The sequence below is a fragment of the Coregonus clupeaformis genome, chromosome 37 (genome assembly GCF_020615455.1).
Source record: "Coregonus clupeaformis isolate EN_2021a chromosome 37, ASM2061545v1, whole genome shotgun sequence".
Classification (NCBI taxonomy): Eukaryota; Metazoa; Chordata; class Actinopteri; order Salmoniformes; family Salmonidae; genus Coregonus; species Coregonus clupeaformis.
The window spans coordinates 12,247,865-12,308,812 of record NC_059228.1 but is presented as its reverse complement, the minus strand read 5'-3'; the positions used below and the strand labels follow the sequence as shown (position 1 = coordinate 12,308,812).

Here is a 60,948-nt window from a genome sequence, read left to right as displayed (position 1 = left end):
GATACTGTATTGGAGTGCAGTGGTACTTTAATGTACAGTGCCTTCAGAAAGTATTCATACCCCTTGACTTATTCCACATTTTGTTGTGTTACAGCCTGAATTCAAAATTAATTCAATAGATTTACACACACACACACACACAATACCCATAATGACAAAGTGAAAACATGTTTTAGACATTTTTGCAAATGTATTGAAAATTAAATACAGGAATATCTCATTTACATAAGTATTCACACACCTGAGTCGATACTTTGTAGAACACCTTTGACAGCGATTACAGCTGAGAGTTTTTCTAGGTAAGTCTCCAAGAGCTTTCCACACCTGGATTGTGCAACATTTGCACATTACTAATTTCAAAATTCTTCAAGCTCTGTCAAACTGGTTGTTGATCATTGCTAGACAACCATTTTCAGGTCTTGCCGTAGATTTTCAAGTGGATTTAAGTCAAAACTGTAACTTGGCCACTCAGGAACATTCACTGTCTTCTTGGTAAGCAACTCCAGTGTAGATTTGGCCTTGTGTTTTAGGTTATTGTCCTGCTGAAAGGTGAATTCATCTCCCAGTGGCTGATGGAAAGCAGACTGAACAAGGTTTTTCCTCTAGGATTTTGCCATTCCGTTTCTTTTTTATCCTGAAAAACTCCCCAGTCGTTAACGATTACAAGCATACACATAACATGATGCAACCACCACTATGCTTCAAAATATGGAGAGTGGTACTCAGTAATGTGTTGTATTGGATTTACCCCAAACTCAAGTGAATTGATTTGCCACATTTTCTGCAGTATTACTTTGGTGCCTTGTTGCAAACAGGATGCATGTTTTGGAATATTTTTTTCTGTACAGGCTTCCTTCTTTTCTGTCATTTAGGTTATTATTGTGGAGTAACTACATTGTTGTTGATCCATCCTCAGTTTTCTCCTATCACAGCCATTAAACTCTAACTGTTTTAAAGTCACCATTGGCCTCATGGTGAAATCCCTGAGAGGTTTTCTTCCTCTCCGGCAACTGAGTTAGGAAGGACACCTGTATCTTTGTAGTGACTGGGTGTATTGATACACCATCCAAAGTGTAATTAATAACTTCACCATGCTTAAAGGGATATTCAATGTCGGCTTTTCTTTTTTACCCATCTACCAATAGGTGCCCTTCTTTGTGAGGCCTTGGAAAACCTTCCTGGTCTTTTGTGGTTGAATATGTGTTTGAAATTCACTGCTCGACTGAGGGACCTGAAAGATAATTTTATGTGTGGTGTACAGAGATGATGTAGTCATTCAAAAATCATGTTAAACACTATTATTTCAGACATGCAACTTCTGTGACTTGTTAAGCACAATTTTACTCCTGAACTTATTTAGGCTTGCCATAACAAAGGGGTAGAACGCTTATTGACTGAAGACATTTAAGCTTTGAATTTTCATGAATTTGTTAAAATTTCAAAAAACATAATTCCACTTTGACATTATGGGTTATTGTGTGTAGGCCAGTGATTATAAAAATCTCAATTTAAATCATTTTAAATTCAGGCTGTAGTCAAGGGGTGTGAATACTTTCTGTAGGCACTGTATATAAAAGCCATCACCTTACTTTATAGACTTGTAGTATTCAACCGAGAAATGATCCAGTTGAGCTGCAGTCAGTGAGCTGCAGTGTCCACTATGTGACATCCACAGATCAATTCAATGTGATGTAGAATACATGTATACAGGTTGAATGTATGAATGAGTGACATCTTTAGCAGCCCTTTCATCCACCCTCTTTATACTCGACAGGAGCTGCCAAATGTGACTGATAGTGTGGTAAATGTAGCTGGACATCCACAACTCACCGTTAACCGAGCAGAGAACATGCCCCGTAAACGTACAATATGCTCTTGGTACAGGTAATATTTAGTGCATGTTGGCCTGCCCTCTCAAAGGTTGTGTTTTGCCTTGGTAAAACTCATACCAATTTTAAACATCTGAAAAATAAAATCAGTCGTGTATGGAACGACTAACAGAGTTTCCAGTTTTTCCTTGTCAAAATGAGAAAATAACTTGACCGTTACAATACCATTTTCCATATCATGAACCTCTTGTGTTAGATCCCACGAATTGTGCCAACCATATGGCCAGGTTCTGTCCATCCTGATAGTCCAATAGTTTGCAGGCCCATATTCCATTGTTCAATTGTCCCCAAGTGAACCACACCCCCAGCGCAGTCAGTCCAGTGCACTGGGTTGGGGGCAGGGCAAGGCTACAAGTGGTGGTTCTTGGAGAGGTATGCGATGAGAGCTACAGCGACGCCCACATATATGCCTGTCCCGATGGTGATTGACAGCACAGCCAGGAAGAGGGCACGTCTGGAGCTGGAGCTGGCCAAGTGTAAGTCCCCCTTAGACACCGCCTTGTTCGTCTGAGAGAGAGAGAGACCGAGGGCAAAGGAGAGAGAGAGAGACAGAAATACCCAATTAATAGGAGGAAATTAAACAGTAAATTGGCCCATTTCCAGTGAAATGTCTGGGGGTCTTGTGGAGGCGCTCAGCAAAACATGGCAACCCACAGCAGATAAATAATGAACTCAGCTGTGACTCAACCATCCAACTGGGCCTGTATCCTTTTGAAGTCCACGAGACATTATCAAGATTAAAGAGGGTTATTCTGATAAATATAGCTCAATACCCTAGAGCCTAGTGGTATTCCTTATTATGTCATCCATATACCTCCCCTATTACCTTGCTGAGGACCATTCTTGGTTTGTTAGCAAGCAGACCTTGTTATTTTATCTTCAGCATTACGGGTAGCGATCAAAAGGCCGCCTCCAGACAAGCCCCCTCTAACATTGTTAATTGTGCAAGTTTGAACATTTATTAATGAACCCAATCCTCATTTAAAGATTCCAGACAAAGTTAATCACGAGGTGGGTAGCGGCTGAAAGCTGATAACCCCACTGGTGCTTGGGCCAAGTCTTTTTTTAAAAACTGTTCTTTGGGTCAATGGAGGGTGAAGATTAAGGGATTGTGATGTTTTTATCTTGTTATTTTCTAATGTTCATACAGGAGCATAACATGGACTCGTGAGGGCTCCCGGCTCCCTGGGGCAAAAAAACGTTATTTCACATTTTAATGTAGAGTGAACACAATGTAACAGCGTAATAACTGAGGCAGAGAGAGCGAGAGGGAGGGGGGGCGTTGGATGAGAGGGAGTCCTGCGGGCTATTGAAAGCTCCACTATGATTTGGAATTTGATGCCATGTTTTCTCTGTGTGAATGTGGCCAGTGACTGGGTAGCTGAAATATTAATGCATGTAGCCGACCCCCGAGTCCCACGGGAGCCCCGCTGAGATGTCAGCTTTACAGCATCACACCATCACTCAGACAGGACAAAGAAAGAGATGGAGAGTGAGGAAAGAGTAGTCGTAACAAGGAATGACTTGAGCGGTGCTGTAGTAGTCAATTAAACCAGAGTACTTATAGCATCCAAGAGGTACTCATGGTCTGTTAGTCTTATTTCACACTCTTCTCAAGGTAGCTACGATTGGAATGTATTTTCATTTAGAGGAACCAATCGTGTATGAAGGTGAAATGTCTTGAGTAAACTGTATTTCCTATGATTACTTAATATGCTAATTGCAATTGTGAAGGTTATGCCTCACGGCCATGCAGTAATCCTGCAGGCCACACAGAGTTGTAACCGTACGACCGAGAATGGCGCCGGAAGGGATGGCTGCAGTTTTACGGGCTCCTAACCAACTGCGCTATTTTGTATGTTTTTTCGCATTGTTTGTAACTTATTTTGTACATAATGTTGCTGCTACTATCTCTTATTACCGAAAAGAGCTTCTGTATATCATAACAACGATTACTCACCTCGAACTGGACGAAGATTTTTTTTTAATGAGTCCGACGCGAAGGATATACTGTTTCTCCGAGACCAGGCCCAAATCCCCATCATTCGCGTGAAGAAAAGACGGAGGTACAGGGGACGGAGATCGGGGTGCCTTGTGAGAATTTGTCACGAGTGGGTAACCCGCCTCTACCATCCGTTCTATTGGCCAACTTGCAATCACTGGAGAATAAACTAGATGAGCTCCGTTCGAGACTATCCTACCAACGGGACATTAAAAACTGTAATATCTTATGTTTCACCGAGTCGTGGCTGAACGACGACACGGATAATATACAGTTGGCTGGGTTTTCCGTGCATCAGCAGGACAGAACAGCTACGTCTGGTAAGACGAGGGCTGCTGGTGTGTGTCTATTTGTCAATAACAGTCTTGAGGTATTGCTCACCTGAGGTAGAGTACCTCATGATAAGCTGTAGACCACACTATCTACCAAGAGAGTTCATCTATATTTTTCTTAGCAGTCTATTTACCACCACAAACTGATGCTGGCACTAAGACCGCACTCAACAAACTGTATAAGGCCATAGGCAAACAAGAAAATGCTCATCCAGAAGTGGCGCTCCTTGTGACCAGAGACTTTAACTCTAGACCACCTTTACTCCACACACAGAGACGCATACAAAGTTCTCCCTCGCCCTCCATTTGGCAAATCTGACCATAATTCTATCCTCCTTATTCCTGCTTACCAGCAAAAACTACAGCAGGTAGTACCAGTGACTCACTCAATACGGAAGTGGTCAGATGACACGGATGCTACAGGACTGTTTTGCTAGCACAGACTGGAATATGTTCCGGGATTCATCCAACGGCATTGAGGAGTATACCACCTCAGTCACCGGCTTCATCAATAAGTGCATCGACGACGTCGTCCCCACAATGACCGTACATACATATCCCAACCAGAAGCCATGGATTACAGGCAACATCCGCACCGAGCTAAAGGCTAGAGCTGCTGCTTTCAAGGAGCGGGACACTAATCCAGACGCTTATAAGAAATCCCACTATGCCCTCAGATGAACCATCAAACAGACAAAGCATCAATACAGGACTAAGACTGAATCCTACTACACCGGCACTGATGCTCATCGGATGGGCAGGACTTGCAAACTATTACGGACTACAAAGGGAAACCCAGCCAAGAGCTGCCCAGTGATGTGAGCCTACCAGACGGGCTAAATGCCTTTCATGCTCGCTTCGAGGCAAGAAACACTGAAGCATGCATGACAGCACCAGCTGTTCAGGACGACTGTGTGACCACGCTCTCCGTAGCCAATGTGAGCAAAACCTTTAAACATGTCAACATTCACAAGGCCGCGGGGCCAGACCGATTACCAGGACGTGTACTCAGAGCATGCGCAAACCAACTGGCAAGTGTCTTCACTGACATTTTCAACCTCTCACTGACCGAGTCTGTAATACCTACATGTTTCAAGCAGACCACCATAGTCCCTGTGCCCAAGAAAGCGAAGGTAACCTGCCTAAATGACTACCGCCCCGTAGCACAAGTCGGTAGCCATGAAGTGCTTTGAAAGGCTGGTCATGGCTCACAATACCATCATCCCGGAAACCCTAGACCCACTCCAATTTGCATACTGCCCCAACAGATCCACAAATGATGCAATCTCAATTGCACTCCACACTGCCCTTTCCCACCTGGACAAAAGGAACACCTATGTGAGAATGCTGTTCATTGACTACAGCTGTGCATTCAACAACATAGTGCCCACAAAGCTCATCACTAAGCTAAGGACCCTGGGACTAAACACCTCCCTCTGCAACTGGATCCTGGACTTCCTGACGGGCCGCCCCCAGGTGGTAAGGGTAGGTAACAACACATCTGCCACGCTGATCCTCAACACGGGGGCCCCTCAGGGTTGCGTGCTTAGTCCCCTCCTGTACTCCCTGTTCACCCACGACTGTGTGGCCAAGCACGACTCCAACACCATCATTAACAACACAACAGTGGTAGGCCTGATCACCGACAATGATGAGACAGCCTATAGGGAGGTCAGAAACCTGGCAGTATGGTGCCAGGATAACAACCTCTCCCTCAACGCGAGCAAGACAAAGGAGCTGATCATGGACTACAGGAAAAAAGGAGGGCCGAACACCCCCCATTCACATCGACAGGGCTGTAGTGGAGCAGGTCGAGAGTTTCAAGTTCCTTGGTGTCCACATCACCAACAAACTAACATGGTCCAAACACACCAAGACAGTCGTGAAGAGGTCACGACAACGCCTTTTCCCCCTCAGGAGGCTGAAAAGATTTTGCATGGGTCCCCAGATCCTCAAAAAGTTATACAGCTGCACCATCGAGAGCATCCTGACCGGTTGCATCACCGCCTGGTATGGCAACTGCTTGGCCTCCGACCGTAAGGCGCTACAGAGGGTAGTGCGTACGGCCCAGTACATCACTGGGGCCAAGCTTCCTGCCATCCAGGACGTTGATACTAGGCGGTGTCAGAGGAAAGGCCAAAAAATTGTCAAAGACTCCAGTCACCCAAGTCATAGACTGTTCTCTCTGCTACTGCACGGCAAGCGGTACCGGAGCGCAGAGTCTAGGTCCAAAAGGCTCCTTAACAGCTTCTACCCCCAAGCCATAAGACTGCTGAACAATTAATCAAATGGCCACCCGGAGTATTTACATAGATCAGCTCTTTTGTCAATAATTGGGAAAAATATCAGAATTGGGCTGCCTGTGTAACAGCCTATGCTGTTCAAGGTTACAGATAATTGATAATTGCGAACACCAGGCTGGCAGCGGAGATGTCATTCGTCGCAACAGGTCCGTCCTCATCATGACACTTTAATTTTCACACCAAACAGTGCCAAAGAACAGAGGTGTTGGAATAATTGGCACATAGTTCAATTCAAGTGTGTTACCAGTGTGAGAAGAGACCATAACCAATCATGTTCAATCACAGGGAGGGATATAACACACTTGAATTGTGTTAGGATCTGTGTAACTTGTGGCCCAAGTTGTGGGATCGTTCATAAAATCCAGGCTTTTTATGTTTAACAGAACCAGGATTCTTCTCTTGCTCCATCATGTAAACTAGCTATCCCCAATAGGCTAAATGAACATGCATTTTCTCTCATACAGTTCTCATGATGCCTAGAATGATTAAATATGCACATGCCAAAACATAAATATTGTCAAGAGGATAAATGTTTGCCATTACAATCATCAATACAATAACAGTTTTAATGTAGTCTGGAAGATAGAAACAGCTGTCATTCAGTCCACTGCTTTCTGTAATACAGAATTAAAAAAATTGAATTCTGTTAATGTGATTGTGGAGCACCATTTAAGTGTCTTGCTCAAGGGCACAGACAGATTTTTCACCTAGTCAGCTCGGGGATTAGAACCAGCGACCTTTCGGTTACTGGCACTACGCTCTTAACCACTAAGCTACCTGCCACCTACAATGCCAACTCAAATAGATTTATGTAATGCTTTCTGTCATGACATACATTTCGGTCCTTGAGCCCAGGCAGCAGTTATCTCCTGTTCTGTGATCTATTTATATTACTGGCATATAGCTACTTCAGCCATGTCTAGGCCTGAGGAACAGAGAATTCGGTTTAGCCGCACGTATTGTATGGATTCAGCACTGTCTGCAGCCTCAGTTAGAAGCTTTCATGGAAGGCTATATCTTATTTTTCATTTGACTCACCACGGATAGAATGTGCTTGAATCAATGAGGACATTACCTAATGACTTACTATATCAACAAGACCAACCCTAGCTCTTAAGAACTTAATGGTACTCCAAACTGTAAAAGGTTTTTATTGAAGATGTGGATTCACTCTCATGCCTACATCCCTTAATGACAAATCTACTAAAAGAGGCAAGAGAGATGGACTAATAATATATTACCTAATAATCCCTTCATTTTTGGATCGACACATTTTTTGGGGGAGATATACAAAACAAAGTAATTGTCTTTAAAAAAGGAAGCATGATGATTTCTCCAATTTGTCAAAAAGCTTAATTCTTGGAAGCAAAGGTAATCAAGGTAATTCAAACAATTATTTAAAGTTTTTGCTGCTTCGCATTGAGAGGTCAAATATACTCTCTTACGTATATAATAGATGACCTTTACTGTGTTTGGGTAGACAACCCACCCCTAACACACACACACACACACACACACACACACACAAATCCGCACACAGTCTCTGTCCAACTCCAAACAATACTACCATGAGGACCAAAGGCTGATTATCATCCCCTGTGTGGGGATCCCTGATCCATTGTTCATCTGAGCCTGATGGTATTATTTCATTTAAAGAGATCAAACTCCCACCCACTGCCTCCACCATACAGAGCCATGATCGCATGGAACTCCCTTCAATCTCCAATTACTCAAGCAAACAGCAAAATCAACTCCAAAAAAAGATTAAACAACATTTCTTGGAACGGCAGGTGAGGGGGCAACACATGCACACACATTTTAGTTGTATTGTTTGTACCATTATATTTTTGTTGCATTGTTTGTATATCGTTGTATTTTACATTTGTGTGACTTTCCTTGACTATCAGTGTATCAGTGTTTTGTTACTTGTCATGTTTTGTGTTTTTTGTGGACCCCAGGAAGAATAGCTGCTGCTTCGGCAAAAGCTAATGGGGCTCCGAATAAACCACCATCCTGGAAAATATAAGCCTCAACAGTGACCTTGTAGATCAATAGCAGACCTGAGCAGAGGGACTGCAGGCCACGTTACAGATTTACTGAAAGGCACAACTAATCATTTAGCATACGTCGAGCTGACGTGGGCCTTGGCCCAAGTATCAGGGAGCATTCTGCCCCGCTGCCCCAGTGACATCTAAAATCTGAAGCTTTTATGATTACTCTCTGTGTTTGATATAACACACATTTACCCAGGGGGGAGGGGGAGTCAGGCATAGATACAAACAATGACCTTCACGATCTCCAAGTTGTGAGTACACATGCACAGTATAATCATTCACAGAGCTATGAGAAGGTAATATAGGCCTTTGTTAACATGACAATGAACCATAATTGATCTGCGTTATGTCTATCACGTTACATACAGTGTACGAAACAAAATATGAATAATTTCTGCATACTTGGAAAGGTCAGCAGGACATGGTTGTTTAGGCTGCCAGCAGAATTGTAATGAGGACAATGAAACATGCAGGTGGACATGAAAATGACTGTTGATGAATATACATTGAGTGTACAAAACATTAGGAACACCTTCCTAATATTGAGTTGCACCCTTTTGCCCTCAGAACATCCTCAATTCGTCGGGGCATGGACTCTACAAGGTGTCGAAACGCTCCACAGGGATGCTGGCCCCTGTTGACTCCAATGCTTCCCACAGTTGTGTTAAGTTAGCTGGTTGTCCTTTGGGTGGTGGACCATTCTTGATACACACAGGAAACTGTTGAGCGTGAAAACCCAGCAGCGTTGCAGTTCTTGACACACTCAAACCGGTGCGCCTGGCATCGACTACCATACCCCATTCAAAGGTACTTAAATATTTTGTCTTGCCCATTCACCCTCAATGGTACACATACACAATCCACGTCTCAATTGTCTTAAGGCTTAAAAATCCTTCTTTAACCTGTCTCCTCCCCTTCATCTACACTGATTGAAGTGGATTTAACAAGTGACATCAATAAGGGATCATAGCTTTCACCTAGATTCACCTGGTCAGTCTGTCATGGAAAGACCAGGTGTTTCTAATGTTTTGTGCACTCAGTGTATGAGAGACATCTCTATAGAATTGCTTCGATGTTATTGTTTAAAGGATAAGAGGCGGATAACATACTGGGATCAACATTCCTTAGTAACACAGACTGTTTGTTTCAGATGACTGACAAATGTAGCAAGATGAGCCACACTGCTCCCAGTCTGTGTCTCATTATTCTAACTATCATCTGTTTTAACTAGAGGATGCCACATAGGGTGTTATTGAGTCTTGGGGAAATCTTACAGAACCTACCATTTTCCACCCAGCCCTCCCAGCAGTTAATGAGCATACTAAGTATGTAAATATGTTTAACAATCCTATTGTTCTGCACAGGCGAGAAACAGTTCTTTGTAATTACTGGTTCAATTTAAGTCAGCTTAATTAATTACAATCAAATCAAAAACGAATTAACCACGGAGCAACCGCAGTTCCTCAGATGCAGTAAGGAGAAAGAGAAAAAGAGAACAACAATTTTCAGAATGAGGATGAAAAACGTGTTTTACAAACACAATTATCTTCTACCCTTGAGATCTGAGTGTGTTGCCTGAAAAAAATCTTTCTCATTTCAACAAAAAACGTAAAAGTGCTCCTACACCATCATCCACAGGGACATAAATGTACTGTATACACTAAATGAAAGGATAGGTCATTGTGGATATATCTATGAGTGAAATATTTTATACATGGTAAAAACCTTTGCTTTGTGGAATATGTCCGTCATCGCCCAAGGAGGATTTTTGTCCCTAGCTTATTCCATACAAGGCCAACTCTCACACTATCGAGCCAAAATATTATGTAAAAAGCTTACCCAATTTGTGTGGAGCATGCTCTAAAAGCAGTGAATCAGATTATACACACTGGCGTAGCAAAAACAGATTGTTGCAGTTTGGTATCGTAACATTGAGAGACCTCTTTAGGGAGTCGGGACTTATTCAACTTTGCCCATGTGATATGACGGAGCTTGATTAAAATGAAAAAAAAAGGTAATTATTAAGCTGCACATATAATCCTATGTGTTTTTCCATCTCAACATTTGTATACACCACCACCTTATTTAAAGAATAACAACTACCTGGTAAAAAGTATGCTCAGGAGAGTAGTTGAATAACTATTCCAATACAATCCTCCTTGACGACACCAATGAATCCACAAAATCAGCCAATGCCAGAAGAAATGGTTGAGTGTTACAGGTGATAATAAACACACAAACACATGCCAGGTGTGGTGCCAGGTAAACAACCTCTCCCTCAACGTTAGCAAAACAAAGGAGCTGATTGTGGACACGCCCCCATCCTCATCAACAGGGCCGCCGTGGAGACGGTCAATAACTTCAAATAACCTCAGCGTACACTACTCAGAGAAGTTGAAATGGTCTAACCACACGGACAATGTAGTGAAGAAGGCACGACAGCGACTCTTCAACCTCAGGATGCTGAAGAAATCTGGCTTGTCCCCGAGGGCACTCACAGTGTTCTACAGGAGCCTCACCTGCTCCACCCTCTCCCCTATGGACATTCCCCCCCTCCCCCTATGGACATTCCACCCCCATAGACTTTTACTCTGCCCCCACCCCAACGACATTAGTCACTGTTGCTAATATGTACTGTATATTATAACTTTTTTTTATTACCATTTTTATTGTTTTTATTTCATTTGATCCCCACACCCACTCAATGGTCATGCTACTCCCCCCATGGTCATTCCCCCACACCCCCTAAACAGTCTTTACTCTGCCTCCACCCCAATGGACATTTATTCATTCATCACTGCTACAGTTATGATGTATATAGTGCTATTTCTCTTGTTAGTTTTTTTATTACCATTTTCATTATTTCATTTCACTTAGTCCTGCATGTTGGAGCTCGAAGCCTAAGATTTTCACTGTACCCTGCAATCACACCTGCAACCCTGTACATGTGACTATTAAAACACTGAATCTGAATAGTAGAAGACTGTTTATTTATGTGTCTGTGGCTTTGATAATGGTAACCCTGTGGAGAAGCACTATACTGGTCTCAACCTCAACTAAATTAGATGTTACTTTCAGTATTCTTACACAGCAGCTAAATGACCAGTCAGGGCGTTTAATCTCCAGCAGATCTTGTGTTTAGGCCGTTCAATCTGTATTTGGCCAGTGCCTTATGCATCTGTGAGCCGGTAAATACGCCCATGCACTTTTACATTAATGTGGATGCTACCATGATCACGGATAATCCTGAATGAATCGTGAATGCTAACCTACCCTGTTATTGTAATGGTGAGAAGTTAGCATGTCTTGGGGGTATGGTATTTGTGCGTCTGTAACTTTCTAACTCATCATTATTCACGATTCATTCAGGATTATCCGTAATCATGGTAGCATCCACATGAATTTAGAAGTGATTAGAAACATATTATATTCTTATTTGTCCCAATACTTTTGGTTCCCTAAAATAGGGAGACTATGTACAAAGTGCTGTAATTTCTAAACGGTTCACCCGATATAGGTGAAACTACACTCAAATTAAAGCTGACAGTCTGCACCTCATAGTCGTTGTTTGATTTCGAATCCAAACTTGTGGACCATAGAGCCAAAATAATACAAAATGCTTCACTGTCCCAATAATTACGGAGGGCACTGTCTATCAATTTATTTTATTATTTTTATCTAAATAGTTTAAACTGCTTTTTTTGTTGTTGCAATAATCACTGTCAGTCTATGAAAATGCCCTTTTTGTTACAGATTTAACCAGAACGATGCATAATGCACATTCACTAATAATGACAAACTTCATTATAGCAGGTATTATAGGTCTCATAAACAATCTCTCAAGCACAAGCCCAGCCGCTAGTGAGTAGACAGATCTTTTCCCACAATTGCCCTACTTTGAAAACGATGTCACAGGTGGTGGGTTTTTGGGCTATTTCTAAGTTGCACCTCGGCCGCCATGGCATTTCTCTTTAAAATAAAATATATATACAGTGGGGAGAACAAGTATTTGATACACTGCCAATTTTGCAGGTTTTCCTACTTACAAAGCATGTAGAGGTCTGTAATTTTTATCATAGGTACACTTCAACTGTGAGAGACGGAATCTAAAACAGAAATCCAGAAAATGACATTGTATGATTTTTAAGTAATTAATTTGCATTTTATTGCATGACATAAGTATTTGATCACCTACCAACCAGTAAGAATTCCGGCTCTCACAGACCTGTTAGTTTTTCTTTAAGAAGCCCTCCTGTTCTCCACTCATTACCTGTATTAACTGCACCTGTTTGAACTCGTTACCTATATAAAAGACACCTGTCCACACACTCAATCAAACAGACTCCAACCTCTCCACAATGGCCAAGACCAGAGAGCTGTGTAAGGACATCAGGGATAAAATTGTAGACCTGCACAAGGCTGGGATGGGCTACAGGACAATAGGCAAGCAGCTTGGTGAGAAGGCAACAACTGTTGGCGCAATTATTAGAAAATGGAAGAAGTTCAAGATGACGGTCAATCACCCTCGGTCTTGGGCTCCATGTAAGATCTCACCTCGTGGGGCATCAATGATCATGAGGAAGGTGAGGGATCAGCCCAGAACTACACGGCAGGACCTGGTCAACGACCTGAAGAGAGCTGGTACCACAGTCTCAAAGAAAACCATTAGTAACACACTACGCCGTCATGGATTAAAATCCTGCAGCGCACGCAAGGTCCCCCTGCTCAAGCCAGCGCATGTCCAGGCCCGTCTGAAGTTTGCCAATGACCATCTGGATGATCCAGACGAGGAATGGGAGAAGGTAATGTGGTCTGATGAGACAAAAATAGAGCTTTTTGGTCTAAACTCCACTCGCCGTGTTTGGAGGAAGAAGAAGGATGAGTACAACCCCAAGAACACCATCCCAACCGTGAAGCATGGAGGTGGAAACATCATTCTTTGGGGATGCTTTTCTGCAAAGGGGACAGGACGACTGCACCGTATTGAGGGGAGGTTGGATGGGGCCATGTATCGCGAGATCTTGGCCAACAACCTCCTTCCCTCAGTAAGAGGATTGAAGATGGGTCATGGCTGGGTCTTCCAGCATGACAACGACCCGAAACACACAGCCAGTGCAAGTAAGGAGTGGCTCCGTAAGAAGCATCTCAAGGTCCTGGAGTGGCCTAGCCAGTCTCCAGACCTGAACCCAATAGAACATCTTTGGAGGGAGCTGAAAGTCTGTATTGCCCAGCGACAGCCCCGAAACCTGAAGGATCTGGAGAAGGTCTGTATGGAGGAGTGGGCCAAAATCCCTGCTGCAGTGTGTGCAAACCTGGTCAAGACCTACAGGAAACGTATGATCTCTGTCATTGCAAACAAAGATTTCTGTACCAAATATTAAGTTCTGCTTTTCTGATGTATCAAATACTTATTTCATGCAATAAAATGCAAATGAATTACTTAAAAATCATACAATGTGATTTTCTGGATTTTTGTTTTAGATTCCGTCTCTCACAGTTGAAGTGTACCTATGATAAAAATTACAGACCTATACATGCTTTGTAAGTAGGAAAACCTGCAAAATCGGCAGTGTATCAAATACTTGTTATCCCCACTGTATATTTTTTTCTTCACTGTGACCTGCTGCTAACTGTCAGGCAGTGAGGCAGGCTGTTGCTGAGTGAGTGAGTGGTGGGGAGGGCCGGAGGGACGGAGGGGTGTGTGTGTGTGTGTGTGTGTGTGTGTTGAGAGAGCACTACAGCTATTGAGTCACGTGAGCGAGAGGAGGGAGCAGCACGCGCGCACAACTTTTTACCAGTGGTAGGCTATTTAGATTGTTATTACGGAGACACCTATTTCCAACCCTTTTTCCGTAAAACCTATGAATAAACTAGAACTGATGCGCATCAAGAAATTATGGAAATAACAACTTTGGGCGCACTAGAGCGCATTACATACATTCGCTCGGAGGTGGTTAAACTGCATTCCAATGTTGACTTTGCTTAAAGAAAACTGTATCAAGCTAAGTGTTTTATGCATGTTCAGTTCTTGGGTCTCTGGGCTGCCCGAGTGGACATTTGAAATGGAAGTTATGGAACTCCCTCGCATGGTTTTTTTTAATGGGGGAAAGTCCTCAATGAAACTGACATTAAATGTGGAAAATGATACATTTGCCTCTGTTGGCCATCAAGTAGCCTATTCATTTATATGCCATTGTAGGCTACCATTTGATCCAATAAATGTTGAAATGATCATATCACTGGAGTCATTGCAAATCAATTTCTGCCACTTGTGCAGCCTACCTGGAGCTGGCAAACCAATTCAATAAATTGCCTATAACTTCAGATTATTGTTGTTGTAGCCTTATGTTATTATGCAATTATTAATGGACATGTTTAGTTAATTAAATTGTAAGTTATCAAAGCTCTATGGCAATTGCAGATCAGTTGTTAGAACGCATTAGATTGACGGTAACAGTAGTCAGATTAGGCTACAGGAAAGAAATTACGACCCCATCCTCAGTAGCCTATTCCAGCAGGCTATTGGGAAACACAAGCACTTCTTACCTCGAAATCGCCTCGCTATTCATGTTGAATACATTTGTCTGTTAATTTGAACTAAGCAAGCTGCTAAATCGTTCAGTTCACATCTTGTCTACATCTTGTCTAGGCTACTGTAGACTATCTGAAATTAGATGTAGGTCTACCAGAGGCTATAAACTACCTGCCTTTATCTAAGCAAACCCATGGCAAAATTAAATTACAATCATAAACCCTGATTGTAGTCTGTAGCTTATGCCTATTGAAATAACAAGTCAATCTCGCAAATAGGCCATTTATAACGGTTTGTAGTCTTAACATCTGGCACATAATAACATCACAATTGCCAGAAAATAGCCTAACAGTTTATTTTATGTTCGTCCAAGTGTTTCTTGCTCAGAGATTACGAGATCCTCTGTCCAACTTCCATCACTCAAACTCTCCTGTCGGATTTATCTATAGTTATGCACATCCGCAAAGGGGATTTATTTACAATTATAAACCTGGATCGAGCCCTGAATGCTAATTGTCTGAAAGCCGTGGTATATCAGACCTTATACCACGGGTATGACAAAAAAATACTTTTTACTGTTCTAATTACGTTGGTAACCAGTTTATAATAGCAATAAGTCACCCCTGGGGTTTGTGGTATATGGCCAATATACCACGGCTAACGGCTGTATCCAGGCACTCCGTGTAGCGTCATGCTTAAGTACAGCCCTTAGCCGTGGTATAACGAGTTAAATCGACATATATTGTTGGAAAAGATCTGGCTAGTTTAATAAGGGCTAATTATATTTTCTCTTGCGACATTCAAATTCCTTTATTACATCATAGCTTGCAATAATTATTATTTTGAGGAAAACAGAATTTAGCTTCTAACATCGTTAGAAGTTACTACGATATTCCTTCTTAATTGGCTCAATAATGTTATGGAAAAAGGGGTTATTATATAAATATGGCAACTCCTCTAGCTGTGAAAAAAAATGGGGCTAGTTTTCAGGCCTTTTCGGCGGGTTTTAAGTGGTCATTGGGCTCAATGTAGCTACACCTGGAAACCCTGAACACACCCTTCTGTCTGTCTCCAACTGTGTGAACAGCATGCTAGCCTGTCTACTTTGTTCAGATGTTGAAATCAAATGGCCTACCTTATTTTTCAGAATGAGAACGAGTTCCCAAATCCTTCTATAATAGTTTTTTATGCTTATGTACATTTATAAAACACAGACTAGACAGTATAACAGTCTGTGGCAAAAATGCTGCTAGCGGTACACGCGCGCAATAGAAACTGAGCATTCATTTCCAGAATCAGTGTTCATTGATACTCCTGTTTTAGTAGGAGTTGAAACATAAAAAGGGTATCGTTAGAAAGGTTAAGTTGACCTCTATTACAGTAAAATATTGTCTCAATGTGTTTCGGTGTCCATATAACCAATTCTGTTGGACCACCCCAAACGCAAATAGCGAGTGGAAACCGCTGGTTTTCAGAGAGGAAGAAGTGGTCTTTCATCTTTGTTGTTGTGAGTGGCAGGGGGAGGGGCTTGGTGTGTGTGTGTGAAATGTGAAGGTGCACAGTCACAGCAGAAGGAGTGAAGGAGACAAGATCAAAAAGACAACATGAGAACAAGCAGACATAAGCGTTCATAAAAACTAAAGAAAAAATAAATAAACTTGATTCTTACACAATACAGGCATTTGGAATATCGCACTAAAACATACATTGAAATTAATTAGATATATAGCTCAGCCCTAAAATTAAATACTAAATAGCATATTCAAACCAGGGAAATACCCCCATAGAAATGCACTTTAAAATGTTGAAAGAGTTATGCATGTCCATTTACACAGCAGTATTTCTCTGTGGAACAATGGAGCATGCATATCAGGTTTATGTTCTGTCAATGGCCTTTAGTTAGCCTGGGTGTCAGTTGGGTATGGGTACCCAACATTTTAAAGTAGGCTACAAAAAAGTACACTAAAATCACTCCAATCCCAATTAAAATGTAACATCTGTTTAGCATAATGACTGGCTGGCTTTAGGACCATGCGAAGCATTGCTCGGAGAAAAGCTGCCAGCCTGCACCCATTCTCTCAGAGAGCAGAGACAGTGCCAGACAGTTTGCTTTGCCGGTCAGCCGTTTAGGCAGTGCGCCGATTGCTTTGAATTTGATGTTGACATTTGAACTCGGCCTTGTAAGCCTCACGGCCAGCTGTTTAATGCACCAGTTACTCTCACATTGATGTCGGCATAAGCGATGCGTCCAATAGGCTATGGGAAGATAAGCTTCCCCTAAAGTAAATTGAATTAGCCAAAATTTGCGATACAATTACTTGTGCCTATACATAAATAAATAAATACATACAAAACAGGAGCTGCCTCCACTATTCCAGCACCATTTCAACTTCAACATTTCAACATCTAATAACCTATGCTTCGTCTAATACAGTGACAACTAAAAGATACCAAAAACCATTTAGTCCAATCAATGTAAGCTAAATATGATGTGGCTGTCCATGGTACCGATTTCTCTCTCTCTATGTGTGTGTGTGTGTAGAAAAACATGTTGACTCACCCCTACTTGTAGAGAAACGCCAATGCCATCCTCCTCTTTCATGTTGCCTAAACGGTCTATGTCTCTGTCATACAGTACATGCTTTTAGTATTTGATGTCCTAGGCTACCTGGCTAAAATGCTTGCCCGCTAGCCTAACTACCTTTCATGGGCAACGATGTGCCAGGCCAGCTAGTTAACATTAGCATACTACATGTTGAACTTCCATCCTCTCAGGCCAGGGGCACAATGTATGAATTTATGGTTGGCTCAGTATCGCCGTTATAACCATTGGCCAGTATGGAGAATTAAGTAAAACCACAAGTCCAAATCCCTTTCGCCATCCATGGCTAATTTAGGAAAGGGATGATTTTAGCTAGCTAGCCACCGGAGGACAACACAACGAGATGCAACAATTCAAGTTTTTTCCTGTCAATAATGACGTTTGGCTTGTGATGTGATTGGTCTGAAGCCAAATCCAAACAGGCTTCCCTTGACATGTTTTTTTGTTGCGCCAGGACCATTCACAGCTGAGCTCACTCAGTTTAGCTCAACGCTGATTGGCTATTATTTTGTTTATTTTTATCAAGGGAGGCCAAATGCTCGCTGGCTTCCAGTCAGAGGGACAGTGTCATCCTCAAATGTTTCACTGCTGGTATCATAGTAATGAAAAGAAAGCGTACCCAAACACGTTTCAGCCCAGCTTCAACAAAAATAGGGAATCAGGCAACTGAGGGACTTGAAAATCCAAAAAACATTCCTTACCCTAGGACACTTCCAGGAAAAGAATAACAGGCACTGTGTCTGCATTGATCTGAGTATTTATTGACAGGACATATGCAGAGAAACTCATCCACGCCTTCATCTTCTCTCGGATCGACTACGACAATGCGCTGCTGTTTGGGGGCCTCCCAGCCAAATCACTATAGAGGCTCCAACCAATCCAGAATAGTGCTGCCAGGGTCCTGACCAGGACCATGAAGTCAGACCGCATCACCCCGATCCTGGCCCAACTCCATAGACTACCGGTCAACTACCAGATAAAAATTCTCATGCTTGTATTTAAAGCCTTAAATGGATTGAGTCCCACCTACATCAGCGACCTCATCTCAATCAGCGAGCTACCTCGCACTCTCCGCTCCAGCCACTCCCTACTGCTTAATGTCCCCAAGTCATGTCTCTGAACTATGGGGGACTGAGCCTTCTGCTCCCTTGCCCTTCGCCTATGGAATGCTCTCCCTGACCATCTGAGAGCCACTCCATCACTCTGAACTTTAAAACCCACTTCTACAGACTATTATTCAGAGTCCTAGTCCCAATCTAAAATGTATTTAGCACCTAGCACACTATTGCCATTTTACTTGCCTTGATTCTAAATGTATGATGTTTATATTGTATATATATTTTAAAAAATTACTAATAAAAGCGCTATACAAATTAAATGTATTATTATTCAAACAGGCTTACTTTTCAGCCTAATTGCCATCAATTCAGTCCGAGTCAGTCTGGGAGTTTCACTTCAATAAAAGCCAATTCATGCTTCTCCGTTGAGTTTGAGACAGTAACATTAGAGTAAGGATCCCACTGGGCACAGACATCAGTTCGTCTATTTTTGAATTACATTTGGTTGAGTTGTCAACTAACGTGACATTTTTTACAAAATGTTACCGTGGCATTGGATTTATGTTAAAAGTTGGGTGAACAAAATACCAATACCAAATTCTCTTACGTTGATGACTTATTGGAAAGCCAATACGTTTTTCACATTGATTCAACGTCGTTACGTGGAAACAATGTTGATTCAACCAGTGGAATGGTAGGAGCTGTTGATCGATATAATACCGTATAGTAGTATTACTTAACTGCTCTCAGAAAATTGCATCATTATCACATAAGATGTAAAGACCATCAATGCAATAATGATGAAGAACAGGAGGAAGAAATAAAGACAAATTAGCAAAAACTACTGTGCAGAAATGAGTTACTAAAATCCAAGTCATTCTGACAGATTGGTTTACCTTCTAACAGGCAACTGTAAAGCTACTGGGTTGTTTATCTAACAGAGCGGGTGGGGGGTCCCCTGCAATCTCACCCATGAAATCTAGATTGGTTGTGGTTAAAGCTTTTTTCCCCCCTACACCCTGTCGCCCCAAAGAGCTGTGTATTGATTGCTTTGTTCCTCCTCAAAAGGAGGAAATTAATTGCAGTGTTGAGCAGTACAAAAGGTAACTGGAACCAATTAAATATGGCAACGGCCTTTACAGTTGCTCTCGATATGCAGAAACCAAGTGCACCACTCAAAACACAGCTCTTATTAATGTTCTACCATCGACACAGAAGCTGCTTTCTGCTCTGCTTTGCTTTGCGCGTGAGACACATATTCACAGAGAGAGCCCATAAGCAATAACCTGATCTTGATTAAAGTGCACTCAAGGTGATTGATATCTGAAACACAAACTCCTGAGAGAGGTGTTGAAAGGGAACCTATGCTATGGCACACACTCTGTATGTGTGGGCTGTAGACAACATGGTTTATCTTTAGAGTACACAGAAATACAGACTGGAGCAGAAACTGGTTGAGCCTTACTGCAGCAGTTCCTTTATCAATCTATGCATGGTTTTCCATCCAATTATCACATTACCCAATTTCCATACAGTACCAGTCAAAAGTTTGTACACCTACTCATTCAAGGGTTTTTCTTTATTTTTACTATTTTCTACATTGTAGAATAATAGTGAAGACATCAAATCTATTAAATAACACATATGGAATAATGTAGTAACCAAAAAAGTGTTAAACAAATCAAAATATACTTTAGATTCTTCATAAGTAGCCACCCTTTGCCTTGATGACAGCTTTGCACACGCTTGGCATTCTCTCAACCAGCTTCATGAGGTAGTCACCTGGAATGCATTTCAATTAACAGGTGTGCCTTGTTAAAAGTTAATTTGTGGAATTTCTTTCCTTCTTAATGCGTTTGAGCCAATCAGTTGTGTTGTGACAAGGTAGGGGTGGTATACAGAAAACAGCCCTATTTGGTAAAAGACCAAGTCCATATTATGGCAAGAACAGCTCAAATAAGCAAAGAGAAATGACAGTCCATCATTACTTTAAGACATGAAGGTCAGTCAATCCTGAAAATGTCAAGAACTTTGAAAGTTTGTTCAAGTGCAGTCGCAAAAACCATCAAGTGCTATGATGAAACTGGCTCTCATGAGGACCGCCACAGGAAAGGATGACCCAGAGTTACCTCTGCTGCAGAGGATAAGTTCATTAGATTTACCAGCCTCAGAAATGCTTCAGAGTTCAAGTAACAGACACATCTCAACATCAACAGTTCAGAGGAGACTGCATGAATCAGGCCTTCATGGTCGAATTGCTGCAAAGAAACCACTACTAAAGGAAACCAATAAGAATTAAGACTTAGACAACCAGGTGAATTGAGTTTTTTACTAATTAGTGACCTTAATTAAATCAATCAAGTACAAGGGAGGAGCGAAAACCCGCAGACACTCAGCCCTCCGTGGAATGAGTTTGACACGTGCCCTAAAGCTTTTCAAAACCTACCACCATGGTGATGTGGGTTTCTGTTGTTTTAATTTCGGCCTGCAACATTTTGTATCCTGCGGCTACAAGGCTTTGTAGTTGGATTTTAGGAAATTAATTTTAGCATGGGCTGTGTTGCCCATGCCAACCGAGCAGACTTTATAAAAACCTAGAGCATAAGAGAGAGATGTAGGTGTGCGAGTCGTGACGTGCAGTCAGACCAGAGTGATTCAGTGTGGGTAGCAGGCTGCTGCCAGAGGCTTTTCAAGCAGAGATATGAGATCATTACACACGTAAAACAACTGTCTAACATCTTCATCAAGCCCACTCTTATCTATCAACTGAATCAATGTTTTTCTTCTCATTTTCCTGGCTCTAAGATGCATCAAGGTGGTAAAACTATACAAAGTACAAGGTTACATAATGTTGTTTTTATGTGGGATTTACATTGTACATGGTCTGAAACTACAGGGATTTTTCTGTAACGGCATGTTTTTTTGTGTTATACTGTTATTACAGCTAAGCCCTTCCTGCAAATAGCAAGGATTAAATATCATGGTGTCCTTAGTGGTCCTCATGGTGTCCTAACAAACCCATGGTTCACATTAGAGAGAATAACATTGTCTAGGTGCATGCTTTGGCTGTAAACAAATTGTCCTATTCCTTTTTTCTCCCCACTGCCATTGGTGACCTGTGAGCTGAAAAAAGCCACTGCTCATGCAGAGATTTCATCCCGTTCTCTACCTACTAGGCAGCCCCCTGGGACCGTAGCTCTGCTGTCCTATATTACAAATGTTAAATACTGAAACACACAGGAATATTGAATATACAGTGAGGGAAAAAAGTATTTGATCCCCTGCTGATTTTGTACGTTTGCCCACTGACAAAGATATGATCAGTCTATAATTTTAAATGGTAGGTTTATTTGAACAGTGAGAGACAGAATAACAACAAAAAAATCCAGAAAAACGCATGTCAAAAATGTTATAAATTGATTTGCATTTTAATGAGGGAAATAAGTATTTGACCCCTCTGCAAAACATGACTTAGTACTTGGTGGCAAAACCCTTGTTGGCAATCAAAGAGGTCAGACGTTTCTTGTAGTTGGCCACCAGGTTTGCACACATGTCAGGAGGGATTTTGCCACACTTCTCTTTGCAGATCTTCTCCAAGTCATTAAGGTTTCGAGCCAGATGTTTGGCAACTCGAAACCTTCAGCTCCCTCCACAGATTTTCTATGGGATTAAGGTCTGGAGACTGGCTAGGCCACTCCAGGACCTTAATGTGCTTCTTCTTGAGCCACTCCTTTGTTGCCTTGGCCGTGTGTTTTGGGTCATTGTCATGCTGGAATACCCATCCACGACCCTTCAATGCCCTGGCTGAGAGAAGGAGGTTCTCACCCAAGATTTGATGGTACATGGCCCCGTCCATCGTCCCTTTGATGCGGTGAAGTTGTCCTGTCCCCTTAGCAGAAAAACACCCCCAAAGCATAATGTTTCCACCTCCATGTTTGACAGTGGGCATGGTGTTCTTGGGGTCATAGGCAGCATTCCTCCTCCTCCAAACACAGCGAGTTGAGTTTATGCCAAAGAGCTCCATTTTGGTCTCATCTGACCACAACACTTTCACCCTGTTCTCCTCTGAATCATTCAGATGTTCATTGGCAAACTTCAAACGGCCCTGTATATATGCTTTCTTGAGCAGGGGGACCTTGCGGGCGCTGCAGGATTTCAGTCCTTCATGGCGTAGTGTGTTACCAATTGTTTTCTTGGTGACTATGGTCCCAGCTGCCTTGAGATCATTGACAAGATCCTCCCGTGTAGTTCTGGGCTGATTCCTCACCGTTCTCATGATCATTGCAACTCCACGAGGTGAGATCTTGCATGGAGCCCCAGGCCGAGGCAGATTGACAGTTATTTTGTGTTTCTTCCATTTGCGAATAATCGCACCAACTGTTGTCACCTTCTCACCAAGCTGCTTGGCGATGGTCTTGTAGCCCATTCCAGCCTTGTGTAGGTCTACAATCTTGTCCCTGACATCCTTGGAGAGCTCTTTGGTCTTGGCCATGGTGGAGAGTTTGGAATCTGATTGATTGATTGCTTCTGTGGACAGGTGTCTTTTATACAGGTAACAAGCTGAGATTAGGAACACTCCCTTTAAGAGTGTGCTCCTAATCTCAGCTCGTTACCTGTATAAAAGACACCTGGGAGCCAGAAATCTTTCTGATTGAGAGGGGGTGAAATACTTATTTCCCTCATTAAAATGCAAATCAATTTATAACATTTCTGACATGCGTTTTCTGGATTTTTTTGTTGTTATTCTGTCTCTCACTGTTCAAATAAACCTACCATTACAATTATAGACTGATCATTTCTTTGTCAGTGGGCAAACGTACAAAATCAGCAGGGGATCAAATACTTTTTTCCCCTCACTGTATGATGCATCTAATAAAATAAAAAAACAGGCACACAGGCAACAGTCCCAGGCAACAGATCCAATGTCTGGCACATTGGAAAGGAATGAAGAATATTTGACTTTATTTCCATTTTAACAATGAATACCTGCCACTAGATCTTGACATAAAGTGCCTAGTGAACATCTACACGCCCCCTTGCAGCCGTCACATTTTTCTGCTTTAAAATTCAAATCTAAAAATGGATAAAAATGTTCCCCTACTGATCTACACATCTTCAAAGTGAAAGAGTTTTTGAAAAATGTTCCAAATTAAAGCTGCAATATGTGAGTTATTGATCTGTCATTTTTATTGAAAGCAAATCTAAGAAGCGGTAGATCTGTTCTATTTCTATGCTTGCGTTCTTAAGTTTTGTTTTTGCGTCCTTTCCTTTCGGTTTTGTACACCAGCTTCAAACAGCTGAAAATACATTATTTTTGGTTATTGAAAATATATTTCACAGCGGTTTAGATGGTACAATGATTCTCTACACTATGCATTGCTTGTTTTGTCACAAACTGCAATTAGGCGAACTATTAGAATTTTAGTAACCAGGAAATGGCGGAGCGTTTTTGCGTATTGCACCTTTAATAATATAAAAAAAATGTTTATTGATTGCGTATGTCTTCACACCCCTGAGTTAATACTTGGTGGAAGCACCTTTGACAGTCATTACAGCTGTGAATAATTTTGAATAAGATTCTACCAACTTTACACTACTCTTAGGGCAACAAACAACATGGTAGGGCTGAGCGTTATGGCCAAAATATCATATCACGGTATTTAAAAAAATTTGACGGTATGACTGACGGTATTTTATGTTTTTGAATAATAAAAGTTCTAAATTTGCTTTATGAGTAGTGTGAGACCCTAGGGTGGCAACACATCCATTGAAATCACTTAGAATGCGTCTTTCTCCATTCTGATTGTTTTATACTGTTCAATTAAGCCAAAAATAATTTTCTGCATTTTCATAAATTTCTGCATTTACTACACTCATTTGAGGTCATTTCCACACTGCCACGTAGGGCTGCACAACATGGGCAAACAATCTAGGCCTTATTGTTAACCAAATGTTGCAATTGCGATTTGACTTGCGATTTAGAGCAAAACAATTGGGTTAACTGTTGGAATCATGAAAATAGAATGATTATCTATTTCTATAGTTAGAATATAATAGCGGGCACTTTGAATACAGTGTTGTTTGACATGACAATGAATGAAAATGCCAGGGGAAATTAATTTGTGACAGGGTAGGAACCAAAGTGTTAATATGTGTTTCCTAATAGACCCTATAATATTTGGCTACATTGAATGTTCTCTTAGCTACTTCATGTAGCTAACATATTCATGCTTCGCCTATTCCTCTTTAATTTAGAAGCTACTGTTGCACAAACATACTGATTTAGGTCTACTCCATCACTGGTATTATCAGGCTGTATAGCTAGTTATGCTTGTTCTGACTCAGTACATTTATTAGCTAGCTAGCTAACACGATTTAGGCCCAACTTGCTAAGAAAAGACAAACTAGCCGTTTGCAGATGTAGGAAACACAAGCTAATAGTGTAATTATAGAAAGCTTATAGATTTATATTAAAAAACAAAGTGAAAACAGCACCGTTGTCATCAACATTGTTGCATGTAATGCATTGACCATGCAGACTGAACACAAGTGTCTCTTGTCGAGGAACAACAAATGCGCTCCTTGAGTGACAGGGGGCGGGGCTAGGTCTGTGTGGAAAGCGGCATGGAGAAAGACAGAGCAGAGAGAGATGAATCAAGCAGCGGAGTAAACCAAAAAAATGGACGTTACACACAGCGTATTACATTTAACAAACCAAACATTCAAATACCGTTATAGAAGGTAACGTAAAACCCCAAACCGGTCCGTGCATCAATACCAGTATATCGTAAAATACCGTATACCGCCCAGCCCTACAACACGGCAAAGAAATTAACTTTTCGGCCTAAATTCAAAACTACAGGTTTGGGTAAAATCCAATACAGAGTGAAACCCTCTGTATTGTCAAGTATTGTGGTGGCAGCATCACGTTAAGGGTATGCTTGTAACCGGCAGGGACTGGGGAGTTCGTCAGGATCAAAATAAATAAGGAGCAAAGCCCAGGTAAAAAGTTAGAGGAAAACCCGCCTCAATCTTCTGAAACCTAAACCCCGGATAGAGTTTATTTTTCCAAAATACACACCAGCATGGCTTTCTACAAGGGGTTGTGTGTTCCTGAGTGTTTTAGTTTCAGTCCTGACTTAAATTTACTAGACAATCTGAGATGTTTCAACATTGCTGTCCATCAATGCTTCCCAACCAAATTTACTGAGCTTGAGCAATTTTGACAAAAACAAGGGAAAGTATTCATACCCCTTGACTTATTTCACATTTTGTTGTGTTATAGCCCAAATTAAAAATGTATTAAATATATTGTTTCCTCACCCATCTACACACAATACCCCATAATGACAAAGTGAAATCATGTTTTTAGAAATCTTTGCAAATGTATTGAAAATGAAATATAGAAATATCTAATTTACATACAGTACCAGTCAAAAGTTTGGACACACCTACTCATTCAAGGGTTTTTCTTTATTTTTACTATTTTCTACATTGTAGAATAATAGTGAAGACATCAAAACTAGGAAATAACACATATTGAATCATGTAGTAACCAAAAAAGTGTTAAACAAATCAAAATATATTTGAGATTCTTCAAAGTAGCCACTCTTTGCCTTGATGACAGCTTTGCACACTCTTGGCATTCCCTCAACCAGCATCATGAGGAATGCTTTTCCAACAGTCTTGAAGGAGTTCCCACATATGCTGAGCATTTGTTGGCTGCTTTTCCTTCACTCTGCGGTCCAACTACATCCCAAACCATCTCAATTGGGTTGAGGTCAGGGGATTGTGGAGGCCAGGTCATCTGATGCAGCACTCCATCACTCTCCTTCTTGGTCAAATAGCCCTTACACAGCCTGGAGGTGTGTTTTGGGTCATTGTCCTGTTGAAAAAGAAATGATAGTCCCACTAAGCGCAAACCAGATGGGATGGTGTATCGCTGCAGAATGCTGTGGTAGCCATGCTGGTTAAGTGTGCCTTGAATTCTAAATAAATCACTGACAGTGTCACCAGCAAAGCACCTCCACACAGTCACACCTCCTCCTCCATGCTTCATGGTGGGAACCACACATGCGGAGATCATCTGTTCACCTACTCTGCGTTTCACAAAGATAACGGTTGGAACCAAAAATCTCAAATTTGGACTCATCAGACCAAAGGACAAATCTCCACCGGTCTTATGCCCATTGCTCGTGTTTCTTGGCCCAAGCAAGTCTATTCTTCTCATTGGTGTCCTTTCATAGTGGTTTCTTCGACCATGAAGGCATGATTCACATAGTCTCCTCTGAACAGTTGATGTTGAGATGTGTCTGTTACTTGAACTCTGTGAAGCATTTATTTGGGCTGCAATCTGAGGTGCAGTTAACTCTAATGAACTTATCCTCTGCAGCAGAGGTAACTCTGGGTCTTACTTTCATGAGAGCCTGTTTCATCATAGCGCATTATGGTTTTTGCAACTGCACTTGAAGAAACGTTCAAAGTTCTTGACATTTTCCAGATTGACTGACCTTCATGTCTTAAAATAATTAAGGACTGTCCATTCTCTTTGCTTATTTGAGCTGTTCTTGCCATAATATGGACTTGGTGTTTTACCAAATAGGGCTATCTTCTGTATACCACCCCTACCTTGTCACAACACAACTGATTGGTTCAAACGCATTAAGGAAATAAATTCCACAAATGAACTTTTAAGAAAGGCACACCTGTTAATTGAAATGCATTCCAGGTGACTACCTCATGAAGCTGGTTGAGAGAATGCCAAGAGTGTGCAAAACTGTCATCAAGGCAAAGGGTGGCTACTTTGAAGAATCTCAAATATAAAATATATTTTGATTTGTTTAACACTTTTTTGGTTACTACGTGATTCCATATGTGTTATTTCATAGTTTTGATGTCTTCACTATTATTCTACAATGTAGAAAATAGTAAAAAATAAAATAAAACCCCTTGAATGAGTAGGTGTGTCCAAACTTTTGACTGGTACTGTAAGTATTCTCACGCCTTTGCTATGACACTTCAACTTGAGCTCAGGTGCATCCAATTTCCCTTTATCAGCCTTGAGACATCACTACAACTTGGAGTCCCATCTGTGGCCAATTCAATTGTTTGGACATGATTGTTTGGAAACACAGTCTATATAAAGGTCCCACAGTTGACAGTGCATGTCAGAGCAGAAACTATACCATGAAGTCCAAGGAACTGTCCGTAGATCTCATAGATTGAATTGTGATGAGGCATACATCTGGGGAAGGGTATAAAACCATTTCTAGAGTGTTGAACGTTTCCAAGAGCACAGTGGTCTCCATCAAAGGGGAAATGGAAGAAATATGGAACTACCCAGACTGCCTAGAGCTGGCCATCCGCCCAAACTGAGCAACCAGGCAAGAAGGACCTTGGTCAAGGAGGTGACCAAGAACCCAATGACCACTCTGACAGAACTACAGAGTTCCTTGGTTGAGATGGGAGAACCTGCCTGAAGGACAACAGTCTCTACAGCACTTCACCAATTTGGGCTTTATGGGAGAGTGGCCAGACGGAAGCCACACCTGAGAAAAAAGCACGACAGCAAACCTGGAGTTTACAAAAAAGGCATGTGAAAGACTCAGAGCATAAGGCAAAATATTCTGTGGTCTGATGAGACAAAAATATGATTATTTTGCCTGAATGCAAAGCGCTATGTCTGGAGAAAACCAGTCACAGTTCATCACCCGTCCAACACCATCGCTACCATGAAGCAGTGTTGTGTTCGAGACCACCTGAAGCGAGACAGATTCAAGACCAAGAACGGAGCAAGTCAAGACCGAGACGGGGACAGAGACCGAGTCAAGTCAGACCAGAAAAATGCGAGTCCAATTCAAGACCATGATTGTAATTTTGTTAAATCACCACCATAAGAGTTCAAAATGTCCAGTATTTCGGTGTTCATATTTCAGAACAACATATGGATTCTTTAGACATTCAGAATAGTGAAAAAATGCATGCTGAGGGAAAGTAGAGCCACTCTACAAATTATTACTAACCCAAACATAGTGGGGAACAATGGGCCTTCTACGCCTTCAGAGAAGGATTTATAAAATAATGATTATAATAATTGTATTATTTTCAATTATGTTCTGATTTAATTTCTTCAGTTTTGTTGGAAAGGAAAGGGTTAACACTGAAGAGAAAAAAATATCCAATCAGGATTTTTCTTTGCTGTCTCTAGGGAGATAAATCTAGCTAGCTAAGTCAACTAATCACATTTTGACTTAATGAGTGGGAGCGTTTTTACTAAAACGTATGGAAACTTCTGCCTTCTTGAAGGCCAACAGGTTACTGCGCAATAGCGAGCAGTAGTTTGCCCATGGTCTAGCTAGCTAGCTTTTGTTGTCAGCTAGTTTGCAGCGGCTGCAGCAGGTGTTATCAAAGATGATGTTGTTGCTAATTCGTTAGCTTCTCTCTTTTCAAGAATACCTTTTAACAAGAAGTTAAGTTTCAAATGATCATCACCTCGTGAGTGGAACTTTATTTTTATTGCAACACACTTGCTGTTAGCCATTTCTTTGAAAATAACTTGTGTGTGAAACATTGTTGCATTTAAAGTGGAACTGACAGCATTTTAGCAACATTAAATCTTATTGAAATCTGTTCATATACAACCCCAGGAAGAATAACACTATAATCATTTACTGGTAAATATCATGAGTTGAAACGTCTTTCCTACTGTACCGGCTACCAATGTCATTCTTCTGTGAGCTGCTCCATGCCAAAACCAGTTGAGAGATGCATACTCTTGCTGCCTGCAGATGATATTCCGCTGAAACTAGGCTATGCGAATATATTTCACGTGCTTTGTGATTGTGTAGGCTACTTTGTGCATGATTTCTCTATTGTACTACATAATTGATAAGTCGTACACCTCCACTACACTACTTTGATATGCACCAGTAGCGATTAAGAAGTGAGTATAAGCAATGCCCACTGAAAGAAAAGTGGGTATACGGCTTTGTGTTTTACAAAAAGGGAACTCTCCAACATGAGTGTGCTGGTATTACGGTTGCTGTCCTTTCAGAATCACGAACCTGTCACACACTGAAAGCCTATGTCTATAATAGATATAAAGTCTGTTAAAATATTAATGTTTCTAGAAAGGAGTGTATATATTTGGCCTGACGAAGCAGTTTTATGCGTTGACTGAATGGAAGCTGATAATTATTAGTTGAGAAAATCTGCAAGGAAGAAAATCCCCAAATCCAAACGTGCAAAGCTGATACAGACATACCCAAGACGACTCAAAGCTGTAATCACCGCCAAAGGTGCTTCTACAAAGTATTGACTCAGTGGTGTGAATACTTATGTATATGAGATATTTCAGTATTTTATTTTCTATATATATATATATATATATTTATTTTTTTTATCAATTTTGAATTCAGGCTGTAACAACAAAATATATGAATACTTTCTGAAGGCACTGTCTGTTGCCCTAGGAGTTGTGCAAAGTTGGTAGAACCTTATTCAAAATGATTCCAGCTGTAATTGCTGCTAAAGGTGCTTACACCAAGTATTAACTCTGGCGTGTGAAAATGTGTAGATTAGTAAAAACTAAATAAAAAGTAATCCCTTTTTAGATTTAATTTTAAGGCAGCAAAATGTGAAGACTTGTGCAAGGGGTGTGTAGACTTTCACTAGGCACTGTACTTTTGAGACTTGCACCTAATACTATGATGACCTAAATCTATAAATGATTTACTTCTTTAGGTTATTTATTGTGTGAGGGTATATACACATTCTCATAAGACTGCCTTGACATTTACTGTAACTACTAGTGGTGAAGCAGCCGTGGTGTGTGTAGTATCATTGACAGTGTAGTAGTCCTTACCTCATGGGACAGGTAGAAGGCAGCGATTCCCAAGGGCCAGAAGCAACATAGCATGGAGAAGACACTCAGGCCCAAGTGGTCCCTCGGTGGCATCATGAGAAAGTTGTCTTCACTCTCCGAGTCGCTCGAGTACTCGCTCTGTGAAAGAACAAAGAGTAACTACTTTAGATGGAGGTCAAGAAAGATGAGCGGTTTACAGAAGACTGCACTACAGCACAGCATACGGTGGCCTTGCTGATGTTTAGTTGAAATAATTGTCATTCTGTATAGACTACAGATGGCTCTTGTTTTCCTCACCTCAGCACAGGTTTGTAAAGGCACTGAGCTTGCACAGCTGGGCTCTCTAGCAGTCGATTTGCACCGAGAGGGCCCTGTACATATCTTCACCCAGACAGGGGCACAACCAGCCATACCAACTGGACAATGATGGGCAAACTCAAACCTGGGTCCAGTAACTGAAAAGCCGACATCTCAAACCGGTCTGGGCTACCCCCGAATTCGCTACAATATATTTATATGGTTGGTTTCATTGACTCTACCCTTTAACTGCTCCTAATTGACCTGTTTTTAGTTACAATCAGCTTGAGCAAAGTGAGGTGTAGAATCACTGATCTACAAATAGTATTCCCTTCCAAATAGTATTCGCTGCTACACCTCCCCTTGCTTAGGCAATCCCCCCACGAAACACACACGCACCACCAGACATAGATTGGAGACAGCTTGTGTCAATTAAATAACAATTCCTAGGATTTCTACCTGCAGCAAACCTAGTGGATCAGGCTTGAAATACTGGTAAAATCAAAGTGCCTCCCATAAAAAAGCCAAAAAAGCATGGCCTTAATTATGAGGGCATTCTTGTCCTGGAGGGTGGATTAGCAGGACACTACAACAAATCATTGCACCTCCTCAGAGTAGCTGATTAACTTCCGATGGATTCTGAGCATGATGCTAAAAATTCACTAATCTCATTCCACACACAGTGCCTGAATCTGACGGTAATGGGGAAACAGAGGCTATGTTTAGACAGGTAGCTCAATTCTGATATTTATTTTCATAGCCTCTGTTTCCCCATTACCGTCAGATAATGGTGCACACACAGCAGCGTGAAAAGCAATGACGTGGTGCACATATCTACATTGTGACGTAGTGTGCAATTTTCAGGGACCACTTTTGGCTTTGGTAGTCATCTACAATTATTCTGTGGGCACCTCATATTATTACATTGCTGTGTATATTTCAAACAACCCACGTTCAGAATCCAAGGAACTACTTTTGTAGCGAATAAAGTCAAAATGAAGCGGGGGAGTTTTTTTTGCTTTCTCTATCATTTTACAACATACAGTAAACAAAGACCATATTAAATTAAGAATGATCTATAAAAATGTTGCATACCTTGACTGCTCCAGTGACAACCACCAGAAACCACAGCAACACCAGAAACCAGCATTTTAGTGTTGACTCAAATGTTTCCTGTATTAAAATAACTAGTCGTTGAAGGTCACATAGACCCAGGGATAGGGAAGTGCTATATCCACAAGCCGGCCACCTGAGCCCACATAATGTACATGTATTTTCCTGCCTGGTCTGTCCTGAGGCCTACTGAGCAGGGAAATGCCTGCTGAATCAGAGGTGGTGGACACAGCCGGAAGCAGCAGGGACCTAGTGGTCCAGACAACCTTACCCTTTTCCTCCCAGTTCTCCTCTGCTCCCCTCTATCATCTCTCCTCCTCAGTCTCCTCTCACCATATCATCTCCTTTCCCCCCTCTCCTATCGCCCCGTCTCGCAACGGAGCCTCTTTCATGCTGAGGTAGCCTTTAAAAAGCCTGATATTTATATTTCAAGCAGTGTGTAATATTCAGCTGTTTACTGCATAAAGGGGTGCTCTTAGTGAACAGCTTAAAGGACCCAATAGATCTTTCTCCTTCAAACAAAAACCTCAGAAATCCATCTGGTCCATTTGTATTTGGCTCTAAATACAATAATACAAAAATATAATACAAACGTCTAACAATACAGCAATACATTCATGCGTTTCATACATACACGACCGTTCAAAAGTTTGGGGTCACTTAGAAATGTCCTTGTTTTCGAAAGAAAAGCATTTTTTTGTCCATTAAAATAATATCAAATTGATCAGAAATACAGTGTAGACATTGTTAATGTTGTAAATGTCTATTGTAACTGGAAACTGCTGATTTTTTATGGAATATCTACATAGGCGTACAGAGGCCCATTATCAGCAACCATCAGTCCTGTGTTCCAATGGCACGTTGTGTTTGCTAATCCAAGTTGATCATTTTAAAAGGCTAATTGATCATTAGAAAACTTTTTTGCAATTATGTTGTTAGCGCAGCTGAAAACGTTTGTGCTGATTAAAGAAGCAATAAAACTGGCCTTCTTGAGACTAGTTGAGTATCTGGAGCATCAGCAATTGTGGGTTCGATTACAGGCTCAAAATGGCGAGAAACAAATAACTTTCTTCTGAAACTCGTCAGTCTATTCTTGTTCTGAGAAATGAAGGCTGTTCCATGCGAGAAATTGCCAAGAAACTGAAGATCTCATACAATGCTGTGTACTACTCCCTTCACAGAACAGCGCAAACTGGCTCTAACCAGAATAGAAAGAAGAGTGGGAGGCCCCGGTGCACAACTGAGCAAGAGGAGTGTCTAGAGTGTCTAGTTTGAGAAACAGACGCCTCACAGGTCCTCAAATGGCAGCTTGATTAAATAGTACCTGCAAAACACAAGTCTCAACGTCAACAGTGAAGAGGCGACTCCGGGATGCTGACCTTCTAGGCAGAGTTGCAAAGAAAAAGCCATATCTCAGACTGGCCAATAAAAATTAAATATTAAGATGGGCAAAAGAACACAGACACTGGACATAGGAAGATTGGAAAAAAGTGTCATGGACAGACGAATTGAAGTTTGAGGTGTTCGGATCACAAAGAACAACAATTGCGAGACACAGACCAAATTAAAAGATGCTGGAGGAGTGCTTGATGCCATCTGTCAAGCATGGTGGAGGCAATGTGATGGTCTGGGGGTGCTTTGGTGGTGGTAAAGTGGGAGATTTGAACAGGGTAAAAGGGATCTTCAAGAAGGAAGGCTATCACTCCATTTTGCAACGCCATGCCATACACTGTGGACGGCGCTTGATTGGAGCCAATTTTCTCCACAACAGGACAATGACCCAAAGCACAGCTCCAAACTATGCTAGAACTATTTAGGGAAGAAGCAGTCAGCTGGTATTCTGTCTATAATGGAGTGGCCAGCACAGTCACCGGATCTCAACCCTATTGAGCTGTTGTGGGAGCAGCTTGACCGTATGGTACGTAAACAGTGCCCATCAAGCCAATCCAACTTGTGGGAGGTGCTTCAGGAAGCATGGGATGAAATCTCTTCAGATTACCTCAACAAATTGACAAAGGTCTGCAAGGCTGTAATTGCTGCAAATAGAGGATTATTTGACGAAAGCAAAGTTTGAAGGACACAATTATTATTTCAATTAAAAATCATTATTTCTAGCCTTGCAATGACTACATTTCCTATGCATTTTGCTATATTTCCTAGTCAAACTAATTTCATGTATGTTTTCATGGAAAACAAGGACATTTCTAAGTGACCCCAAACCTGTGAACGGTAGTGTCCCTTACAGTCTAATGTGTTATGATAAAAGACAGAGCCCCAAGCCTTACCTCCAGCTCCTGGAACTCATCATCGTCATAGGACAGGGTCTGGATCTTTGCATCCTCCACAGACAGGTCCAGGAACTTGCCATCGGCAAACATCACCGCATCCTTGGAGGCGGCAGAGGAGCCGGATGCCAAGTCCTCTATGAAGGTGGTCTCACAGCAATCCCCGACCCCTCCATCCCCCCAGGCCCGCAGTGTGTTCTCAGAGTACAGGATCAGGTCGGGCCTGAAGCATGGGTCCATGCCCTGGGGCAGAGCGCTGGGGTTGAGCAGCTGTGGGTGTCCCCCTCCTCCGCCCACTCCCCGGCCATTCTGCTCCTGCTGGGGGGACAGGTTGACCACCATGTGACCCTGATATTGGGGGGCCGAGTACACAGACACCAGCCCTTCCTTAGTCTCCACCATCAAGCTGCGGGTGTTGATCAGTCCATTGTGCTTGCAAGAGCCAAGCCTTGCATCACCTCCTCCCCCGGCTGGAGAAGTTGTCCCCTGGGTGGGGTACTCCACCTCCACAGCCTGGCTGGAGCCCGACCCCGCTCCCTGTCCCGGTCCAACCTCCATCCCGGCTTACAGAGCTGGATTGTTTGATCAAATCCCCTCCTCTTTAAAGGCCTCTCTCATATGGGCCTTGGGTTAGGGAAGGCATGGAATGGTAGGCTGCACTCTCCTGTGGGAGGTCAGATTAAAATGGCTTATCAGATAAAAAGGGCTTTTGTATTCGATTTACATTGTTGTTTTTTCCTCCATCAAAAGCAGTATAAAACACAGACAGAGCTTTAAACCTCTACATGCTTCCTCTATTCAGGTTACTGAATTGGTAATTCAGATGAGAGAAACATTTTTTTTTTTTTTTGGGGGGGTTATCAGTGATTGGCTTTCTGCCTATTTTCATGTAATCTTGCACTCAGCTGTAAATGTATTTAATTGTGCTGATTTATTTAGGTAAATCCAGCTCAGTCAGAAACATGGTCAGGTAAAGGGGTTATCAAAAAGTGAAGAGTGTTTTGTCAATTAACATCCACCATCTTAATTGCACAGCTGCCAGTTACAAAACATCAACCCTGCCAAGCATTAAATCCTGAGGGGTTCGGTGCTGCCTAAGGCACTTTAACTCCCAGCCTACATCACTTTGCATTTCATCTGGTGGGGTGTGTACCAACAAATGCATTTTGTTGGCAAACACATACATGCCTGCATGTGTACACACACCTCACCCCCCTCTTTCCCTCTCTCAGCCCTGCAAGCTTTTGGTTCTCAACCATGCAAATGTAGTCCCTGCGTAAGCAGTAACGTTGCATGTCAGAGCCATAGATTCCACCATTGCATTATCTATCTGCATGCTATACCTTGCCAAGGTCTGGAATGGAAAGGCCCTTTTTGCTAGGTTCAGCAGTAAATTGTGTGTGCAGGATGAGAAATGGCCCACTGCAGGGCAGGCTCTAATGGACATGGCATCCTGGTCAGCTTTTAAGTGTATTGCCACAGACTGAGAGCAGCTTCTTGTGCAGCATCCTGTGACTAATTAGACACATCACTGAATGTGGGAGGTATTGGGACTCCCTTGGCTTGAGTTCAATCCTTTATGTGTTTGCTTTTTGTATTTTGCAAAAGAGTTCAACATGCTGCTTTGCATTCATGGCCTCAGGGACAGTTAACCAACAGCCTTTAAGCACGTTATATCAAACATTAGCAAATTAATGGCTCATTAGCAAATTAAAGGCTCCAGTGGAATTAAGATGGACTGCCACTATTCAATTTCTATCCCCTTCAAAGCTCAAAGCTAAGGTCAAAGCTAAAGCCTATAGAAGGGACTCCCGAGTGGCGCAGTGGTCTAAGGCACTGCATCGCAGTGCTAGCTGTGCCACTAGAGATCCTGGTTCGTATCCAGGCTCTGTCGTAGCCGGCCGTGACCGGGAGACCCATGGGGCGGCGCACAATTGGCCCAGCGTCGTCCAGGGTAGGGGAGGGAATGGCCGGCAGGGATGTAGCTCAGTTGGTAGAGCGTGGTGTTTACAACACCAGGGTTGTGGGTTTGATTCCCACGGGGGGCCAGTGTGTAAAAATAATGTATACACTCACAAACTGTAAGTCGCTCTGGATAAGAGCGTCTGCTAAATGACGTAAATGTAAATGTAAGGGACAACTGTTCAACATTACAAAATCTCTATTTACATTATGAGAATATCTAGCTGGTCACGTTTTGGCTCAATGACATAGTGCCATCTCTGAGCATATGACCATTATTGGCCATTACAAGAACAAGCTTTTAAAGGCTTAACTCAGGACTGAGCCTACATGCAATAAGGACAATAATGGCACAGTCCTTTTCCTGAAGAGATACGTTTATATTTTTGTGCAGTATATTAACATGTAAAGTGTTGGTTCCATGTTTCATGAGCTGAAATAAAAGATCCCAGAAATGTTCCATACGCACAAAAAGCTTCTCTGTGAAATTGTGTGCACAAATTGGTTTACATCCCTGTTAATGAGCATTTCTCATTTCCCAAGATAATCCAGCCACCTGACAGGTGTGGCATTGCAACAAGCTGATTAAACAGCATTATCATTACACAGGTGCACCTTGTGCTGGGGACAATAGAAGGCCACTCTAAAATGTTCAGTTATGTCACACAACACAATGCCACAGATGTCTCAAATTGAGGGAGCATGCAATTGGCATGCTGACTGCAGGAATGACCACCAGAGCTGTTGCCAGAAATTTGAATGTTCATTTCTCATACCATAAGCCGCCTCCAAAGTCATTTTAGAGAATTTGTCAGTACGTCCAACCAGCCTCAAAACCGCAGACTACGAGTAACCACGCCAGCCCAGGATCTACACATCCTTCTTCTTCACCTGCAGGATCGTCTGAGACCAGCCAACCAGACAGCTGATGAAACTGTGGGTTTGCACAACAGAAGACATTTCTACACAAAAGGTCAGAAACCGTCTCTGGAAAGCGCATCTGCGTGCTCGTCGTCCTCACCAGGGTCTTGACCTGACTGCTGTTTGGCTCACCTCCGATGGTCACTGGCACACTGGAGAAGTGTGCTCGTCACGGATTAATCTCAGTTTCAACTGCACCGGGCAGATGGCAGACAGCGTGTATAGCGTCGTGTGGGGCGAGAGGTTTGCTGAGGTCAACGTTGAGAACAGAGTGCCCCATGGTGGCGGTGGGGTTATGGTATGGGCAGGCATAAGCTATGGACAACGAACACAATTGCATTTTATCTATGGCAATTTGACTGCACGGAGATACCGTGACGAGATCCTGAGGCCAATTGTCATGACATTCATCCGCCGCCATCACCTCATGTTTCAGCATGATTATGCACAGCCCCATGTCGAAAGGATCTGTACACAATTCCTGGAAGCTGAAAATGTCCCAGTTCTTCCATGGCCTGCATATTCACCAGACATGTCACCCATTGAGCATGTTTGGGATGCTCTAGATCGATGTGTACGACAGCGTGTTCCAGTTCCCGCCAATATCCAGCAACTTCGCACAACCATTGAAGAGGAGTGGGACAACATTCCACAGCCCACAATGAACAGCCTGATCAACTCTATGCGATGGAGATGTGTCGCGCTGCATGAGGTAAATGGTCACACCAGATACGGACTGGTTTTCTGATCCACGCCCTACTGTTTTTTAAAGGTATCTGTGACCAACAGATGCATATCTGTATTCCCAGTCATGTGAAATCCATAGATTAGGGCATCATTTATTTATTTAAATTGACTGGATTGCCTTTTATGAACTGGAACTCAGTAAAATCTTTGAAATTTTTGCATGTTGCGTTATATCTGTTCAGTGTAGATGGGCCACTTTGAAAGGGACTATAGCTCTGTCTTTTTTTTTAAATGTTTTATTTTTTACTCCTTTTTTCTCCCCAATTTCGTGGTATCCAATTGGTAGTTACAGTCTTGTCCAGTCGCTGCAACTCCCGTACAGACTCGGGAGAGGCGAAGGTCGAGAGCCATGCGTCCTCCGAAACACAACCCGCCAAGCCGCACTGCTTCTTGACACACTGCTCGCTTAACCTGGAATCCAGCCGCACCAATGTGTCGGAAGAAACACCATACAGCTGGCGACCGAAGGAGTCGCTAGAGCACGATGGGACAAGGACATCCCAGCCGGCCAAACCCTCCCTTAACCCGGACGCTGGGCAAATTGAACCCGGATCTGTAGTGACGCCTCTAGCATTGCGATGCAATGTCTTAGACCACTGCGCCACTCGGGAGGCCCTATAACTCAGTCTTGACAAGCTAAGTCAATGAAGTGAGAATGTGAAGTGAAGTGACAATCAGTCCCCCCTCTCAACACTAAAATACAATGGAAACGGTAAAGATTATTTTCCTCTGACAGTTTTTTTGGAGATTGGATTCAAAAAAAGATGAAGGTGTAAAATATGAATTTCAGTAGGTTTGATAGAAATCATTATTGTCAGTTGTTAGACTATAGTCCTCCCATGTCATGTTAATCACATTTTCGCATGGCTTTAGAAAAGCAGGAAAAATATGTTTTAGTATTCACAATATTCCAGGTGTTGTGTCTGCCAGTTCTTACAGCACTTTATTACAAAAGGCTCAACCTAGGGTTACTCAACGCTTACCCTACGAGGTCCGGAGCCTGCTGGTTTTCTGTTCTACCTGATAATGAATTACACCCACCTGGTGTCCCAGGTCTAAATCAGTCCCTGATTAGAGGGGAACAATGGACAAAATGCAGTGGAACTGGCTTTGAGGTCCAGAGTTGAGTTTCAGGGCTATAGCCTATGTATCTGAACGGTTACAATGTCACCTAAAAAAGGTATCACATATTGGCTAAAAGAGATGACAATGGGAAGGAAGTAATCAATCAGGCCAGATAATGTTTACGTTTTAAAATGAGTGTTAGGATAGCCTACCAGTCAACAACTTAACTTCCCATGAAAGCAATATACGGTGCATTCGGAAAGTATTCAGACCTCTTGACTTATTCCAAATTTTGTTACGTTACAGCCTTATTCTAAAATGGATTAAATAGTTTTTTTCCCCCTCATAAATCTACACACAATAACCTATAATGACAAAGCAAAAACAGGTTTTTAGAAATATGTTTGCTAAAAAAAATTAAAATAAAATATTTTACATTTACATAAGTATTCAGACCCTTTACTCACTACTTTGTTGAAGCCCCTTTGGCAGCAATTACAGCCTCGAGTCTTCTTGGGTATGACGCTACAAGCTTGGCACACCTGTATTTGGGAAGTTTCTCCCATTCTGCTCTGCAGATCCTCTCAAGCTCTGTCAGGTTGGATGGGGAGCGTCGCTGCACAGCTATTTTCAGGTCTCTCCAGACATGTTCGATCGGGTTCAAGTCCAGGCTTTGGCTGGGCCACTCAAGGACATTCAGAGACTTGTCCCGAAGCCACTCCTGCATTGTTTTGGCTGTGTTATCCTGTTGGAAGGTGAACCTTTGCCCCAGTTTGAGGTCCTGAGCACTCTGGAGCAGGTTTTCATCAAGGATATCACTGTACTTTGCTCCGTTCGTCTTTCTCTCGATCCTGACTAGTGTCCCAGTCCCTGCCGCTGAAAAACATCCCCACAGCATGATGCTGCCACCACCATGCTTCACCGTAGGAATGGTGCCAGGGTTCCTCCAGACGTGACGATTGGCATTCAGGCCAAAGAGCTCAATCTTGGTTTCATCAGAACAGAGAATCTTGTTTTTCATTACATTTTACATTTACATTTTAGTCATTTAGCAGACGCTCTTATCCAGAGCGACTTACAGTTAAGTGCATACATTTTTCATACTGGCCCCCCGTGGGAATCGAACCCACAACCCTGGCGTTGCAAGCGCCATGCTCTACCAACTGAGCTACAGGAGTTTTTCATGGTCTTAGAGTCCTTTAGGTGCCTTTTGGCAAACTCCAAGCGGGCTGTCATGTGCCTTTTACTGAGGAGTGGCTTCCGTCTGGCCACTCTACCATAAAGGCCTGATTGGTGGAATGCTGCAGAGATGGTTGTCCTTCTGGAAGGTTCTCCCATCTCCACAGAGGAACTCTTGAGCTCTGTCAGAGTGACCATCGGGTTCTTGGTCTCCTCCCTGACCAAGGCCCTTCTCCCCCGATTGCTCAGTTTGGCCAGGCGGCCAGCTCTAGGAAGAGTCTTGGTGGTTCCAAACTTCTTCCATGTAAAGAATGATGGAGGCCACTGTGTTCTTGGGGACCTTCAATGCTGTAAATAAATGTTGGTACCCTTCCCCAGATCTGTGCCTCGACACAATCCTATCTCGGAGCTCTACGGACAATTCCTTCGACCTCATGGGTTGGTTTTTGCTCTGACATGCACTGTCAACTGTGGGACCTTATATAGACAGGTGTGTGCCTTTCCAAATCATGTCTAATCAATTGAATTTACCACAGGTGGACTCCAATCAAATTGTAGAAATATCTCAGTGATGATCAATGGAAACAGGATGCACCCGAGCTTGCATTACTCATCTCATATGTGTATACTGTATTCTATACTATTCGACTGTATCTTAGTCCATGCCGCTCTGTCATTGCTCGTCCATATATGTATATATTCTTAATTCCATTCCTTTCTTAAATTTGTGTGTATTGGGTATATGTTGTGAAATTGTTAGATATTACTGCACTGTCGGAGCTAGAAGCACAAGCATTTTGCTACACCCACAATAATATATGCTAAAACACGCATATGTGACAAATACAATTTGATTTGAAAAAGGGAAGGGGTCTTAATACTTTCAGAATGCACTGTCTCTCAGTTTGTGGGTTATGTGCAGCGGGCAACATAACACGCCTACGGGTTGCCCAATATCCTATCATTTTAATTCCATAAATCGTGCATGCACTGGATTGCAATTCTGGTAAAATAATCCAGTTCAGTTTAATGAATTACTCTGTAGGGCAGGGCTCTCCAACCCTGTTCCTGGAGAGTTACCCTCCTGTAGGTTTTCAATCCAACCCCAGTTGTAACTAACCCAGCGTTTCCCAAACTCAGTGCACGTTTTGTTTTTTTGCCCTGGCACTACACAGCTGATTCAAATAATCAACTAGTTATCAAGCTTTTATTATTTGAATCAACTGTGTAGTACTTCGGCAAAAAACAAAACGTGCACCCCTTGGGGTCTCCAGGACCGAGTTTGGGAAAAGCTGAACTAACCTGATTCAGTTTATCAACCAGCTAATTATTCGAATCAAGTGTGCTAGATTTCGGGTTGGAGTGAAAACCTACAGGAAGGTAGCCCTCCAGGAACGGGTTTAGAGAGCCCTGGTGTAGGCTCATCCAAGTGTAGGCTATGACACAATGTAAATCAGGGTTCTTCAATTCCGGTCCTGGAGGGCCGAAACACCTCTGTTTTTCATCCTCTCCTTCTTAATCAGGGGCTAATTCAGACCTGGGACACCAGGTGAGTGCAATTAACTACCAGGTAGAAATAAAAACCAGAAGTGTTTCGGCCCTCCAGGACCGGAATGGAAGAACCCTGATGTAAATGAAGTAGGTTAAAACGTGGTCAGCGGCAGATCAAAATAGTTGCATGAAGTCTCCGGGTGAACGGAGGAGTTGTCCATGGAGCTGTTATTCAAGGTCCTTTACTTACCTTGTTTGTAATGAACACGGAACGGTCGCCAAACATCTATCACTCATAAAGAAGAAGAAGAAAAAAAGCCTTAAAGGCTATGGCCACGCGGAGATGCGGCAATGTTTGTTATTGTGAAACCTTGACGCATATATTTTTTAACTAGTAGTCTACATGCAAACCCCTTTATCGTTTTATAATTCACCAGCATCATCCAAAACTAATCAATGAAAATAACATTTATAGGCTTGCTTGTGTTCTCCACAGTCTATTCTATAAAAACTAACGTCATGTATAAAATTGACAATTGTAGGCTACCCTATTTGAATTGCGAATCATTTAAGTAGACAGTGTTATGCACTAGTGTCATCTTGGTGCAATCATTTGTTGCTGTAACCTGCAAGTTCGTGATCTGACTGGCAAGGCATTCACAAAAGCTTACCTTCCAATGTGAAAGCGCGTTCTGCGGCGAGTAGACTAGATCCGATGGGAAACAGAAGTGGACGGAGGGTTTAACAATCCGTCAGCGCTCCTTCCCTTTCAGTAGGAATTCTCTACAGGCTATCCCATATAAATCTAGCCAGGACTCAGAGTCTCCGCCTAATCTAACAAAAAGTGTTAAAACCAGCCTCAACAGTCCGATTTCACCAGAGCGAAAAACATCAATCACATTTCTCTTTTGTGTGCCTGCAATGGGGGTGTTGCATTTTGGCTTCTGCTCAGATGGGATGAAGACAGCGGGGAACACGTGCACCATACAGACACACGCCACCGGCTATTGACCTACCACAGATCTTACTTGTGAAGTGAATGCAGCTGCACTGTGCTTTGTATGTAAAAGTCTCTAATAGCAGCCTTTCAGACTTTACCAGCTATCAATCTAGTGCTGGGTGAGTGTGAAGGTACAAAGCAAATGGGACAGTTTACCCCATGGTCCTAAAGAATGCTCGTTATTTCAACAGCTTTTTGTGCTGAAATAGGGCTTTTATGCCCTGTTTCAAGGGGATTTCAGTATCAATGGTTTACAATAAACCATGGTTTAGTAACCCATCTGATACTATAGGTAAATCCTATACTGAATTGGATATTCACTCACAAATATTACAATTTAATGTTGTGAATGTTGAAGCATTATTGACCTCAGTCTCTAGCTCGCTTAATCCAATGCTGCCCCCAGGTGTAGGCTACATGTCAAACAAATAATAAGGGGTGATGTACTGCAGGTCCCAGGTTTGGAACATTGAGCTTTAATAAGAACTAGAGACAGCCTCCAAGATGGCCAACTGTTGTTTTCAATGTAATCTACTCATGGTTGCATACACCGATTTGTGGAGGCTGACATCTTGCTATTTCCGGTTTCAGGAGCCCATTAATACATGTGCACTAGCACTGGAGCTCAGCCGAGCACAGCCTTGAGCCCAGTGTGTGCAGCAGGAAATCTGCAGGCACGAAGTACCACTACACAACCACTGAAAACATGAAGAACGTTTTGTGTATGCAAGTAAGTTATTCAGGACCAATATTCAAATTTTATTGGTCACATACACATATTTAGCAGATGTTATTGCAGGAATAGCGAAATGCTTGTGTTCCTAGCTCCAACAGTAGTATCTAACGATTCACAACAATACACACAAATCCAAAAGTAAAAGAATGTATGATATTTTCTGTTTAAAGGGACACTTTGGGATTTTGGCAATGAGGCCCTATATATTCTTCCCCAGAGTCAGATGAAATCGTGGATACCATTTATATGTCTCTGTCCAGTATGAAGGAAGTTATAGGTAGTTTCTCGAGCCAATGATAACTAGCATTAGCGCAATGACTGGAAGTCTATGGTTATCTGCTAGCATGCTAGTAGATACCCATAGACTTCCAGTCATTGCGATCATGCTAGTAGACACCCATAGACTTCCAGTCATTGTGCTAACGCTAGTTAGCATTGTCTCGCAAAGCTACCTCCAACTCCCTTCATACTGGACACAGAGACATGAAAATGAAGTTGTTGAAAACGTTACTAAAAACTTATGCAGTTATGATATACCTATTAACAAAGCAAGCTTATAATTCGAGCTGTGTCCCAATCAATCAGTCTAGCAATGAGTACAGTCACCTTGTATAACAACATTTGCTAAAATATAGACATAGACAGTATTTGATAGAAGCTTTTTGTACTATTAGTTTATCAATGACACCAGGATTTTATAAGACGCTCACAACAACATTATGACATTGTGAGTGATGTCAAACCAATATTAGGAGTGATGTCTGATATACGGTTTTCTGTGACTACATGGGGACCATCCTCTCTAACCACCGCCAGATCTCTTCAACCTGTCTCTTCAATATGAGTACAGCATTACGTACTTTATGTCCTGCTATTCAAAACAATCAACAATTGTTTAATCAGAGTAAGAATGGTTCAAATAATATTTATATACAAATGAATATTTTAACTATGTAAGAAATGTTATTAAATGGAGAGAAGAAATCTAAACATCCCGCATCCTCACATAAAACATACACTGAGTATACCAAACATTAGGAACACCTTTATAATATTGAGTCGTCCCCCCCACCTTTTTGCCCTCAGAACAGCCTCAATTTGTCGGGGCATGGATTCTACAGGTGTCGAAAGTGTTCCACAGTGATGCTGGCCGATGTTGACTCCAATGCTTCCCACATTTGTGTCAAGTTGGCTGGATGTCCTTTGGGTGGTGGACCATTCTTGATATACACGGGAAACTGTTGAGCGTGAAAAACCCAGCGGCGTTGCAGTTCTTGACACAAACTACCATACCCAGTTCAAAGGCACTTACATATTTTGTCTGGCCCACTCACCCTCTAAATGGCACACATACACAATCCATGTCTCAATTGTCTCAAGGCTTGAAAATCCTTCTTTAACCTGTCTCCTCCCCTTCATCTACACTGATTGAAGTGGATTTAACAAGTTACATTAATAAGGGATCGTAGTGTTCACCTGGATTCATCTGGTCAGTCTATGTCATGGAAAGAGCAGGTGTTCTTAATGTTTGGTCTACTCAGTGTATAGCCCTGGTCTATGATGTGCTTCTCTCTATATATTAACTTTAAGGTTATGGTGGATGACATCTAAAAAATATAGAATTGCCCCAAAGGGTGAAATAAACAATGCCATGCAGAACTAGGCTATTATGTTTTATGTGAGGATGGCTTACCCAGTGCCCTCCCAAACCCTGAACAATTGTGATAAGCACATTGTTTACAAATGTCCTCGCTTTGTCTATTTTGAATGGCCTGCCAGCCCTCCACCGACACTCTGGGGTGATGCAGGAGAAGACAAGGGAGCTTTAGGGGGCCCTACTGATGGGCGAGCAGGACCTCCAGGAGTACGAGTGGAATGGGGATGAGGGAGTTCTGGGGTACATGGACATCAGTGTTGGGATGGAGCTGTCTGAGCTACTGCCGTTGGCCAGGGATAAAGTCATGTTGATGTTGCTGTAAACTATAGGCTGATCTGCTCCTACTTACATACTGTATGTATTCTTTTATATATGTTATCTGTAAATAGTTCACTGAAGTTTTCTGCTTGTACTGGCCGCCTACTTGTTTTCTTTCTTGCTCTACACAAATACCATCAAGACCTCCAGTGGTGTCAGGATACATACTGTCCATCAGTTCACCTCGGCATATAAGAGAATGGAGTTTGACGTTTAACATTGTAGCCCTGAAGGACATGATTACAGGATATGATTACAGATGTCTGAGAGTTACAAAGCAATAATATCTTAACAACCTGCAAGCTTTTATGAAATACATACAAAATGTTAAAATACAATGGCTAAAGGATTTATGCATTAGTCCGTTTGGCCGAATCAAGCGCATATTGAGCAATGTCCTTTGTCCTCTTCAGCGATTGGACAGTTTGATGAGCTGAGCTGGTGATCCCTCTTCTCTGCGCCTGGTGGCATAGTGTCCATCAACAGGGCACAGATATCAGCCTGAGGAAGGAGGAGAATATGGTCAGAGGGAGAGTTACTGGGTGATAAGGGGTTTCCCTAGCCATGTGTGTCAAAATTCAGTTGAAGTCGGAAGTTTACATACACCTTAGCCAAATACATTTAAACTCAGTTTTTCACAATTCCTGACATTTAATCCTAGTAAAAATTCCCTGTCTTAGGTCATTTAGGATCACCACTTTATTTTAAGAATGTGAAATGTCAGAATAAGAGAGAATGATTAATTTCAGCTTTATTTATTTCATTACATTCCCAGTGGGTCAGAAGTTCACATACACTCAATTAGTTTTTGGTAGCATTGCCTTTAAATTGTTTAACTTGGGTCAAACGTTTCAGGTAGCCTTCCAAAAGCTTCCCACAATAAGTTGGGTGAATTTTGGCCCATTCCTCCTGACAGAGCTGGTGTAACTGAGTCAGATTTGTAGGCCTCCTTGCTCGCACACGCTTTTTCAGTTCTGCCCACAGATTTTCTATAGGATTGAGGTCAGGGCTTTGTGATGGCCACTCCAATTCCTTGACTTTGTTGTCCTTAAGCCATTTTGCCACAACTTTGGAAGTATGCTTGGGGTCATTGTCCATTTGGAAGACCCATTTGTTGTCACACCCTGGCTCTGGGACTCATTATGTTGAGCCAGGGTGTGTTCATTCTATGTTGTTCTATGTCTATGTTGGCCAAAGTGGCTCCCAGTCAGAGGCAACGAGTGTCAGCTGTTGTGGGTTGTCTCTGATTGGGAGCCATATTTGAACTGTATGTTTTCCCTTGGGTGTTGTGGGTTTTTGTTCCTTATTCGGTCAGTGTAACCGTGGACTTCACGAGTCGTGTTTTGTTTGTATTTAGTACTTTAATTAAATAAAGTCATGTTCGTTTCACACGCTGCGCCTTGGTCTACTCTCCTTTACGACGATCGTGACAGAAAAACCCACCATACAACGACCAAGCAGCGTGTCCAGGAACAAACGCAGGAGGTGACGCTGGTGGATGTCCTCCTCGGTTGGGGGCAGATTACCGAGGAGGAGGCCGTCCGGTACCGGAGGGCTATGAAGGGGGAGACCCAGGCAGGAGAGGAGCAGCGGCGTCAGCAGTGCCATCGTCGGACGGACGGGAGGCACCCCCAATAATTATTTAGGGGGGGGCACACGGCGTGGGCGACTGGGCAGCAGGAGGCTGCCACAGGGCGAAATAGGAGACGAGGAGAGAAGGCCACCGGGTTACGGGAGCCATTGGCGAGAGGAGGGAAGGAAGTCGTAGAGGCACGGCGAGAGGTACTGAGGTGTATTGCCAGTCCGGTCCGGCCCGTTCCTGATCCCCGTTTAAAGCCAGTGGTGTGTGTTCCCAGTACGGTCCGGCCTGTTCCTGCTCCACGCACCAAGCCTACGGTGTGCGTCGACAGCCCAGCCCGGCCTGTCCCTGCTCCGCGCACCAAACCTACGGTGTGCGTCGCCAGCCCAGCCCGGCCTGTCCCTGCTCCACGCACCAAACCTACGGTGTGCGTCGTCAGCCCAGCCCGGCCTGTCCCTGCTCCACGCACCAAGCCTACGGTGTGCGTCGACAGCCCAGCCCGGCCTGTTCCTGCTCCACGCACCAAGCCTACGGTGTGCGTCGCCAGCCCTGTCCGGCCTGTCCCTGCTCCACGCACCAAGCCTACTGTGTGCGTCGACAGCCCAGCCCGGCCTGTTCCTGCTCCACGCACCAAGCCTACGGTGTGCGTCGACAGCCCAGCCCGGCCTGTTCCTGCTCCACGCACCAAGCCTACGGTGTGCGTCGCCAGCCCTGCCCGGCCTGTTCCTGCCACTCGCACCAAGTCTACGGTGCGCGTCGCCAGCCCGGCCCGGCCCGTTCCTGCCACTCGCACCAAGCCAGGGGTGCGAGTCGTCAGTCCGGCACAACCCGTGCCTGGGTCATCGGTGCCAATTCAGGTACCGCTCTACTGCTCCACTAAGGAGCTGAAGCCTACCGCTCCTGCTACGTCCAGTCCAGCTCCGGCCAGCGGGGCCAGACCGGACCAGGGGCGCTATGGGGGGTTTGTTGGAGGGTGGTGGGCAAGCCCGGAGCCGGAGCCGCCGCCGAGGAGGTATGCCCGCCCAGCCCTCCCCTGTTTTGCTTTAGTTGAGGCGCGGTCGCAGTCCGCGCCTTTAGGGGGGGGTACTGTCACACCCTGGCTCTGGGACTCATTATGTTGAGCCAGGGTGTGTTCATTCTATGTTGTTCTATGTCTATGTTGGCCAAAGTGGCTCCCAGTCAGAGGCAACGAGTGTCAGCTGTTGTGGGTTGTCTCTGATTGGGAGCCATATTTGAACTGTATGTTTTCCCTTGGGTGTTGTGGGTTTTTGTTCCTTATTCGGTCAGTGTAACCGTGGACTTCACGAGTCGTGTTTTGTTTGTATTTAGTACTTTAATTAAATAAAGTCATGTTCGTTTCACACGCTGCGCCTTGGTCTACTCTCCTTTACGACGATCGTGACATTTGTGACCAAGCTTTAACTTCCTGACTGATGTCCACATAATTTTCCTTCCTCATGATGCCATCTATTTTGTGAAGTGCACCAATCCCTCCTGCAACAAAGCACTCCCACAGCATGATGCTGCCACCCCTGTGCTTCACGGTTGGGATGGTGTTCTTCGGCTTGCAAGTCACCCCCTTTTTCTTCCAAACATAACGATGGTCATTATGGCAAAACAGTTCTAATTTTGTTTCATCAGACCAGAGGATATTTCTCCAAAAAGTACGATCTTTGTCCCCATGTGCAGTTGCAAACCGTAGTCTGGCTTTTTTATGGCGGTTTTGGAGCAGTGGCTTCTTCCTTGCTGAGCGGCCTTTCAGGTTATGTCGATATAGAACTCGTTTTACTGTGGATATAGATACTTTTGTACGTGTTTCCTCCAGCATCTTCACAAGGTCCTTTGCTGTTGTTCTGGGATTGATTTTCACTTTTCGCACAAAAGTACGTTCATCTCTAGGAGACAGAACGCGTCTCCTTCCTGAGCGGTATGACGGCTGCGTGGTCCCATGGTGTTTATACTTGCGTACTATTGTTTGTACAGATGAACGTGGTACCTTCAGGCATTTGGAAATTGCTCCCAAGGATGAATCAGACTTGTGGAGGTCTACCATTTTCTTTCTGACGTCTTGGCTGATTTCTTTTGATTTTCCCATGATGTCAAGCAAAGAGGCACTGAGTTTGAAGGTAGGCCTTGAAATACATCCACAGGTACACCTCCAATTGACTCAAATGATGTCAATTAACCTATCAGAAGCATCTAAAGCCATGACATCATTTTCTGGAATTTTCCAAGCTGTTTAAAGGCATAGTCAACTTAGTGTATGTAAACTTCTGACCCACTGGAATTGTGATACAGTGAATTATAAGTGAAATAATCTGTCTGTAAACAATTGTTGGAAAAATTACTTGTGTCATGCACAAAGTAGTAGTAGTCCTAACCGACTTGCCAAAACTATAGTTTGTTAACAAGAAATTTGTGGAGTGGTTGAAAAACTAGTTTTAATGACTCCAACCTAAGTGTATATAAACTTCCGACTTCAACTGTATATTGGATGGGAATTGTGACGAGACTACGTCATTGTAAGTCAAACACTTGTGCAACTAGAGAGATATAACACATGCATACATTCACTATGTTTACCTTCTGAGCTGACTTGTGGAGAGGGTTGAAGGCTCACTTTTCTGTGGCGTTCACACGGGCATTGAACTTAATCAGGAGTGCCGCAATGTGCATGTGCTGTAGAGGAGAGACAGAGGAGAGAAGTGAAAGAGGAGTGACAGAGAGGAGCGAGAGAGACAGGATGATTTAACATCCTCATGACTTGCCCAAAGACTGATAACAGCCACGCTAATACATATGTAGACTTTCCACTAGGTCTCTTTCATCAAGGTATAGGTGATGCTATTTTATGTGATGGATGGGATGGTTTTCTGTAAGGTTTTGTAAACTAAACAATGCATACAATGTCTTCTAAAGCCTGATGACATCCAAGCTGTTACATACAGTGAGGGAAAAAAGTATTTGATCCCCTGCTGATTTTGTACGTTTGCCCACTGACAAAGACATGATCAGTCTAGAATTTTAATGGTAGGTTTATTTGAACAGTGAGAGACAGAATAACAACAAAAAAATCCATAAAAACGCATGTCAAAAATGTTATAAATTGATTTGCATTTTAATGAGGGAAATAAGTATTTGACCCCTCTGCAAAACATGACTTAGTACTTGGTGGCAAAACCCTTGTTGGCAATCAAAGAGGTCAGACGTTTCTTGTAGTTGGCCACCAGGTTTGCACACATCTCAGGAGGGATTTTGTCACACTCCTCTTTGCAGATCTTCTCGGCTAGGCCACTCCAGGACCTTAATGTGCTTCTTCTTGAGCCACTCCTTTGTTGCCTTGGCCGTGTGTTTTGGGTCATTGTCATGCTGGAATACCCATCAATGCCCTGGCTGAGAAAAGGAGGTTCTCACCCAAGATTTGACGGTACATGGCCCCGTCCATCGTCCCTTTGATGCAGTGAAGTTGTCCTGTCCCCTTAGCAGAAAAACACCCCCAAAGCATAATGTTTCCACCTCCATGTTTGACGGTGGGGATGGTGTTCTTGGGGTCATAGGCAGCATTCCTCCTCCTTCAAAAACGTCGAGTTGAGTTGATGCCAAAGAGCTCGATTTTGGTCTCATCTGACCACAACACTTTCACCCTGTTCTCCTCTGAATCATTCAGATGTTCATTGGCAAACTTCAGACGGGCCTGTATATGTGCTTTCTTGAGCAGGGGGACCTTGCGGGCGCTGCAGGATTTCAGTCCTTCATGGCGTAGTGTGTTACCAATTGTTTTCTTGGTGACTATGATCCCAGCTGCCTTGAGATCATTGACAAGATCCTCCCGTGTAGTTCTGGGCTGATTCCTCACCGTTCTCATGATCATTGCAACTCCACGAGGTGAGATCTTGCATGGAGCCCCAGGCCGAGGGAGATTGACAGTTATTTTGTGTTTCTTCCATTTGCGAATAATCGCACCAACTGTTGTCACCTTCTCACCAAGCTGCTTGGCGATGGTCTTGTAGCCCATTCCAGCCTTGTGTAGGTCTATAATCTTGTCCTTGACATCCTTGGAGAGCTCTTTGGTCTTGGCCATGGTGGAGAGTTTTGGAATCTGATTGATTGATTGCTTCTGTGGACAGGTGTCTTTTATACAGGTAACAAACTGAGATTAGGAGCACTCCCTTTAAGAGTGTGCTCCTAATCTCAGCTCGTTACCTGTATAAAAGACACCTGGGAGCCAGAAATCTTTCTGATTGAGAGGGGGTCAAATACTTATTTCCCTCATTAAAATGCAAATCAATTTATAACATTTTTGACATGCGTTTTTCTGGATTTTTTTGTTGTTATTCTGTCTCTCACTGTTCAAATAAACCTACCATTAAAATGATAGACTGATCATGTCAGTGGGCAAACGTACAAAATCAGCAGGGGATCAAATACTTTTTTCCCTCACTGTAGATATGTACCACTCTAAACATCCATATCAATATCACCTAATACTTCAAATGTATATAATGACTAATATGTTAATACGTTAACCCAATTAATCAACATATTCGTGATTTCAGTCACAATCCTCACATTAACTTCCATGTTTCAAACAGTATGATTCAACAATGTCTACCCAAAATAAATCATAAGTGTATCCTAACACATTACCATAATGTATCACAGTTTTTAACCCATAATATCTATATAAAACATTTCTCAATTATACAATAAATATTCTTCATTTTGAAAATAATTATACTAATGATTTACTTAAATCATTCAGTCATCTTATAAATTATAACCAACCAAATGACTTAACTCAACCAAATTTAAAATGACAATTGTTATTGATTCACTTGGTTCTTATCAAAATTAAAACCCTCAAATGTATCACCCATTACAACTGTCAGAATGTACACTTATATTAACATACAGTATAAACATCCATAATTCTATCATGACTTTCCTCATCCTGATAATAAATACAGATCATTATCTCAATGCATTCTTAAATAATTTAGCAGTTTATATACCTAATACCCAAATTAGCAAATGTATATAAATCTAATTGTATTATGAACACAACTATAACCCCTTTTTTCTCCCGGCACTTAAATCTTCCGGCGTCTCTTCATTATGTTCTTCAGATATCTTCACATTTCAAAATGACTTGCCCATGACAATGTCACAACTACAATGTCTCATTCGAGTCACCACATTTTCTACAACCCATTTTTCTTGTCCATTTGCCAACCATTTGCCCACAACATCAGAAATGTTGTATCTGAACATATATTTCTCCATTCTCACTCAATGGTGGACTCCTGTCCCACTCTCTTTATATAAAAACATGATAAAATCCTTTGATAGCTTTGATTGTCTGTTGTACACCAGTTGCCTGTAGAAGTGGTGCTTTACAAAATATCTTCAACGCCTCTGATATTCATCTTCAGCCGGTTCATAGGTTGTAACTTTTATTTATGTTCACACCATTCTAGGCCAAATTATCCCTGCTATGCATCAAGACACCATCTGTATTTACCTCACTAGAAGACAAACATAACATTTTAATTGATTTAATTTCTAATCCAATAAATCCATACAATCATTGACTATATAACAAATTATTATGTTTTAACAATTATTCTTACTACCAATTTCTAATATACTTCCCAATTTCTCTTCACATTGCTCTGTGTAGTGTGTCCTTCTTGCATCACACCAATATGGAATTCAAGATTCACTGCTGCAACGACACACAGACACAGACACAAACACAAAAACAATGCTCCATAGTGGCAGTTCCATCTTCCTCCTGTTATTTTTATTACCTCCTACAGTGGGACAAATAGATGCAGGTATCTCTCTCTTCTACTTTCCCCTCCATCGAGGTAGCCATTAACACCTAGTACTAACCACTCCACCTAGATTATGTCCATCTCTGACTTCTGTAATCCTTTACTGCAACACAGTCTCCCATGCACAGAAAATGCCCAAATCCAATAAATCCTTATGCCATCAGTACTACCCCCTTTTGAACACATGAGTCACAACGTGATTCATGCTTTCAAAAACAAAAGACCAACATTGTTTATTAAACCAAACTAAATGAAATTTAAATGACAACATCAAAACACCGTTACCCGTCGCTCCACAAAATCCGCTGTCCTTGCAAAGCACGTTAAACAACTACTTCCACGTCGCATAGCAAGTTACGTCACCACTCTAAACGTCACTAGTTCTCTCCACTGACTAGCTAGCCCTTTCACACCAAACATTCAACCCCCTATGGCTTCCTTCTCCACAGCAACCGTTGATCCTTGTACATCTAACGTAAGCCATAATGTCCCTTACAACGCTCTCACGTTTCAGCGAGCCCCAATAATTAACACCCGCAGACAAAAAACATGGCAACTCTTCCATTTTTACTAGTATACCAAATAACACATTCTCAAACAGCGTTCTGCATTTACCTCTATCGTAGGGTTTAAAAACTAACGTAACAACATTAACCATCCTAAATTGCTGTAGTAACATCATGTTTGGTTCAGTTTATCTGTTACGATATTGTCAATAATACTTCTAACAAAGCTACATTATCCCTTGTGTTTGTTTAATATTCCTATTATTCTCTGAGTTCCCTTGCTTCACTTCCCATAAATATAAGACATTCGCTATGACTACATTCTATGCCTAAACTACATTCTATTTCCCCTGTAATCAACTAAGATCATAGCCACAACTCATATGAAACCACCAATCCGCCATTATTAGAATACAGCAGATGTAGGTAACTGTCCTTTCTAAGTAGGCTACAAGTAAGACCAAACACTTGCTGTAGTTTGCCAGTATATATTGCATTTATCCATCGTAACAATACCCCATTTATTGATAGACATTACACCACCAGTCTCAATCATTTAATCTATCCAACCCTTAGTCAACTCAAAGAAATTACTAGTACGAAATCGTCTCCCATCCTGTTAAATAAGTGAGTCTTACCATTACAACCATGCCCGCTTAAAATTTTCCATTCAACATCACCAAACCAAATACTCTGTAGTATCCGTTAAAGCAACACATACCAGCAGTTGAATTACACTCATAAATACAGATTTTACTCTATGCCATTGAAATTAGAAATAAATTCCACAAATAGACATTACAATGGTTTGTCATCTTAACTTCTGAATAAAGTTCCTTCACTTCACCACCTTATCTCCACACTGATAATTAGTTTAATGGAAACCCTAAATTGGCTTTGTACTTTATTATAAATTACGCCTTTAACCACATTACTTATGGTCAGTTTATTCCTTAAACCTTATCTCTATCACATGATCCCACAACCGTACAATTTATAAAACACTTATTCATTATTTCTCCCCCCATAACGTACGTCTACGTATGGGTGAGCAAATTAATACATATATAACGTTATAAACTTCTAGGTACTCACATCAAATAATCCCTTCGTGGTGTTTTTAACCAATTCTTAATAGACACAAATCACTTCTACAAACACTCCCCGCGGACCAAAAATAGACTGTAATTTCAGGACACTGCCCTGCCTATCCAGAAAATATAGACCTTTCCACTACTCTATAAAATAACCTCACAATCTCCATACCACTCCTTGATATTCAATGACTTAATTCTGTTATATATTTTTTACTTCTTATCCAAACTTATATCAAATTATTATACCCATTTTTACAACTTATTATGCACCCCTCAGATTCAAATTACTTTCTGCTCTTTGTTCATAAGATAACCCATGTTGTCCCATTCAATTACATAACTTTGTTAGCTGACTTATTTCCTTATTACTTATATTTCCTTGCCATCGTGCGCTCATTAAATCGCATGCTTTATTTCATGTTGCTTAAACAACCTTACTCATTATCTATCCATGCTGATAAATCACCAAGATATGGTCCCACATTGAAAAACCCTAATTTACTTAATTTACGTTACTTTTAGAAAATAGTTATTCTAAATGCGGATTTTCCTTTAATAATTTCGTAATTTCCTGTTTCTCTCGTTGAGTTAAACGCTTTACTTTTAATGGTGACTGTTTTTCCAGATACCGGTCTACTAAGCTGGCCATTCATTACTGCTATTAGTTCATGCATTATTAGTAATTAAATACTTAAATTAAATCCCCATCCTGATCTGTATTAAAATGTAGTTCCTATTTGTCGTTTTGGTGCTATGATTCAATATGTTACATTGCATCTGCTCTGAGTCTTTCACAGAAAAACAAGGTATTCAAATCTAATAATGATACTACACATCAGAGGTCCGTAACCTATTTCCTTAATTATTTTTACCAAGGTATTAAAAGTGATGATACTACACATCTCTCTATTCTCATGAAGATACTACACATCTAAAATAGTTATTTCATGACTTATTTCATGATGATACAACACATCTCTCTTATTTCATGACTTATTCCATGATGATACAACACCTCTCTTATTTCATGACTTATTCCATGATGATACAACACATCTCTCTTATTTCATGACTTATTTCATGATGATACAACACATCTCTCTTATTTCATGACTTATTCCATGATGATACAACACACCTCTCTTATTTCATGACTTATTTCATGATGATACAACACATCTCTCTTATTTCATGACTTATTCCATGATGATACAACACACCTCTCTTATTTCATGACTTATTCCATGATGATACAACACATCTCTCTTATTCTCTCTCTTGTCTTTGTACTCATTACTCTTAACACACCCTGTTTTGAATCATAGCACCATGTTATTGTCTAATTTGATAATTCTCCTTACATCCCTTCTATACAACTCAACACCACTCATCGTCCCCCTTTAAAAAATATTGAATTTTAAACGTCCGTTACAGCTAAGCCTTACCACAGATAAGCAGAATTTGACATAATCAAATAAAATGAAAGTCTGCTTACCTGTTAGTTTGGCTGTGAACTGCAACAGCTCTGTTGGACAGTTCTGCAGTCAGCATGCCAACTGCAAGCTCTCTCAACTTGAGACATCTGTAGCATTGTGTTGTGTGACAAAACTGCACATTTTAGTGGCATTTTATTGTCCCCTGCATCTGTGTAATGATCATGCTGTTTAATCAGCTTCTTGCTTTGCCACACCTGTCAGGTGGATGGATAATCTTGGCAAATGATAAATGCTCACTAACAGGGATGTAAACAAATTTGTGCACAACATTTGAGAGAAATAAGCTTTTTGTGCGTATGGAAAATTTCCGGGATCTTTTATTTCAGCTCATGAAACATGGGACCATTTATATTTTTGGTCATTGTGTCTACATTGCCTGATAGCAAAGTTATTTGAGACAAGTCAGATGCAAACTTGGTCACAAATATCGTGGTGGGGGTCTTTTTTCTCTTCAAATGGGTATAGAATAGGGTACAACCTTTTAGTGTCAATTAAGGACCTCATACACTAGAAGAATGCGCTTGTGTCATTATTTTGTGTTGGGACACTATGTTCTTCTACTGGTAACCATTTCACTGTCTGTTTAAATTGTCACTAGGGATGCCCATCACTTTGAAGATGAGTGTTTTCACCGTGATGAGATGGGAAGAGTCAGCCTCACCCGGACTGCTGTGCCCACCATTTTCTCCTTCCCAGCTCATCTACAAAAGTGGTCACAAGGCCCCAGGGGGAAACAAAGGAGTAAGGTAAGTACTGAGGTAAGTGGCAACGTTTATCTTGCTGCACATGATCACACTTACTGTGATCTTGATGAAGTAGAGGTAGTTGATAATGATGATGCAGACATTGATCACAGCGATATCACTGTGATGCTGGATATGCATGATGATACTACTTTTGTGTCAGATGTAGGCCTACATCACAACGATATAGCTGTGATGGTGGATGTACAGTATGTGAGGAAAGTGTGGTGTCAGACTCTATCGATCATGGTTATGCCATTCAGGACACCCCTTGTGTTCCTGAACACTACCCAGAACACTCAAGTGTAACTTGAGGTTAGTAGGATAAATAAATTGGAAACATGTCGAAAGAAGATAAAAACGAATATCCACTTTGTTACATTAGATTTGTTGAATGTGCGCCAATGATGGCGTCCTGCATTCCAGTGATCCCTTTACCACATCTATGTTCTTAACTAACATTGTCTTTGTCTACTAACAACCCACTCTTAGCCTGTACCTTGACGTGGTGAGTGGCCTTCAAACCAAGACAGGCCATTAATTTATAATTTATTTAAAGTCCTCAGATAACCACCTGCGTGTGTGCCCTTTCCCTCTCCCTTCTGCAGGACTACTTACTGTATGGATCCTGGTGTGACTGTCACAGCTGCAACATAACTATTAAACTATAACAGTAGATATTGGACATCGAGTGTGAATTGAACTATGAACTATGAATACTGCTCCAGTGTTAATGCTATTGTGTGCCACTGGGTGTGCTGTGTTTTGGTAGCTTTCGTTATATTCAGGTGACCTGACTTGGACGCAGTGTGGCAGCCCAACCCACCTGGTGGCCTGTAATTTGCTGGTATCTTAACTGCAATATGAATGGAGGCAACTGAGACAATGACAGGATGTCGCCCAGGAGGAAGCCCTGGAAAGAGGGACGTTTTTTCTCTCCATACTTCCTCATTGGCGTGAGTGTAATTTACCGTTTATGGGTCTTTTTATAAACTAGGGTACCAGTGATCGTTTCTTGTAGTGGACAACTGCAAGAAGCTGTTGCAAAGTCATTAATAATAATGAGCCTTTTTTTTCACATGAAAAATTAAGATATAAAGGGGAACATAGTAGCTAACTACACTCAGCCCAATTGTAGTTAATATTAACGAGCTAGCTAGATAGCTAGACAGCTAAGTGATTTTGAAAGCTAACAATATTTATTTAATGCAAATTTGAAGCAGGCTACTAGCTAATGTTTGCTAGCTAGCTAGCTATCCTCAATGACATTGATTGTGGGCTAACCAAGTTTGCTAGCTATAGCAAATCACAATGCAAACTGACAAGATAGCTAAAATCAACTTTATTTTCAAGATGAAGTAGCTAGCTAGTTATTTATTACACAAAATCTTTACTACAAATCAATCACCAACTTACTTGAACTGTTAATGTAATGATATTATTTGGATACATTCACTTCAGTCAGTCTTCAACTCATCTTCCAGTCTCAGGAATCCAGTACCTTGAATGAGCAGGTTCCATTGTTTTTCCTTCTGCGTGTGCATGTGACACAAGCTCATGCATGTAACAGCATGAATTTAAAACGGTAATAACTTTGGCTGTGAGTGATGAAGAAAAAAACTTGACCTTGAAGACAATTCATGGAAAAATGTAATGGATATTTTTGGCACAAAGGTGATAATGAAAGTGTATTTTTAGGAATTGTGTTAATTGACTTCTCTATGGGGGTGTCTATTGGAATTGTCTTTCTGGGCTCAGTGTCAGTTTAACTGCAGTACCGCCAGTCTCCTCTGGCGCAATTATCATGCCGTTTTATGGGCTCCTAACCAATTGTGTGTTTTTTCGCGTTATTTGTAACTTATTTTGTACAAAATGTTTCTGACCGAAAAGAGCTTCTGGATATCAGGACAGCGATTACTCAACTCATACTGGACGGACATTCTTTATTTAACGAGCCGGACGCGAAGGATTTACTTCAGACACCCGACAAGACCCAAATCCCCATCATTCGCAGGAGAAAGAGACAGAGATATCGGGGACGTAGGTCGGGGTGCCTTGTAAGAATCCGAAGGCGAGTGGGTAATCTGCCTCTACCATCAGTCCTATTAGCCAATGTACAATCATTGGATAACAAAATAGACGAGCTATGATCACGAATATCCTACCAACGGGACATTAAAAACTGTAATATCTTATGTTTCAACGAGTCGTGGCTGAATGACGACATGGATACAGCTGGCGGGGTTTACGCTGCATCGGCAATATAGAACAGCTGCCTCCGGTAAGACAAGGGGTGGCGGTCTGTGTATATTTGCAAACAACAGCTGGTGCACAAAATCTAATATTAAGGAAGTCTCGCCTGAGTATCTCATGATAGCTGTAGACCACACTATTTACCTAGAGAGTTTTCATCTATATTTATCGTAGCTGTCTATTTACCACCACAAACCGATGCTGGCATTAAGACCGCACTCAATGAGCTGTATAAGGCCATAAGCAAACAAGAAAAGACTCATCCAGAGGCGGCGCTCCTAGTGGCCGGGGACTTTAATGCAGGGAAACCTCATTTCTACCAGCATGTTAAATGTGCAACCAGAGGAAAAAAAACTCTAGACCACCTTTACTACACACACAGAGATGGGTACAAAGCTCTCCCTCGCTCTCCATTTGGCAAATCTGACCATAATTCTATCCTCCTGATTCCTGCTTACAAGCAAAAACTAAAGCAGGAAGCACCAGTGACTCTGTCAATAAAAAAGTGGTCAGATGACGCAGATGCTAAGCTACAGGACTGTTTTGCTAGCACAGACTGAAATATGTTCCGGGATTCTTCCGATGGCATTGAGAAGTACACCACATCAGTCACTGGCTTTATCAATTAGTGCATCGATGACGTCGTCCCCACAGTGACTGTACGTACATACACCAACCAGAAGCCATGGATTACAGGCAACATCCGCACTGAGCTAAAGGGAAGAGCCGGGTAGAGCGGGACTCTAACCCGGACACTTATAAGAAATTCCGCTATGCCCTCCGACGAACGATCAAACAGGCAAAGCGTCAATACAGGAATAAGATTGAATCGTACTACACCGGCTCCGATGCTCGTCAGATGTGGCAGGGTTTGCAAACTATTACAGACTACAAAGGGAAGCACAGCTGCGAGCTGCCCAGTGACACGAGCCTACCAGACAAGCTAAATTACTTCTATGCTTGCTTCAAGGCAAGCAACACTGAAGCATGCATGAGAGCATCAGCTGTTCCGGATGACTGTGTGATCACGCTCTCCGTAGCCGATGTGAGTAAGACCTTTAAACAGGTAAACATTCACAAGGCCGCAGGGCCAGACGGATTACCAGGACGTGTACTCCGAGCATGCGCTGACCAACTGGCAAGTGTCTTCTCTGACATTTTCAACCTGTCCCTGACTGAGTCTGTAATACCAACATGTTTCAAGCAGACCACCATAGTCCCTGCGCCCAAGAACACGAAGGTAACCTGCCTAAATGACTACAGACCTGTAGCACTCACGTCTGTAGCCATGAAGTGCTTTGAAAGGCTGATCATGGCTCACATCAACACCATTATCCCAGAAACCCTAGACCCACTCCAATTTGCATACCAAACGCAGATCCACAGATGATGCAATCTCTATTGCACTCCACACTGCCCTTTCACACCTGGACAAAAGGAACACCAACGTGAGAATGCTATTCATTGACTACAGCTCCGCGTTCAACACCATAGTCCCCTCAAAGCTCATCACTAAGTTAAGGACCCTGGGACTAAACACCTCCCTCTGCAACTGGATCCTGGACTTCCTGACGGGCCGCCCCCAGGTGGTAAGGGTAGGTAACAACACATCTGCTGATCCTCAACACGGGGGCCCCTCAGGGGCACGTGCTCAGTCCCCTCCTGTACTCCCTGTTCACCCATGACTGCATGACCAGGCACGACTCCAACACCATCATTAAGTTTTCCGATGACACAACAGTGGTAGGCCTGATCACCGACAACGATGAGACAGCCTATAGGGAGGAGGTCATAGACCTGGCCGTGTGGTGCCAGGATAACAACCTCTCCCTCAACGTGATCAAGACAAAGGAGATGATTGTGGACTACAGGAAAAGGAGGACCGAGCACGCCCCCATTCTCATCGACGGGGCTGTAGTGGAACAGGTTGAGAGCTTCAAGTTCCTTGGTTTCCACATCACCAACAAACTATCATGGTCCAAACACACCAAGACAGTCGAAGAGGGCACGACATAGCCTATTCCCCCTCAG

General features: G+C 42.3%; 1 protein-coding gene across 1 annotated transcript; it reads right to left on the bottom strand.

The window, feature by feature from the left end:
- Positions 1 to 1,501: 1,501 nt before the first annotated feature.
- LOC121553506 (synapse differentiation-inducing gene protein 1-like) lies at positions 1,502 to 42,745 on the bottom strand. Its single transcript, XM_041866652.1, has 4 exons — positions 42,367 to 42,745; positions 34,331 to 34,994; positions 30,636 to 30,773; positions 1,502 to 2,396 (listed from the first exon to the last, which is right to left on the bottom strand). The coding sequence occupies exons 2-4, from the start codon at positions 34,886 to 34,888 to the stop codon at positions 2,238 to 2,240; spliced, it is 855 nt and encodes a 284-aa protein (XP_041722586.1). The 5' UTR covers positions 34,889 to 34,994; positions 42,367 to 42,745; the 3' UTR covers positions 1,502 to 2,237.
- Positions 42,746 to 60,948: the final 18,203 nt, after the last annotated feature.

Excerpts from the sequence above, each read along its gene's own strand:
- LOC121553506 (XM_041866652.1), bottom strand. The coding sequence starts at position 34,888 with ATGGAGGTTGGACCGGGACAGGGAGCGGGGTCGGGCTCCAGCCAGGCT. Across the intron at positions 30,774-34,330 it reads ATGAGTTCCAGGAGCTGGAG|AGCGAGTACTCGAGCGACTC; the intron begins GTAAGGCTTGGG and ends GTTCTTTCACAG. Across the intron at positions 2,397-30,635 it reads CCTTCTACCTGTCCCATGAG|ACGAACAAGGCGGTGTCTAA; the intron begins GTAAGGACTACT and ends TCTCTCTCTCAG.